Raw genomic sequence first — 60,948 nt, 5'->3', positions numbered from 1 at the left:
TATTGATTCATCATTGTTCTCGTTGCTTTTCAGACACCAACCTTCCCACCAAGGATGGAAGTGAGAAAAAACATAAATGCCCAAAAATGATTTTTTTAATATTAAACTATCTCGACATATGGACCATTATATATAAGATAAATAATATAAATTTTCAGAGATAGAAAAAATGTCAAATTATTTACAGAAATAGCAAAAAAACATTGATAGACATTGATAGACTTCTATCAGTATCTATCAGCGATAGACTTGTATCAATTTCTATCACCATAGTATTAATGATAGACTTCTATCAATGATAGACTTCTATCGGTTTCTATTACTAATAGACACTGATAGGCTTCTATCAGCCTCTATCAATGATAGATTTCTATCAGTTTCTATCACAAATAGACACTGATGGACTTTTATCAGCATTTATCAGTGATATACTTGTATCAGTTTTTATTACTGATAGTATCAATGATAGACTTGTACTAATTTTTATTACTGATAGTATCAATGATAGACTTGTATCAGTTTCTACCACTATAGTATCAATGATAGATTTCTATCAATTTCTATCACCGATAGACACTGATAGACTTCTATCAGCCTCTATGAATTATAGATTTCTATCAGTTTCTACCACTGATAGACACTGACAGACTTCTATCAACGTTTATCAGTGATAAACTTGTACAAGTTTCTATTACTGATAGTATCAATGATAGACTTATATCGGTTTCTATCATTGATAGACATTGATAGACTTCTATCAACGTCTATTAGTGACAACATCGAAAGTCGATCGCTCATAGTCGAAGTCGCTGTCATTCCTTACTTAGCTAAAACTCTATATTCCTCGTCCCACGCCGCCCAAGAAGATGTTGTCGCTACACTTCTCAATCTCTCAATCTTCTCTCGTGAAGTTTTGAAGTCCACTCGAGGCCTCCTTGATGCAATTTCTCATGCACATAGCCATCACAATTCCTCTTCCTCTGCCATCCGACTATGCTGCGACTCTCCATAGTCTTCTCATTGTGGATGAGTACCGGCCAATTATTAGTTCCAAGTGCGATATAATTTATTCTCTTATTGTATTTTAAGTATAGGAAATCACCTCAGAGATCGATCAAGGAAGCTTTGAAAGCATTGTTCGGGATTGCGCTTCACCAGTCGAATTGGTCTACTATGGTCAATCTCGGAGTGATTCCGTCGTTATTCTCTTTGGTTATGTTTGGTAGTCACGCTGTGATTGTTAAAGATGCGTCGGCAGTGGTTATGCAAATGGAGGGATGTGAAGAGAGCAAATTGGCATTTTATAGGGTTTTTGGATTGGGGGTTTAATTTGGTGGATTTGTTGAATTCAAGGACTAGTTCAAGTCAGAGGACGAAGGAGAACGCGGTATCAGCATTGTTGAATTTAGCAAAGTGGGATGGAGATAAGGCGGCAGAGGATGTTAAGGACTTGGGATTTGGACTTGAGTAAGATTGTGGATGTGGGCGTGAACGGTAGCTAGAAGGGGAAAACCAAGGCAGTGGAATTGTTGAAGATCATTTCAAGTGGTAAAATTTTGTTATTTTGTGTAAATAATTTCCTTTATTTTTTCTATTTTTAAAAATCCCCTTACAAATAATAAAGTTTAACTTAATTAAAAATATAAAATATTTATTTATTATTTTAAATAATTTATATAAAATATTTATTTTTATATACACATGGATGTCCATATTTTCTTGACATTTCCATATAACTCAACGACGCAATATTTTCTTGACGTTTCAATAAAATTGAGACCTCAACCTTCACTATAAGAATTTTGGATATTCCCGACGATATTTCTCATGACGACCAAAAAAGCGTCGGCAGTTGTAATTGAAGGAACTCTTATTCAAGAGTACCTATCAGCGGAAGCGGATCTTTCAAATTCATTGTGACAGAATTACCACATATACATTCAAACATACTAATATGCATTCATAATACTAAAGAGATCAAGAGATCATACCAGATGAAGATTTCTTCTTCACAGCGAGTCTAAAACCTAACCGTCTACCTTGAACAATCACCACTCGAACAGAAAGAAATAGAGATGACACCACCACTCAGAGTCCTCAGTATTCTTGAAGTGAGAATCCAAAGTGTGGGCTTTGTTCGAATTTGGTAGAGGGAAGGAGGAAGAGAGACCGTACACAACGATCAAGCAAGTGGGAGATAAGGTCGTCTATCGCATAGACAAGATGCTTGAATTTTTAGGTGAAGTATACGATCATGTAGGAAAAACTAAGCGATCGTCTAAACGATCCTGTAGGAAAGGGTAAGTGATCGTCTAAACGATCGTGTAGGAAAAAGGGTAATCGTCTAAACGATCGTATAGGAAAAGGGTAAGCGATCGTCTAAACGATCGTGTAGGAAAAACTAAGCGATCGTCTAGACGATCGTTTAGTAAATATCGGGAGCTAAACGATCTCTTAGGAAAAGGTAAACAATTGTTTAGTTAATAGGGCGCGAAGGTGTAATTGGTAAGCGATCACTTAGCAATATCGTATATGTAAGCGATCGTACTGGCACTATCGTATAGGCACTGATTTTCTAAGCGATAACACTCTCCTTAACACAATGTCCGTGCATCTCATTCTTAACACACAGTCAGCTATTTATGTATCTCAAAGTGATCTTTCAATACACTCATCCATTATTAGAACAGAAGAGACGCCATCCCATTTCCTTTATAACCGTCCAATGAATGTGATCTCATCATATTCATAACATATAAATTAAAATCATATATTAATTATAATATTTTTCTCTACTAGATATAAATCATATTTATATCCAATTTTCTCCAAATTAATGTATCTCATACATAGAGTTAATTATATCATATTTAATTAACTCGTTCAATTATATCATATATAATCGAACTCTCTCTTGTCAATTTGAACATTTCAAACTAATCCAAAAAACTGATTCTCAACTTGTACTCAAGCTACTAAGGGGACCTTATGGACCTATGGCTCGAAGCTCCAAAGGTACGCGAATAGCTGACTAAACTCTTTAGTCACGATATCCACCATCCGTTAACTGCCAGACATTCCACTAAAGACTGACAGTTGAACTCTTCTTGCCATAGATATATTTCTATGTCCATTGGATATAACCAATCATCAATACGATAACCCTTCACAGATGCTCGTAATTATAGCAGGCCAATTTATCGTTTTGCCCTTGCAATTACATCTTCCTTCTTAAGTACCACTGATCCCTCTAATGAACAATACAATATAGTCATACTATGTGTGAACAACTCTCGGGCCATGAGAAGGTGTGTGACGCCACATCATTCAAGCCCCAGGAATAGCTCTTAAGAGAGCAATCTATCTAATTACCCCTACTTTTGGGGAAGGAGTGAACTTCATCTTGTGAAGCTGAGTTCCCAGCTTCTAAATCAGACGAATCCCCAAAATGGTAAGTTTGAGTCAGCGCTTTGGCCACTCGCATCCATGCAAATCAAAGGATTGCCCTCAATGGCAGAAGTTCCGAACTCATTCAGGATTGAGGTCATGTTACCTATGGTCATCCTAGTGAAGTGAAGTCTCGATCATGAACGGAGTTATATGACAAGACATTTAACACTTCGAGGTCAGGTCTTATACAAACTCTTTGTATAGGACACTCCCGACACATGTCCACTACACGAATGATCAGGATCAGACCATCTGTGACAAGTCAAAACATTTGTAACAATTCCACAAAGCGGGTCGCATTCGTAGTGTTACTAGGATAAGATTTCCCTCCTATATCCATATACTATAGACTATTTTGGTTGTCACTTAAGATATGATCCACTTGTATGTCACTACATACATGCTTAAGTAACATAAAAGGAACCAGGGATATTAAATTTATTGGTTTCTGGTAAAATAAAAAGCATCTAAATGTGCCAAGTCAAAAGGTGAAGTAAATATCATATATATTATACATCACAAGTGTTCGTACAAAGTTGTTTACAAACTACAACACACGAGACTTTAGGGCATAAACCCCAACAATGTCCCACTTGTCCTAAAGCGAATTGGGGAGTACAAGTAAATAGGTACAAAACAATAAACTAGGGCATAAAAACCCAGTACAACAAAATCTCCCACTTGCCCTAGTCCAGCCGCGGGCGGTCCCATATACCCGGGCTCTGAATGTGACCCTAAAACACTGTAGCCGTGAGAGCCTTCGTAAATGGATCAATAATATTTTTCTTCGAGGCGATCTTCATGACAATCACGTCTTCTCAAAGCAGTATCTCATGGATTAGATGATACTTTTCCTCTATGTGTTTGTTGTGCCTATGACTTCTGGGCTCCTTGGAGTTCGCGCACAACAGCACTATTGTCACAATAGAGGGTGATGGGCCTAGACATATTTGAAACAACTTCTAGCTCTGTCAAGAACTTTCTGAGCCAGACGGTCTCTTTAACAGCTTTCCAAGCCACTTCGTACTCGACCTCCATCATAGAGTCGGCGATGCACCCTGCTTAGTGCTCCGCCACACTACAGCTCCTTCATTAAGAATAAATACTGACCCTGAAGTGGACTATGAAGAGTCCTTATCAGTCTGAAAGTCGGAATCCATGTATCCAGTAAGGATCAAATCTCTAGACCCAAACACGAGCATGTAGTCCTTCATTCTCCGAAGATACTTGAGGATGTTTTTAACTGCGGTCCAGTGACCCTGGGCTGGGTTAGACTGATACGTATTGACTATTCCCACAGCATAATAGATGTCTGGCCTAGTGCAGAGCATCATATACATTAAATTGCCAACAGCAGATGCATATGGGACCCATCTCATGTCCTCAACCTCTTGAGGCGTCGGAGGACACATGTCTTTAGACAAAGTGACTCCATGCCTGAATGGTAGTAGGCCATTTTTGGAGTTCTGCATCGAGTACTTAAGCAAGATTTTTTCAATATATGATGCCTAAGACAATGCTAGCACTTTGTTCTTACAATCCCGAAAGATTTGTATACCCAAAACAAATTGAGTCTCTCCCAAATATTTTATTTGAAATTGGGTCACTAGCCAGTTCTTAATACAGTTAGTAGACCTACATCATTTCCAATGAGTAGTATATCATCTACATACAATACTAAGAAAGCTACTGAACTGTTGACTATTTTCTTGTAAACAAAAGGTTCATCAACATTTTGGTCAAAGCCATACGATTTGATCGCATCATCAAACCAAATATTCCAAGATCGAGACGCCTGCTTCAGCCCATAAATGGACCGATTCAGTTTGCAAACATTTTGCTTTTGACCTTGGGCAATGAATCCTTTGGGTTGCACCATGTAAATGGTCTCCTCAAGATTGCCATTCAGAAAAGCCATCTTGACGTCCATTTACCAAATCTCATAATTATAATAAGCTGCAATGGATAGGAGGATGCGGATTGACTTTAACATGGCAACAAGTGAGAAAGACTCCTCATAGTCGACTCCCTTCACTTGGGTAAAACCCTTTGCCACAAGTCGAGCCTTGAAGGTTTGCACCTTCCCATCAACACCCAATTTGCGCTTGTAGATTCATTTATAAGTTATAGGTCTTACCTCCCCAGGCTGATCTACAAGATCCCATACCGAGTTGAAGTACATTGACTCCATCTCGAGATTCATGGCTTTGACCCATTCATGCCAGTCAATACCCTCCATTGCCTTTTTATAGGACAATGGATCCTAAATCGCCATCTGTCACCATGGCTAGAATTTTAGTGAAACCCAGATAGCGATCAGGCAGGTTCGTAACCCTCCCACTGTGTCGAGGTTCCCTCAACTCTTGAGGTGGAACCGACCTACTAGATGAACTATCATCAATAACTCTGGTTGATGAAGCAGGTCTTTCAACAACTCTTGTTGAAGTTTCAGTAGTTTTTTTTGGAAAACTCACTTAACACGACTTTACTATGTGAACTGTGCTTCGTGATATGATCCTCCTCCAAGAAAGTAGCATTCGTGAAAACAAAACCTTGTTTTCGGACGGATCATAAAAGTAACCTTCTTATGTACCTTTAAAGTAGCCTACAAAGAGGCACAACCTTGATCGTGATTCCAACTTCTTGGGATTTGCCTCAAGCACATGTTCTGGGTAACTCCATGTGCAAAAGTGACGTAAACTAACTTTACGCCCGTTCCACAACTCCAGAGGTGTTTTTGCAACACTTTTAGAAGGAACATAGTTGAGAATGTATACCACAATCTCCACTACAAAACCCCAAAACGAGTTCGGTAAGGAAGCGTAACTCATCATCGAATGAACCATGTCCAACAAGGTTCTGTTTCTCCTCTCTATTACACCATTTTGCTGAGGTGTACCTGGTGCCGAGAGTTGGGAAACGATTCCATGTGCTAATAAATAGTCCTAGAACTCATAATCCAAAAGCTCTTCACCTCGATCTGATCGAAGTGTTTTTATTTGTCTATCTAAAGCATTCTCAACTTCGACCTTAAACAATTTGAACTTTTTAAAAGATTCAGACTTTCGTTGCATTAGATAGGCATACCCATATCTCAAGTAATCATCCGTAAAACAAATAAAGTACTCATAGCTTCCTCAGGCTCGCACATTCATAAGACCACAAAGGTCAGAATGTACTAATTCAAGAGGATCTTTGGCTCGATAACCTTTTCCAGTAAAAGGTCTTTTGGTCATCTTACCTTCAAGGCAAGATTCACACACCGGTAAAGAATTTTCCTTTAACTTACTTAGAAGGCCATTCTTCACCAATCTCTCAATCCTATTGAGATTGATGTGCCTTAATCGAAGGTGCCAAAGTTGGGCATTTTCTTTTGGAGAAACTCATTGGCGTTTAGATGGAGTTACGGTAGATTTAAACATCTCTATGTTATGGAGGGAACTTAAGGCTTAAGGTCTTAGCACATACAAGTTATTTTCCAGTTTAGCTGTAGAAATTTCAACACCATCCTTATGAATAAACACTTTATTCAATTTAAAAGAAAGAGTGTAATTGTATTGTAACAGACACTTTACAGAAATAAGGTTCCTTTTTTGTTCAAGAACTACAAAGACATCTTTTAATATAAGAAACCTATTCTGTAAAGTTAACTGGATGTCTCCCACTGCCACAACTGAGATGACGTACCCGGTGCCTACTCGCAACGTCATCTCACCAGCCTCCAGGTGTTGCCAGGATCTAATCCCCTGAGAAGAAGAGCATACATGATTAGTGGCGCCCAAATCTACTATCCAAGAAGAATCATCATTCTCCAATAAACAAGCTTCTAATACAAATAAATCATATTTACCTTTGTCTGCCTTGGCCTTAGCCTTGGCAACCTTCTTTTCCTTCAGATAGCGAGGACAATTGCTATTTCAGTGTCCATTCTGGTTACAATGGAAACATTTTCCTTTTTCAACCGGCAGTGGACACTTCTTCTAGGCGACAGGTGGCGGGTTAGCAGGCACATTCCCTTTCCCTTTACCACCCTTCTTCTTCTTCCCCTTTTTAGAGTTAGAAGTTGAAGGCGCAGACTTTTTTCCTGAGGTCGAACCTCGATAGAAACTTTTAGAGGACGAGACAACATTTACCTCACCTCCCTTTTTCTCCTTACTTTTCAACAAGGATTGGTAAGTCTGCAACTCGTTGAGGAGAGTGGTAAAGGAGTAGTCCACTTTGTTAAGAATCGTATTGCTAACAAAGTGGAGGAAGCTTTCCGACAATGAACGCAGGATAATACTAACCTGACTTCCCTCATCGATCTTAGAGCCATTCATCTCCGCCATGTTAAAGTGGACCATCATATTTAGCACATGTTCACAAACAGAGGTGCCTTCCTCCATTTTGGAGCTGAAGATGTGTTTCAGAGCCTCATGCTTGAGCTGCCCAAACGGCTGTCCGAACATTCCCAACAGGGACTCCATGATCTCACGAACTGAGACTATGGACTCGTGATTCTTGGCCAACACGTCACTAAGTCTGGCCTGAATATAGGCTCGGGCCTTCTCGTTTTCCTGTGTTCAACGCTCATATGCCGTCTGAACATTTCGAGTAGCGTTCTGAGGTGGAATAATAGGACATTCCTCCGTAAAGACAAACTTCAGATCCTCGATGATGAGTATCGTTTGAGCATATATTTTCAACTTGAATAGTTTTGGCCATTCAGTTTTTCGGCGTAAGCAAATTGATAGTGGCTGAAGCCATTAAAAACCATTGCTAAAAAAAATGAATAACCTTTTATAAGACTTTGTAAAAAAAAACCCCACATTTTTTAACCAATTAGTTTTAGCAAAACATATTCCAAGTACTCTAAGTGAAAAGACTTCTATTTTGCAATGATTCCCCAGCGAGGCAAGAAAAACACCATCGGTAGGGTGATCAGATGTCCCTTCACTGGGATGAGATATTCTTAACTATTAGGCAGAACCAACTCTTGGAATTTAACGTAATAGACACCATTTGTTTGGTCAAGAATAATTAACCCTTAACAACCCTACGTAAGTGTATCCCCTCGTTTTCGGCCCCAGAGTCCCACCCTTATACGCCCACCATAGGGAAAAAGCATATTAGGACAAGAGACTAAGTAACCTTTCTCTTACAGGAGATCAAATAAAGAAACGCACAAAACAACCATCCTATAGGGGGACACACCCAGGGTGCCACGAGGCGATGCGTAGAAACTTTATTCATTCCAACGAGGGAGACCGAGGGATATGCTCTCGCACTTCCCGCTCCCACTTACTATGAACACTCTCTCCATCCACCTTGATATTGACCTACCCAAACACCATCCGTTATGGGGACACGCCGAATGTGCCTCAAAACCGAGGGTATATCTCATGGTGTGGACTATGAGGGAGAAACGCGAGAGGTGAAAATGAAGCATCAAATGCCCCAAGTACTGATAATGATCTAAGTCAATTATTAAGTTTGCTCAAAAACAACTTTTGTCTTTGAAATTAAAAAAAAAAAAAAAGAAAACAACAAATCCAAGTAGTTAAATTAAACTCTTTAATGGACTGACCTTAATTTAGATGCATGCATCAAATCTATCTAAATTACCTTTCCAGGTAGGTTCCCAGGTAAGGGTGTTTTGTTGCCGTTATCTTAAATATCCCAGCCTAGACAGAACCCACCTTTGACAAAAGGTCTATTATAGATAGATTTTTTACATATTAATCTTTTACTAATTATTTTAGTTCTAATTTCATTTTATAACCATTTATAAAATAAACAACTAAAACACTCATGCCACATAACAAAGTATTTATTATGCTTATAAATATAACGTTAAATAAATAAAGTATACATAAATATAACTCATATATTATATGATGCATGAGCATGTACTTATGTAAATTAAATCACGCTTCACTAAATCATAACACTTATAATAAAGAGAATATGCATGACCTAAGGTAGGATTTATCTATATGTGCATACCATATGAAAAAAATTATATATATATACACATCACATGTATAAAACCATGGATTAACGGACCGGGATGAACCAAAAGAAAACCGGAATGAGAAAACAATCGATTTACATAATTCAGCTGAGCAAACCGGTTCCCAAGCGAATCGGGTCTTGAACCACCGGGCGAAGCTCCCATCGTTTAGTAAACGCCTCCAGGTAAACGATCATGTAGCGCACACTAGACGATACCGTAAAAGCTAAACGATCGTATAGACAACAATGAGGCCATAAAGCCTGATACTCTAGACGATCGCTTAGCACGCGAAAGGTAAACGATTTAGCATTCAATTAAACCGCGATCGTATAGTTAGTAACTAAGTGATGAGGCTTGCTGAGCTATACGATCATCTAGTGCGTGTGCGCGTTAAACGATAGCCGAGCATCCGATACTCAGCGATCGTCTACCTCATCATTTACACGACTTGACCAACACTTGATCGTCTTTTTCCACGAAGAACAACAACCCTTGCTCCGAACTTCATCATGTACGACTCAAGACCCAAACTAACTTTGAATCTACAGACTCGAAAGCAATTAATTGTGCCAAAAAAATGCAGGAGCCTTAACAAATAACTAGAGAATTCAACAAACCGAGGTTACATCCTAGAAATTTCCAATAATCCGCACATACAAAAACGAATTAACAATTAAAACAGAGAGTAGACATGTTGCACGCACCGTGAATGTAAATGCAAGTTTTTTTTGCAGCAATGAATTGGAATATCAGAAACCTGGTGCTCTGATACTAATTGAAGGAACTCTTATTCAAGAGTATCTATAAGCGGAAGCGGATCTTTCAAATTCATTGTGATAGAATTACCACATATACATTCAAATATACTAATATGCATTCATAATACTAAAGAGATCAAGAGATCATACCAGATGAAGATTTCTTCTTCACAGCGAGTCTAAAACCCAACCGTCTACCACGAACAATCACCACTCGAACAGAAGAAAACAGAGATGACACCACCACTCAGAGCCCTCAATATTCTTGTAGTGAGAATCTAAAGTGTGGGCTTTCTTCGGATTTGGTAGAGGGAAGAAGGAAGAGGGACCGTACGCAACGATCAAGCAAGTGGGAGATAAGGTCGTCTATCGCATAGACAAGATGCTTGATCGTTTAGGTGAAGTATACGATCGTGTAGTAAAAACTAATTGATCGTCTAAACGATTATGTAGGAAAGGGTAAGCGATCGTCTAAACGATCATGTAGGAAAAACTAAGCAATCGTCTATACGATCGTTTAGTAAATAACGGGAGCTAAACGATCGCTTAGGAAAAGGTAAACGATCGTTTAGTTAATAGTGCATGAAGGTGTAATCGGTAAGCGATCACTTAGAAATATCGTATATGTAAGCGATTGTGCAGGCACTATCGTATAGGCACTGATTTTCTAAGCGATGACACTCTCTTTAACACAATGTCCGTGCATTTCATGCTCACCGTCAACTATTTATGCATCTCAAAGTGATCTTTCAATACATTTATCCGTTATTAGAACAGAAGAGATATCGTCCCATTTCCTTTATAACCGTCCAATGAATGTGATCTCATCATATTCATAACATATAAATTAATATCATATATTAATTATAATATTTTTCTCTACTAGATATAAACCATATTTATATCCAATTTCCTCCAAATTAATGTATCTTATACATAAAGTTAATTATATCATATTTAATTAACTCGTTCAATTATATCATATATAATCAAACTCCCTCTTGTCAATTTGAACATTTCAAACTGACCCAAAAAGTGACTCTCAACTTATATCCAAGCTACCAAGGGGACCTTATGGACCTATGGCTCGAAGCTCCAACGGTACTTGAATAGCTGATTAAACTCTTTAATCACGATATCCACCATCCGTTAACTGCCAGACATTCCACTAAAGACCGACAGTTGAACTCTTCTTACCATAGATATATTTCTATATCCATTGGATATAACCAATCATCAGTACGATGACCATTCACAGATGCTCGTAATTATAGCAGGCCAATTTACCGTTTTGCCCCTGTAATAAACAATACAACATAGTCCTATTATGTGTGAACATCCCTCGGGCCATGAGAAGGTGCGTGGCGCCACATCGTTCATGCCCTGGGATCAGCCCTTAAGAGAGCAATTTATCTATTTACCCTTACTTTGGGGAAGGAGTGAACTTCATCTTGTGAAGCTGAGTTCCTAGCTCCCAAATCAGACGAATCCCCAAAATGGTAGGTTTAAGTCAGCACTCTAGCCACTCGCACCCATGCAAATCAAAGGACCGCCCTCAATGGCAGGAATTCCCAACTCACTCAGGATTGAGGTCATGTTATCTATGGTCATCCTGGTGAAGTGAAGTCTCAATCACGAATGGAGTTATATGACAAGACATTAACACTTCGAGGTCAGGTCTTATACAAACTCTTTATATAAGACGCCCCCATTCGCATGTTCACTACACGAATGATGAGGATCGGACCATCTATGACAAGTCACAACATTTGTAACAATTCCACAAATCGAGCCACGTCCCTAGTGTTACCAAGATAAAGTTTCCCGCCTATATCCATATACTACAGACTTATTTGGTTGTCACTTAAAACATGATCCACTTGTATGTCACTACATACATGCTTAAGTTACATAAAGACAACCAGAGATATTAAGTTATTGGTTTGTGGTAAAATAAAAAACATCTAAATGTGCAAAGTCAAGAGGTGAAGTAAATATCATATATGTTATACATCACAAGTGTTCGTACAAAGTTGTTTACAAACTACAGGACACGATACCTTAGGGCACAAACCCCAACAGTAACCTTTCTCGATGGTAAAAATAAGGGGTCGGGACAAATGTTTATTCCGATGGTCTACGAAAAACCGTCGAGATTTTAAATACTCCTGACGATCACCTAAGGAACCGTCGGGCTTATTGCACTTTTGCCCAACGGTTATATTCAACCGTCCGACTTTTTAATTTGTCTCGACGGTGAGAAATAACCATCGGGAGTTATTATTTAAACTCGATGGTGGTCAATTATTCGTCTGACAAGGTGTGCAGTATACAAAACCCATCTACTCAAATTTTTATGTTATCCCAACGATACTCAACAACCATTGGGTGCTTTTAATCAAGCCCGATGGTTTTGTGTAACCGTCGGATATTCTAAGAGTCTTTTGGAATGTGCTAAATGTTGGCCGACGGATGTGTGGTTGATCGTCGACAGTTATAAACTATATCTCACCAGTGTTAAGTCAACTGACGGGCATTCGAAGAGTCTTTTGGAATTTGGTGAAGTTTGGCTGACAGTTGTGTCAGAACAGTGTCGGGATTGCTAATCTTTATGGAATTTGGTGAATTTTGGCTGACAATTGTGTCAGATTATCGTTAGGGGTTCCAAACTATATCCCGACAGTGGTTAGTCAACTGTCATAGACTCGAATAGTTTTTTTGTAATTTGCTGAACTTTGGCCAATGGTTATGTTAGACCACCGTCGGGATTGCGAGTCTTTTTAGAATTTGGTGAACTTCGACCGATGGTTGTGTCAGACTACCATCAGGAGCTCGAAGTTCCGCTGATGGTGAGTAGGTGACTGTCGACACTTATCAACTATATCCCGACAATCTGGCAGACAACCGTCGAAAAAAAGTTCAATATAAATAGCTTTCTCTCCGATTCTTCTTCTTCTTCCCTCTTTCGTATTCGTTCGTCCATTCTTCTCTCTGCCGATTGCATTCATCCGTCCCCCTCGAGTGTCGTCCGTCCCCTCGAGTTTCAGACTCCGTTCTTCTCGATTTCATTCGTCTGTCCCTCTCGAGTGCCATCTGGTCGCCGTCTCCGATTTCCCCCTCGCCGGATTGGTTTTTTTTCCCGATTCTATTAGCTCTATTATACATAAATAGTTTGAATATGTATGTTAGCTCTATTATGAATAAATAGTATAAATAAATGAATATGTATGTTATGTTTGTTCGAATATGTATGAGAATTATAAGAAGGTTGATCGATGAACATGTTTGAAAATTATGTATGTTTGTTTGAACATACTTGAAGAAGGTTGATTGTTATGCTCTATTATGCATGAATATGTATGTGTTTGAAATTATGTGGGACCCAACTTTTTATTTATAATCTCATTGCAATTACACCAATTTAATTATGGTTTGGTTAATGTGGCTTGATAAGTTTTTTATTACGATTTTGACATGTTATTAACACCATAAAAAAATCTCACTTTTTTATTCAATTATAATAAATTTTCATTGTAATTGGATCAGTGCATAAATAAAAGTAATATGAAAGATTCAACACATAACAAAACCCTTATCTTGAGATAAGTTAACTATAATATTAATATCAATACACACTCAATTTGATTAATCAATTGTTAATCTATAGCAAATTAGACACTAAGAATTAGTAGATTCGTATCTTAAATTCTATCATTTTGATCCATAAAAATTAAATAAAAATGAAAATGAAAAGGGATCATAATGGTCACCTTTTTAAAGTAAGAAAACTAAAATGAACATCGACAATGAAAGAACTAAAATAAATCAAAGACGAAAATGTGAATGTGAATGTGTCATGCTTATCTTCTTTAATCATAAGCCATGCTTACCTTTGGAATTCAAATATATGAATGTGCTAAAATAAGCAGCAAAGGCCTAAAATTTAATCGTTATTGGTCTAGATTGATCATCTAGATTAACATACTAAAATTGAATCTAATGCTGAAAGGGTTAGGTCAATTTTGATTTTTATAAAAGTGTTCTAGGAAAATAGCCTGGACATAGGATTTTGAAACTATCTCAAAACATCTCAAGCTTTTCTACCCTTAGTTCTACTTTTATAAGAGCAAATTATATAAGATTAAAAGAGGAATAAGGATATGTTTAGGAGTGATTCTAAAATAGTTAAAATGACTTTTGTCATTTTCAAAATCACACTTAAATGTACTTTTAATCATTCAAAACCACGAACAAGAAGTAAATGAAATAAAATTAAAAGTGAGAAATTGGAACTATATGAGTACTTCATATAGTATGTGGCCAGTGGTGCTCATTCCTCACAATTTGCTACCTTGGAAATACATGAAAGAGACAAATTTCATTGTCTTCCTTCTTATACCCGATCCAAAATCTCCTATAAAAGAAATTGAAGAGTTAAAGGAGTTATGGAATGATGGTGTGCACACTTACTTACGAATACTTTGAACTACGTGATTGCTTATTGTTGACTATTGATGACTTCCCTACGTATAGTGACCTATCTGGATTGAGAACCAAAGGTTACCAAGCATGCCCTATTTGTAAAAAGGATACATCATCAATGAGGCTAAAAGGAAAACAATATTTTATGGGCATCGACGTTATCTTCAAGATAATCACAATTGGTGCAAAAGCAAATAATTTGATGGAAAAGTGGAATGTAGACCTCCTTTAGTTGACATGGATGGAGAAGATATCTTACGAGAGGTGAACTTGTTAAACTTTTATGTGCTTAGCAAACATCTAGAGAAACGTGATAAAAAACGGAAACAAAATTTAAATTGGAATAGAAAAAGTATATTTTTTCAACTTCCATATTGATTAAAACTTTTATTGAGATATAAGTTGGATGTTATGCATATTGAAAAGAATATTTGTGATAATTTGGTAGACACATTGTTAAATATTGAGGAAAAGAATAAGGATACAACTAATGCTCGTTTAGATTTAGAAATAAGGATACAACTAATGCCCGTTTAGATTTAGAAGATTGTGTATGTTGTTACCTTGCAGTTATGGTAACAACATAAACGTATAGTTATGTGAAGTATTGTTAATATTCTGAAGTTGAGTTTGAATTTCATTTTATGCTAAATTAGATGATTGGGTATGTTGTTATCCTGCAGTTATGGTATCAACATAAACATATAGATATGTGTTTCAGTTGGTTTGTATATTATGATTGAGAATAATTTTTTGGGGGGAGGGGGGATGTTTCAGTTGAGTGTGTAAGTTAGTTTGATTGTGTAAGTTAGTTTGTTTCAGTTGATTGTGTAAGTTAGTTTGCTTATTACGATTGAGAATAATTTTGGGGGGTGGGGGGAGGGGGTGTTTCAATTGATTGTGTAAGTTAGTTTGTATAAATTAGTTTATTTTAGTTCATTGTGTAAGTTAGCTTGTTTATTACTAAGTGAGTTTGTTTATTACAATTGAGAATTTTTTTTTTTTTGGTTGGGGGGGGGGGGGGGGGGATGGGGGGTGTGGGGAGGGAGTGTTTTAGTTGATTGTATAAGTTAGTTTGATTGTGTAAGTTAGTTTGTTTGAGTTAGTTTGTTTGTTTTAGTTGATTGCATATCTATATTTAAATACATAAGTTATGATTGAGTTGGTTTGTTGGTTTATTGGGTTTATGATTGAGGTAAGCTGGTTTCTTAGTTTGTTTATGATTTAGGTAAGTTGGTTTGTTTATGATTGAGTTCAATTCATTAATATTCTTAGTTGGTTTCTTAGTTTTTTGGTCTGTTTATGATTGAGGTAAGTTGGTTTGTGTAGTTGAGATTGGTATATAGTATATTGAGCATTAAACTTATTTAAATTTGTATTTTGTAGGTATCTAGAGATTTTTGTTGAAGATACATCCCTCGGCAAGCATATTTAGGTTGTAGATTTTTGTTAATGTTATTTTGGATTTAGGAATTTTGCATCTCCCAATATGTACTTTGTTATCATGTAATGTTTTTTTCATGTTAAGAAATTGTGGATGTTATAGAAACTCTTGGATTAAGGTTGTAGATTCAAACGTGTTTTCTATATATTATTAATCTATTTTGGACATTTACTTCATTTTGGCAATCTTATTTTAGTTTGATTGATATATGTAAGATTCAAACATATATGACATTTGGAAAAAATAAATCTAAAAAAAGAAAATAAATAAACATATTTAAATAGGTATTTAAATCTATTTATTTATTTAAAGAAATCCCGACGGTCTCCCAATGGTAGAGGGGTCGAGCAAAGAATTCCCGATGGTGACTAGACACCGTCGGACTTTAAAGATATCCCAACGGTGGCTAGAGACCGCCGGGGTTAAGGATATAGTCCGATGATTCTCAACCGTCGGGCTAATAGTACAATCCCGATGGTATATCTTGGGGGTTGTGCCTTTTTTCTGACAGCTTTCTTCAGGGTCGGGGGAAGGCTCCATCCTTTTCCATCGAGATAATCCTTTTCCCCTATGGCAAGACTTCCAAACCGTCGAGAAATGTTTTCCTGACAAAGCTTCCCCAGCGGTTAGGATGACGACGTTTGAACCTTCGGGAAAGGTTATCCTGACGGTGTTCTTAGCTTTTGTCAACGACCCCCACTGTCGAGATAAACTTAAATTCTTGTAAAACTTTTCATGGAAAACAATATTTTAAATCTTAGCTCACACAAATATGGATGAAATTTTTCAATGTCTTTAAAAATGAGTAATAATAAGATAAAATTTAAACTTCCAAACAACTCTCCCTAATATGTATGTGTATCTAATATACTATATAATAACAAAATACATTCCTAAAACGCTAATTAAAGACACATTTATAGAGTTATCGATTTTTTTTTTATGTTCACATTTATAGGGCATTTAAATGAGTTGATTTTTGTTGTCTAATCTTGACAATAGTATTCCATGGATTTCATATAACAGCGAAAAAAAAGGTTAAATATCTCAATTTGAATAGTATGTATTATTGAAGTTTGTATATTTATCGAGATACTTCATCTTTTACTCTTTCTTTATTTTGCACATTTATCGAAAAATTCCATCATACAACTATTCACCTCAATCACAAATTTACTAGATCCAACATAATAATTCTAGACTTCATAACTCAAATAAGCACTCCAAACCGCCTAAAAGAAATTATTGTGAAACATTATTTCATGCTCATTGGAAATTGTAAAACATCAAATCAAGGGCCTTGTAAAGGCCAATGTAAAAGAAAAAGAAGGGCAAAACTAAACCATGAATGAAATAATTTGAAAAATATGTAATACAAGCTAGTCATCTTTGTACGTATTAACTAGTTGTCTAAGCTTAGTTTGTCGTGCGACAAACTTTTCTTTTTTGTAAAAGAAAAATATTTTTATTTTTATTTTAAAATTATTAATGATTAAAATGAGATACATAAAAATAGCAAAAGGAGCATAAATGCTAAATGACCCGATGATATAATATAGAGGGTAGAGATATATTGGGCTAAAAGTTGTCGCATTTGCAAGATATATCAATGATAGCAAAAAGACACATTATTGGTAGCTATATGAGAAATTAGATAGTTGAAAATGTTAATAGTTTCAAATAATTCATCATCGTTATCTTATAATGCAAAATAATTTGGAGTATTATGAATTGGAGAAATAAAAACGTCTCACAATTTAAAATTATATTACAAGGTTAGACCTTAGTATTTGACTAAAGTTCTTGTCAAGTGACGCCATATGTAGTTTTAATTATTATCTAGGTGGATGTTTATTTTAACAAATTAAACATGTTGCGTATAATTTTAGAGGATATCAAGAGATGGACTCAAATTCTTTATCTCATAATTGATCTAAAGGATATGTACTTAATCAGTTGAGATATGTTGTTAATGTCAAGATCCGAACAAGAAAAACACACATGACTTTCATGTGACACCAATAGTAAGTTGTTTGAATGAGAAAATATAAACAGACATTACTGTTAGCTCTGAAGCTCCAAATCTCCAACGGCTACTTTACTATTTTATTTTTATCTCTTTAGCTGTATTGTTATAAAATTGTTCAAATTACTTTAAATAATACTTGTAATTGAGAGCTATGAGAGATAAAAAGATGAGGGATCTAGATCATATTTTGTATCTGTATTTCCTCTTTATTTTGCTGAATAAAATTCACAATGCTCCCTACCTTCTCAATAAATGTAGGCTTTTTTAAGCTGAACCACTTAAATCGTGTGTCTTCTTTATCTTCTTCTTCCCTTTTCTCTTACAAATTTACTTACTGAATCAATTGATAAATTCTCCATAGATAACCCTTTGCAAATCGCGCAAGCTTTCTTCCTCTCAATTTTGAAATTGTGTTTCAAATTGGGAATTGATTTTTCGAGCATCTTTTACATGCAAAGAAGAAAGGCAGTGGCATCCTATCATCACTCCACGTGCTGATCTTTCTGAGTGCCACTTGCCAAAATTATGACAGTGGTATTAGAGCTATCCAAATACAAGAAGCGAATTCTTGAAAATCAAGAATGGCCATGGCTAGGTATGAAATTGAAAAGTTTGATGGAAAAATTGACTTTGGATTGTGGAAAACTAAGATCAAGGTGATCTTGGGGCAGCAAAAGGCATCCAAACTCTTCTAGAACCCTCAAAGTTACCAGCCACCTGCCAATCAAAGAAAAAGAGAATATTGAGTTGACAGCATACAGAACAATTATCTTAAACTTTAGTGACAGTGTTTTAAGGCAAGTAATAAAAGAAGAAATATCCTATAAAATCTGAAACAAATTAAATGAGTTGTATGAATAAAAAACTCTACCTAATACGATGTGCCTTGGAGAAAGGTTTTTCATGTTCAAGATGGATCCTGCAAAAAACTTTGAATGAAAATCTTGATGAGTATAAGAGGATTACAACTAAGTTCAAAGGATTGGTGAAGATTATAAAACCTTTGTTTTGTTGAAATATCTTCCAGATTTATATAAAGATATCAAGGCAACCCTAAAATATAGAAGAGACTCCATTATAGTAGATACTATCATCACAACTCTAAAATCCTACATACTCCCAAGAAAGAAACACAAAAATGTTGAAGGGTTGTTTACTAAAGGGAAACAAAAATCTAAAGAAAGCAAGCCACAATCAGAAGAGAAAGAGAGAGGGAAAAAAAAGGCCAAGTGCACTTATTTTCATAAAGAAGGCCATTGGAGGAAAGAGTGTTGCTCTTTAAAGAGAAAGCTAAATGCAAACATGAACAACAAACCAAAATAAATTGGGAACCGTACATCTCTAGAAAATTCTTTCTCCTGCACTGATGCTCTAACCATTTCAGACACACAAGACAGTTAACTATTGACAGAAGATTGGGTGCTAGACTTGGGTTTTGGCTTTTTGGCCTGTAATCTCAAATTAATAAATTTTAATTAATTAAATAATGAATTAATATTTTGATGATAACAAACTTAATTTTATTTATTAACAATTTGAGTATTTTGAAGTATCTATTGCGTAAAGCTTGAAACAGCGGTTCCAAAGCAATTTGAATCACTCAAATCGGAGTTTAAACAAAGAAGATATGACCGAAACAAACATAACAGAAAAATCTTGAGCTGATGACATGACATAAGTTTTCTTATCAAAGTGGAACAATTAAAAGGTGTCACTTGGAGCAATGGAGGATTGACACATGATGGGTTTTTTTTTTTTTGTTCATTTTAAAAAGAAAATGAATTTAATATTAATTTATGTTTGTGTCTACTGGCTAGTTTTGGACACATGGTGAGTTTTTTTTTTGTTGGAGTTTTAAAAAAAGAAAAAAAATTTAATATTATATTTTATTTGTGTCTAATGGCTAGTTTAGTTTAAATCTCCACAATTGATTTTCTTTTTTAAGTTAAATTAAAGGTGCCAAATTAAATGTGATTTTCAATAGTTTTTCCTCTCTATTTAAACGCATCTTCTTCTCCAAATCACAACAACAATTTTACACTTTCTCCATAATTCAAAGCCACCATTGTTATTCTCTCTCTAGGCTTCATTTTTCTTCTTTTCATCTAATTCTTGAGAGAGATATCTTATGTATTATGAGGATTAATTTGTTGTGAGCTAAAATTTTTAAATCCACTATTGTTGAGAGTTTATCAAGTGTGCTCTTTATTTTTAAAAACATTTCATAAGGGTTGCTCTTGATCCCGGAAAAAGAGTCGTAACAATTTGATCCTCAATCGTGGAAATAAACAGGGTTTTTCTTGCACCCAAAAAAAGAACGTTGTAGTGGTTCGATTCTAAGCTAGAAAAAGAGTCAAAGACTTCTAGCGAAGTACACAAAAGGGGTTTGGGAAATGGACATAGGCCGGTTGTACCGAACCACTATAAAATTTCTTTTTTTTTAGAATAGGTGATATTATTATACAACAACAAAGGGGATCCCACAGCCTAAGATCAAGACATCAAAGCAAAAATGCACAAGCAAAGACAGGGCAACAAAACCAACACATAAACGCAAACTCGTAAACCACCAAGGACAAAGACAGAGAAAAGAACCCAAAATCTCACAAACCAGGGGCTACAACAAAACAGAGAACACCGTGAAGTTCAAAAAGAAAAAAAGTCTGTACACATACTAGATATGACCAAGAAGGTCAACCCGCCAGGAAGTAGCACGAGCACGAACCGTAGAGACGATAAGGTGAACCAGAGCAGACACAGACTTCGGTCGACCTCCATGCAGCCGTCGATTACGCTCCTGCCAGATGTAGTATATGGAAGCACACTAGAAAAGACGGAACAACTTTCTACACACCCCCTTTCCTGACCCCACTCGGCACAACCAACTCAACTCTACATCCCAACCAGCCGCCCGATGCGTCGAATCCAACTGATGCAACACACTAGACCACACCTCTCTCCCAAAACTACAATAAAAAAATAAATGATCCCGTGACTCCACACCTCCCCCACACAGAAGACACCCCCCTGACAACACACCCCAACTCCTCAACCAATCCCGCGTACCCAACCTGTTCCTCACTGCTAACCACGCACAGAAAAAGTGACAAGGAATACCACCCCCCGCCCACAAAATACCAACCCAAGACACCCTAGGACGACGAAGACGTATACTCTCCCAAGCACTAGCGATAGAAAACCGACCACTAGCATCTGGCATCCAAACCCAATAATCCTCTCCCCTCACACTAGGCCGCTCCGTCTGGATAAAATGCAGCTCCCAAGACACTGTAGGCCACCTCGCCTCATAATCCATGAACTCCGACAACCGCGCTTCCAAACTACTCCTTGCATCATGAACCATCATAGACCCGTATGAGTTCAAAATCGCGCCCCCTGGCAGGCAAGGATCTCACCAAAAAAAACAAGACCGTCCATCGCCAATCATCAAATGAACCATATGCTTGAATCTATCTCTACTTCGCAAGATAGCCCTCAAGTACCAAGACCTCCCAACCTCACGCCGAACAGCCCACAACGACCACCCTCGCAAAACATATGTCTCCACCCATGCCACCCAAAGTGACCCCGACTTAATTAAGATAAGCTAGAGCAGCTTCATAATAGCAGCCTGGTTTCAAGAGGCCACATGCTTCACACCCAACCCCTCTCTCTCAACGACAAGCACACCTCATCCCACGCCACTCGTGCACCACCCTGACTCACCATACTACCCTTCCATAAATAACTACGTAACAGACGATCAACCTCATGAGTTACACATGTAGGCAACACGAAGATGGTACACCAACAAATCTAAAAGGACTATAAAACAGACCTAACAAGCTGCAACCTCCCAGGAAAGGAGAGGGACCTCGCTGCCCAGCTTCTAATACGAGCTGTAATCCTCTGTATCAAAGGCGCACAATCCACAACCCTCAACCGACCTGCCAATAAAGGTAAACCCAGATATCTAACAGGCAACGAACCAAGAGAGACACCCATATATGCAGTTAGTTCCTCTGCCTCCCCCGACTCCACACCCGCAACAAACATGGAACTCTTCCCAATATTTGCAACTAACCCAGACAACTCTGCAAACTCTGTCAATACCTGCCTCACAAACTCCAATGAATCTCTTTCAGGTGTACAGAAAATCATCAAATCGTCTGCAAAAACCAAATGAGTTAGGCCTAAACACTCACACTGATCATGGAACCTAAACCACACAGGAGATTTATTCAACAACCTAGACAAGACCTCCATCACCATCACAAACAAAAAAGAAGACAGCAGATCCCCCTGCCTCAATCCCTTCCTACCAGGAAAAAATCCTTCGAGGGAACCATTAATCATCACAGAGAACTTAGGTGAAGTAACACAAGCCCTCACCCAACTAACAAATTGAAGGGGCATACTTATAGCCAACAACACACCAAACAGAAAATCCCAATACACCGAATCGTAAGCCTTCAGAAGGTCTACCTTTAGCTCACAACGCGGCTTCCTTCTGCCCTTCCCTTAGTTCCCCATGAGCTCCTGACACAATAAAATGTTATCGAAAATCGACCTACCCGGAACAAACGCAGACTGATTACCACTAATGTAATCGGGCAACCACAACCGTAATCTCTCAGCTAAGATTTTCGAGATACACTTATACATAACATTACAATATGAAATAGGACGAAACTTCTCCATACGTTCAGCTCCCCACCTCTTAGGGATGAGAGTAATAGCATTAGAATTAACTCCACCAGGAAGGTAACATATCTCAAAGAAATTCAGCACAGCGTCACAGAAATCATCTCCAACCACACTCTAGGCAGCTCTATAAAAATCAACTGAAAACCCATTAGGCCCAGGAACCTTCCCAGATTTCATCGAGAATAAAGTCTTATGAATCTCTTCCTGACTCACTGGTAGACCAAGTGCCTCCAACCCTCCTCGGGCTAGCTAAACTGCACAATATCCCCAATACAGGTAGTAAGATCCCTATACCCTACACGTTGAGCCCCTAAGCAACCCCAAAAGTATTCTACCGCCATCTCTACCACCCTGTCATGCATCGTTTGGTGAGTCTACCCAGCATCCACGACCGTAAACAAGCCACTTCGGCTGCGACGAGAATGGACACAGCGATGGAAAAAAGCATTGTTCATATCACCTAACTCCAGCCACCTAACTCTAGCCTTCTGCTGAAGCGACACCTCTTCCAATCTCGCCACTGACCAAAACACCTTAGTGGCTCGAGCCACCTCCGCACACATCGACTCTGAATAAGGATTCCTTTCTACCGCAGCCTCTATAACCTACCTAGCTGCCCACACCTCATCAGCTAACACAGAGATATGCCTACCAAAAGAAGCACGAAAAACCCGCTTCACTACCTTTAAATTTCGCACAAAACTAACCATAGGAGATACATCCTCAGACCTTCTCCACACGGACCTGATAGTATCAAGAAAACCCTCTTCCTCCACCCAATGAGAAAAATAACGAAACGTAGGAGGCGGCCTACTCCTTGTCTCCCCTGTAGAAACCAGAAGAGGGCTATGATCAGAAATCCCCCACTGACCAACTCTAACCTCCGAATACGGAAAAGCTACCTTCCACGCCTTATTAGACAAGCATCAATCCAAACGACGCAAAATACCATTCCTCTGAAGTTTACTAGTCCAGGTAAACCAGTTACCTGTCACACCCAACTCAACCAGATCCGCCTCCAATAACACCCCATCAAACTTCTCCATCTCCCTCAAGCTAGGGCAATAACGAAAATTCTCTGAGCTACTACGAATAGCAATAAAATCCCCCAAAACAACTCTAGGAAGCTGCCATGAGGCACACACATCAATGAACTAAGACCACAAGTTCCTCCTCTCACTTCCGTGATTAGTTTATATACAACACCAATATGTATCCTAGCACTAGATACAATATCTACTAAGGTTCCAGAAATGAATTAATCCCCACTGACATCAATGGAAAAATCTTAGACACTCTTTTGCCACATCACCCAGATCCTCCCAACTCCCTGCACACTATAGCTACACACACAACTCAGAGCATCACCATACCAAAATTCTCACGACGAACCCTCGTCTCAATCAAACAACAGAAAGTAACATATGAGGAAACTAGAAAGTCTGCCACCATTCTACACTTAACAAGGGCATTCAACCCTCTAACATTCCAGGAACACTAAATCATGAATCTTGCAAGAGATCACTCCTACCACTTCCTAATAGGCCTTTGCCTAAACTCCCGCACATCCTATCTATAACAAACAACGGATCAGGATCTGCCTGCACTAGTGTCAGTGCCAACGAGTCTCCTCCTTTATCACACAAAACATCAAATTGATTATGATCATCAACATGCTTTACAAACCCCGTTATTTCAGGGGACCCATAAACTACTCTGCTCTTTAAGGGTGCCGTACCCGATGACCCACTACCTCCCTTATGCCCTACACCTCCTCTATCACACCTATGCCAACTAACCATAGTAAACTCTTCAACCCTCCCCACGCCCTTAATCTCATCCACTAGGCCAGCTCCCCTCGCACCTATACCCAAGTCCTGCCCCTTCCTCACACTTTCAATTCCCCCATTCTTCTCCAAACACCCATCATTGACTGCCACAATACACAACTCCAGACCCTTCTCCATACCCTGTTGCTCACACAATGCTCTAGTATGCCGAAAAGAACACAACAATAACACCTACGGGGTTTTCGCTCATACACAACTGGAATAATAAACTCCTGACCCCGCATTCTAACAGTGACTGAAGGAGGCATTAACGAATCACCATCCATCTGAACACAAACCCTTGCACACGATAACCGTCACCGCTCTCTTGTTGCAACATCAAAAGAGACAGGTTTACCCACGACACTAGTTAACACTGCTAAACCCCTATCCGTCCACAACTCCAGGGGAACACACTCTAGTTTAATCCAGATAGAAACAGAATAAAAAACAAAGGTTTCAGGAACAATACCTGGAGACCATTGTCGTAATAAGATGGGCTTGCCACGGACCATTCTCCAGCACCCAATCCTGTGACTCTACCTTCCGAAATTTAAAGATAATCAAACCGTTATCCAACAAGGTAATAATTGGCATCCTTACACGTCCCCAAATTTTTTGAATAAGACGACAAATAACAGAATACGGGAGTTTGGCATCCACAAACTGACCAACCAGAGATTTCTCCCACATAGAGACACCCTCATCAATAATCTCCTCACAAGGTTCAACAATAACTTTATCGTTTTCAACCAATGAAGGAATGAACTCCAAATTATCCCTCAACTTAGACCCAAAAAGGTCTGCCCACGAATTTCCCCCTTTCACGCCAAATCTAGAACCCCTAGAACCATACCCCTCCTCCAACCGAACCTCTTTTGTACCAAAGCCCCTAGCTAAACCGGTTTTAAGAACTGGTTTCTCTCGTTCACAAAGGCCCTGAGTGTCCATCGATCGTCCCTCCCTTCCACCAAGCCCAGCCCGCGAAACCTCTTCACTGTCTGACTTCTGCCCCTCCTTCCCTTCCAACTCCGGTCCAGCACCACGCGACCCACCCACCAAAGCCCCCACGCCTATCAACCCTTTCCCCAGCTCCCCTTACACCATACCACTCCCTTCACTCAGCCTGTACCCACTCCCATCAGGTATGCTCAAACCATCTCCCTCAAGAACCACCTCAACACCCCTCACAACCAAGTTTTCATCCGGGCTCCCCAACATCCTCAAGGCTCTCAGACACCCCCTTCACTTCCTACTCATCAACTAACCCAATACCCAGCCCACCTGGTTCAACCTCCATAACCCAAAATTTCTTCTTCAACCCACCACTCCCCATACCATACCCTTCACCTTCCTCAGAGCGACCGGACAACCCAAAATCCTTTACCTCCGAAGAACGAGCACCCACTCCCACGACGATCTCCGGTCTAAGCAGATGAAAAGATTGACGAGCAACTCACCCTCCATTCTTCTTCTTCAGCCTTAGAGGCGACCGCTTACGCACCATCATCACCAACTCTCACCGTGTTAAAGCCACACCTCAATAAGTTTCACCGTCTGCCAACCAACAGAACCCAGCCCCACCAGTCGACCACGAACACCTCTCTACAAGTCAACAAGTCGCGAGCTTACCAGTCAGTCGACGATGGCCAGTGAACACCAGGAACCCCGATGACCGGCGAATGTGAAACGAGACCCAGTTTCTGTCAATTGCGAAACGAACCAGAAAACACCAATGACCAGACAAAACACTGAACAGTGATGACTAAAAAACACCAATGACCAGGAAATGACGAACAACCGTATCAGCAGCGATGATGAAACACTAGAAAATGTCGATGACTAAACGACCGGCGAAGATGAACTCCTAACCAGTATCGAACATATCAGCAGCGGCGACCCTAGGAAAAACCTAGACGAAGTAGAAACCAGTAACCTTCTCCAGTAATGAAGCGGCAACAACGAACCCTAAACCACTATAAAATTTCCAGTGTCTATCTCTCTCCTACTTTAATTTTGTTTAATTTGTTGTAATGTTTTATTGCATGAAATTAATTGCAATACTTGTTCCTTAAATTAATTGCTTAATGTTTATTTAGATTGGTTGAATTGATCTTTACATATCTCATACCAATCTTTTTATTTAAAATCAAATTGGTGCAAAAGTATTAGTTTTATTTACTTGTCTATTGTGGGTTGAATTTTTTTGCATGAATTTATTGTTTAAATTATTTGTTAGCAAAAAGTTGGTTAATTTATTTAGTTGGGCCCACATTAGTAGAAAGTTTTAAATTAGTTTGATTAAACTCTATTCACCCCCTTCTAGGGTTGCCATACCGATCCTACATCGGGATGTTCATGTCATATGACCCCTCGAAGGTTGGTTTACAACTTATAGAGAGTGGGATGGTGGAATGGTTTGAAGGAACTCTTATACAAGAGTAACTATGAGCGGAAGCGGATCTTTCCAATTCATTGTGATAGAATTTCCACATGTACATTCAAACTAGAGGTATTCTTGGGTTGGGTTGGGTTGGGTTGGAAGACTTTTTAGACCCAACCCAATTTTTCGGGTTGTAAATTTTTTCAACCCAAATAACCTTTATTAAAAAATGAATCCAACCCAACCCAACCATGAAATATTTGGGTTGAGTTGGTTCGAGTTAATCAGGTCATTTATTTAAAATTTTGTTCTAAAAAGAAGCAAATTATAAATACGTAAAAATCTAATTTAATATTTTCATATATTGAATTAAGATTAACAACTCAATTTCAATTTATATAGTGAAAAATTTCTTTCTCAAGTGCAAAGAAACTACTTTTAAGAGATTGAAGAATAAATTATTCAAAACATATTGGAATTAAATAAAATTAAAATCAATATATGTATAAATAATTGTGTTATAAGTAATAAAAAATATATTTTTTAAAGTTAATAATAAATTCGGGTTGGTTCGAGTTGGTTCATAGTTCGGGTTGGTTTGGGTTATATTGGGTGAACCCATGAACCAACCCAACCCATTAAATTTTCATTTAATTGAACCCAACCCAACCTAAATGAGTTGATAACCCAACCTAAACTGCATGAGTTGGGTTGGGTTGATCGATTTTTTGGGTTATCAGATTTTTTGAACACCCCTAATTCGAGCAAATAGATATGCATTAATAACTCTAAATTACTAACATGCTTTCAAAGATAAAATACAAGAGACCAAGAGAACATACCAGTTGAAGACTATTCTTCTCATGAACACAGGCCTCTCGCTCTCACTCGTCCAAAAACTAAGTGTCCAGGAACACCCCGATCGTCTACATGAACAGCTTCGCACGAACAACAGGCAATGGGGACGACACCACCACTTGGAGCCTTCTGTATTCTTGGAGTGAGAATCCAAAGGGTGGACTTTAATGGAATTGGTAGAGTGGAGGAGGAAAGGCTATCGTGTACTACGATGAAGGAAGTGAGAGAATGGAAAGACTATCGTATAGTCGGGTGTTTGATCGTTTAGTCCAGGGTGCACGATCGTGTAGTAAAATCTAAGCGATCGTCTATACGATCGTTTAGTTCACCTCAAGCACTAAGCGATCGTCTATGAAAAGGTAAGCGATCATTTAGGAAAGCGTGGGCGCGTGTGTGCGATCATTTAGTAAGCAGGCGCTATCGTATAGGCTCTCAACACTAAGCAATACAAGGCTTACACACCGGGAGCGATTATGTGTCTCTCGTTCAAAATGAAAACAATTTTTATTTTATTCTTCAGTTACTAGAACCGAATTGAACTTCCCATTAACACACGAATCCGGAGAAAACGGTGGCCAATTATCTCATAACCATCCAATTAAAAAATTAATAAATATAATCATATTATATTCATAACCTATAGTTTATATCACATATAATCTATATCGTTTCTCCTGTACTTGATATAAATCATATTTATATCAAATTCCCTCCAAAATAATGTATCTTATACATTTAGTCAATCATATCATATATAGTTAACCAGTTCAATTATATCATATATAATTGAACTGCCTCTTGTCCATTTGAACATTTCAAATTGACCTAAAAATTGATTCTCAACTTGTATCCAAGCTACCAAGGGGACCTTATGGACCTATGACTCAAAACTCGAATGGTACGTGAATAATTGACTAAACTCTTTAGTCACGAGATCCACCATTCGTTAACTGTCAGGCATTCCACTAAAGATCGACAGCTGAACTCTTCTTATCACAAATATATTTCTGTGTCCATTAGATATAACCAATCATGAATATGATAAACCTTCATAGATGCTCGTAAGTACAGCTGAGCCAGTTTATCGTTTTGCCTCTGTAGTTACATCTCACTTCTTAAGTACCACTGATCCCTCTAATGAACAATACAACATATTCCAACTATGTGTGAATACCTCTCAGGCCATGTGAAGGTGTGTGGCACCACATCGTGATCCACTTGTATGTCACACATACATGCTTAAGTTACATAAAGACAACCAGGGATTTTAGTTTATTGGTTTGTGGTAAAGTAAATAAAACATTCAAATGAGCAAAATCAAGAAGTGAAGTAAATATCATATATGATACATCACAAGCGTTCGTACAAACTGTTTACAAACTACAGACACGATACTTTAGGGCATCAACCCTAACATGGTTTACATGGGAAATCATGATGCTTGCAAGATTGTGAGAATAGGATCACTATCTCTCAAATTCAAAGATAGATCTGTGAAGCTTATACGAAATGTGAGGCATGTTTCTATTCTAAAAAGGAATCTTCTATCACTTGGAATGCTAGATGTTATAGGTTGTGAATACGCAGGCAGTGATGGAACTTTTAAGGTATTGAAGGACTCCAAGGTCATGTTGATTGGTGTTAAGAGAAATGGATTGTACATCATCAAAGATGGTCAGATGGTGGAATCAACTTTAGTTATCACTGACAAGGTATTAATAGAGGGTATTATTGGTACAAGAGTTATCTCATATAAATGAAAAAGGCCTTGAAATACTGTCAACTCAAGGCATACTTCCAGCTGGTATATCAAAGACTTAAACTTTTGTGAATACTGTGTTGTAGGCAAGCCTAAGAGACACAACAACATAGTGTAAAGGACATCCTAGAATATGTACACTTCGATAGGGCCCAACTCAAAACCCTTCCCTAAGTGGGTGAAGATATTTTCTCTATCTCATTGATGACTTTTTGGAAGAAGCTTGGTGTATATTCTTAAATCCAAAGTTTAAGTGTTTAATAAGTTTAAAGAATGGAAAGTCCTAGTTAAAAAATAGACCAATAAACACGTAAAATGCTTAAGAATTGATAATGGGATAGAATTTTGTAGTGATGAGTTCAATTAATTTTTTAAGGATGGAGGAATTAAAAGGCATAGAACTGATAGGTACATCCCATAATAAAATGGAGTGGTCAAGAGGCTTAATCAAGCCATTATGGAAAGGGTTAGATGTCAATTATCTGATGCCATACTACCAAAAAAATATTGGACTGATGCAGTGTCCTACAAAGTTTATACACTTAATAGATATCCTCATACCAATTGAATTCCTAACTCCTATTGAGAAATAGCCTGGAAAGCCCCCTAAGTTAGAACATCTTAAAATTTTTGGATATGTGGGCTATGTGCACCAAAACTAAGGGAAGTTGAAAGCTAAAACAGTTAGATGTATGTTTCTCGGGATTACTGAGAGAGTGAAAGGTTATGGACTATGGCATCCAATTGAGAAAAGATGCATTAATAGTAGAAATGTTATCTTTAGGGAAAATGAGATGTTTATATCTCTAGGTTTCATCTCTGAAGTAAGATCTCAAACTGAAACCACACAAATTGAGGTGGAGTATAATATAAATCCTACCTCCCTAAACCTAAACAATATCTTAGAAACTATAGACCTTGAGAATCAAGAAACTGACCACAATGAAGACATTGAGACACAATAACTTGATTGAAAGGACTACTCCCTAACAAGCGACAGACAGAGAAGAATCACAATACCCCCTGTTAGGTACTTAGAAGCTGATAATAGATTGATAAATTCCCCATAGATAATCCTCTGCAAATCGTTCAAGCTTTCTTCCTCTCGACTTCGAAATTGTGTTTCATATTGGGAATTGATTTTTTGGGCATCTTTTACATGCAAGGAAGAAAGGTAGTGGCATCCTATCATCACTCCACATGGTGATCTTTTCGAGTGCCACCTGCAGAAATTGTAACGGAAAAGAATGTGGTCTGTAAAAGAAAAAATATCCACATCGGTGTCGTGTTTGCAACACATACTCCCATTCTTAAGTCATAGAGTGAAAGACTGTGAAGCTAAGGAGTTTGAGAGTAGGATTCAAGTTACCCTCATATGGAGCTATAATGATTTGTTTGTATAAGTATGACCTTGGTTGTTCCGATAGGGTTTGGAAGTCGTTTTAGGATAATCACATAACTTACCGAGCTTAGGGGGATGTCATGTTTTACAATTTGGTTTTAAGGTGATGCTTTGGGTGGGGCATGTGTGGAACATATGCCTACATTAGCTATTTCGTTAGGCTCGCTCCCAGCCTTGGTCGAGGCTTAGCACATTAATTTGGGCTTTGAGATGAACTATTTCTCTTTCGGGGACTAAAATGCTACCTTTGGCCCAAACCTTCTTATTTTTTCGAACTTGTCGCTTCTCTTCTTATTTTATGTCGATTATATATTATCCAAAGTCATCCCTAACATATGTGTTCAAGTTTGTGTTAAAATTACTTAAGCTAATCGAAAATTTTAAAAATAAAAATGAAATTGCTCATGTGACGGTGGCACTACAAACTTCATGAGGTTTTTTCATGCATTATTTTCTCATTCTAAACTTTAATAATTTTATTGATTCTATATTTTCTAAAATTAAATATCACTTTAATATTATTTTTTAGGTCAATAACATACATGGTGAAGAATTAGGAACCTCTGATGACGTTCTAATTAAAATTATATTTAATGATTGAAATTTAATTGAGTCTGCGAAAATTAAAATAATATAGGATTTGCTATACAACAATTTGATTTCTGGATATTATAATGTAATATAAATGATAAACAACTTATCCTAATATAATTATTTTAATTACCTCAATTTTGCATTTCTCAGAAAAAAAAAAAAAACCTCAATATTGTATTATTTTTTAATACAGCAGCTTCTTTTTTCCCTTTTTATTTTCAATTTTATTATGTTGGATGTTTTCAAAATATTTTTAGGGACTAAGATAATCAATCGACTGCGAAACGAGCAAAATTGGATTTATATAACATTAATCAAAATAAAATTGTACCCACCCAATTATTATTTCAACAAAAACTACTATATATTAAAAATAGTTAAACTTGTATTTTTTTAAGAAAAGAAAAACAATAATAAATTAACTTTTTTCTTGTAATCGCAAAAGAATAATTATTTAAAAAATGTTGACATTAAAAATATTGCTCACAAAGGTACCAAACATGCATAGTTGAAATATTATATTTGGTCTTTTTTTTTAAAAGGGAAATACTTTAAATAATTATGTACTAGGCTTTAGTTGTCATTTGATGTAGATGTGATTGTGTGAGCTTAGCATTATTCTCTCGTCCAATTGCATTGTGAAAATGGGAAATTTTTTATTCAATTTAATCACGATAATTTGTTTGCTAGGAATCCAAAAAAATTATGGGATGAAAAATCTTCATTATTTCATATGTCTTTACGAGGGATAAACATTAAAACATCTATCTACATGTTAGATATATTTATCGATCTATTCATAAATCGAAGAGTTCGATACCTATATTAAATATCCATGAATATTTCCAGCATCTTTTATTAATACTCGTAAAATATAAAAATATCCTATATTTATTCTAAGAAATACTAATAACAATATCCATAACTTAGTTTTATAGAAAAATAAATTAATTATTAATCTACAAAAATTTTATAAAATTCATGGTTTGCTGAAATATCCATCGATATCGATATTTTGCCAATATATTCGTCGATATATCTGTAAAATTGAAATGTCGACATCGATATCGACATTGATATTTTAATTCGTGATGAAGGGACGTTTCAAGAGTTTTAGATGTCCTTTCTAAAACATAGAACATTTTTTTTCTTTTTTCTAGTATATATATTGATTTCTTTATTTTCATTTTAAAATTAAAATAAATCAATATATTTATTTGGTAAAACAAATACTACTATTTTGATAATATATAATTTGACACATGAGAAATTAGTTTGACACAAATTACCTCAAATCTCAAAAAGTCTAAAGGTATAATTTTATTTTTTTAAGAAAAAAGTCTAAATCTTGCCGAAATTTCGTCCTTAATTATATTGAAGCCAATATAATTGAATTATGTAAGATGGTCCAAGATTTTGAGTACTTAATACAAAAATAAAATGTTCAATAATAGAGAGATTTAATGTTAAATTAAATTATACTCAAAGTCGTAATAAAGACCATTTTCCAATTGAAAAGCAAGTAAAATAGAAACATATATATACCTCTGTATATAATTTGGCTTCATTTTCACGTAAGTAAAGTTGAAATAGTTGAAATAGTTGACCAATAATACCAATTAGAATAACATTAATGCACTAATTAAAAAGATAATTTTAAAAATAGTTTTTAATTAAAAGTGACGTCTTCAATATTACAACAAGGTTCAAGTATACTACTTTATCTTCTTTTATTTTTTATATTGGTTCATTTTAATCATAGTATTTATAAAGGATTCATTTTAATTAATATACTCTCAACTTTGGCTTATTGAATTTTAAAAACAGATAAAAAAAAAAAAAAAGTGTAGAGAATCAAAATGAACATTTTCAAGGAACATGAGCATAATAAACAAAAATCAAAAGTATAATAACCAAAGTAGTATTTAGACCTTAAAAATAAAATGTTTTTAATTGACTACTTTAACTTTAGATTTCGAGAGATAAGCATAGAACTACTATTCTTCCCGACATGGTGAAAATATATTACATTTACGATTAAATTATAAGTTTGATCTATAAACCTTTAAGATTACCTAAATTTTTAATAGATATGCAACTTGTTATTAACTATCAAAGGGTTTAATATAAGTCTTAATTCATTTTGTTTATAATAAGTTACTAATTAACTATTAATGTTTTTAAAATTCAATTATTTATTAAATTTTGTGTCTAATGAAACTATGACTTTAGAAGTTATCTAATATGTTAATGATTCGTTATATACTAAATTAAAAATTTAGAGATTTACTATAAACTTTTATATAGTCTGAAATTTTGATGTATAATTAAAAATTTAGAGGTTTGACCATTAAAATATGACTTATGTGACAAAAATGCTTATTTTCCTTTTATTTATAATTTAATATTTCATTATATGAACTTTTTATTTTGCAATTTTTTTTAAAAAATTTTTAAGGGAGGTTTTCAAAATTCAAGACAAATTTTGAGATTAAACGTTAAAATGGGTACTTGACAAAAAAAATATTAGTAGAAGTTTGAATACTCTAAACTATTTACAAAATTAGTATAGATTTCTTCTCCTTATTGAATGCCTCTTCTCAATGATCCCAATTTTGTATAGTTTGTTTTGGTAAGACAATCAGCCATTTGGTCTGAAGAGGCTGCATACCGCACATCGAGTTGCCCTTTCAATACTTAATCTCATATAAAATGTACATCGATCTCAATATGCTTTGTTCAAGCATGAAAGACAGGGTTTATGACTAGTGCTCCAGCACTCAAGTTATCACACCATAGAACTGGAATAGATATTGATTGTATCCTGATTTTATCAAAGAGCTATTGGATCCATATTATTTCAACTGAGGCATGAGTTAATGCTCTGTACTCAGATTCTATACTTGATCTTGTAACAACAGACTATTTCTTAGAGAACCATGAAACAAGATTTCCTCCAACAACCACACAATAAGATGCGACCGACTTGCAATCATCGGCATTGGCTGCCCAATTAGCATCTGAAAAGGCTAAGATAGAGAGTTCTGATCTAGTTTGGATATAAACACCAAGGTGTTTTGTACCACTGATGTAACGAAGTACCCACTTAACAGCCTACCAGTGTGCATCTATTGGTTGCTTCAAGAACTGACTGAGTTGGTTTACCACATATATAATATCAGGCCATATAGTTGTTAAATATTGTAGGACACCAATTGTACTTCGATATATGAATGGATTTTCAAGAGGTGTGGCATCCGTGATAGCCAAGTTTTTATTCATAACTCTTGTAGAAGGAGTTGGTTTGAGATCATGAAACTCAAGTTTACATAGTAAATCGTCCGCATACTCTTCCTGATTGAGAATCACCCCATTTTCTAGATAGTGAAGTTACACAGCCAAGAAGTAACTTAAGGTGCCTAAGTCTTTAAGAGCAAATCGAGAGTCCAATGCACTGATTAATTTGTTGATCAACAACTTGTCACTGCCCGTGAGAATGACATCATAATATACACCAGTAATAACACCAAGGTTACCTCATTTCAATAGATAAAAAGAGAGATGCCTGACTTTGTGGAAGATTCGGATCTACAAATCCATGTGGTTGGCTCATATACACTTCTTCCTCAAGAATTCCATTCAAGAAAGCATCGTTAAAATCTAGTTGTCTTAGCTCTCAGCCTTTCAAGACTGCTAGACTTATTACAACACGAATAGTGGATGCTTTGACAATCCAAATGAATGTCTTAAGAAAATGCACACCAAAACTTTGATGAAACCCTTTGACCATGAGTCTGGCTTTATAGCGTTGAATAGAGTCATTGGATTCCTCTTGATTCTGACTATCTACTTGTTTCCAACAATATTTCGAGAAGGACAAGGAGGAACCAAGGTTCGTGTGTTGTTCTTCATGAGGGTAAGGAATTCATCATTTGTTCTTTCTTTCCATTGAGCAGTCTGTAGAGCATCACTTACTCCCATAGATTTAGTAATAAGCAAGTCTTTGGATTATTGAGATGCTAGGATTTATGGTTTGTCTTGCCTTTGCACGAGTAATCATTGGATGAGTAGCAAGGGAATTGTGGTTTGTTGATTTGGATTGGGCACGGTTGTTGCAGAAGGTGGACATTGGTCTGGGAAAAAGACAGAGGAAGTCATTATTGGTGAGGTCATTGGTAAGGGTAGTGACTATTGGAATGGAGGTATTATATGTGGTGAGGATAGAGTAGGTGGGCTTGGAGATGTAGTGTGATTTGTGCAGTTTGAAGTTGGTGATTGTGATGTAGTTGGAGGATCTTGGTTGTTATATATAGAGTATGGGAGTGAGGGATGACTGATAGTGGGTGAACTTGGGCTGAGGGTAGAGGTTGGCATGTCAGGGCTTAAGGGAAGCCAAGGGTCTAGTTGGTTGAGAACTCATATATGAATCGTGTGATGTGTTCTCTACAAAGGAAGTCTTAAATGGAAAGTCATCTTCATTAAACACTACATGTCAAGAAATGAACACCCTATCAGTTGAACTCAAGCATTTATACCCCTTATAGTTCATGCTAGGGCCCAGATAAACATAGTTTTTCAGTACGATAGCTAAGCTTATGAGAGTTATATGATGGCAAGCAAGGAAAACATGCATAGCCAAAGATTCTCATATTATCAAAATTTAGCTTCTATTTTAAAAGTAATTCAGTAAGAGACTTACCTCGTAGCAAGGGTGTGGGTAGCCTATTGATAATAAATGTTGAATACACAAAGGCATCTCACCAATGACATAATGGTAGGGCTGCTTGTGCTAGAATGGTAAGGCCAGTTACGACAATATGCCTATGTTTCTGTTCGGCCCTTCCATTATGGGCAGAGGTGTAGGGGTACGAGTATCTTAAGGAAATCCCTTGTGGATGACAGAACTGATGTACACTAATATACTCTTACATATTCTCCTTCATTATCATACTGAAGTGATTTAACTATACTATTAAATTCAGTTTTCATCATAGCAAGAAAGTGTTCAAATGCTACTAGTGAAGGGATCGAATCCCGCAGTGGAAGCGTTCTCGTGTGAGATCGCCTTGCATCCTACAATTCGATTTTATAATAAACAAAATTGTTATACTAAACTGAATGAATAAACACGTAAGTCAGTGGGGAAAGGGTTAGAACGATTCTTACCTTAGTAGATTCCCCAAGTGCCACGAACAATCCTCTCCAAGGTTCCAATGAACGGATCTCCAAACGGTCTTGATCACGAACAACTCCTTAAGTGATCTCAAACATTATTATGAGAGTTATCTTTTTATTTTCTGGGATTCCAATAGAGGGATAGGTAGTATCCAATCTATTAGGAGAGGGAGATGTGAATAAGGTTTTGGTGAGTAGAGAGACTCAGAGAAAATTGTACACAATAACACTAAGAAGTTCTGTATTGTCAGAGTTTCTTTGCAATGAGAATTGTGTATTCAGTGTATTCCTAAAGGGCCATGGGAGGTCCTTATATAAAGAAGAGTCAAACCCTTTTCCAATATATTTTTATTTTCTATAATTAATTAAATAACACTTATTTAATTAATTAAACTAATTAAATAACATTTATTTAATTTTAATTTGTACAATAATTAAATAACATTAAACTCAATTTAATGTATATATTTAATTATCATATACATCTCATGTATATGTGCAAAAACTCTCTATTAATTAATTCTTTGTGAATCTAATTCAATTGAATTAATTTGAATCTTATTCAAATATTACTCTCCAATTTAATTATAGACCATATCCACAATTAATTATATATTAATCACATTAATATGTAGTTTCCTCAAATTAATTTAAACAATTCAAATTATCCATTTTAAGTATCCTCTAGTGAGCTAACGAAGGAACCTGGTGGACCTATAGATCAGAAATTCCAACGATATAAAATTAATTGGTTAAACTCATTAATCTAATTAATCAATATTCGTTAGTTATGGATACAATCCACTAAAGACCCACAACTATACTCTTCTTACTACAAATATATTTCTGTTTTTATGGATATAGACCAACCATAAAGTTAGTCCTTCACGTGTGTTTGTAATTTCAACTGGGTCAAATTATCGTTTTACTCTTGGGTTGCCTCTGGCTACTGAAGTATAAGTGTTCCTCTAATGAACAACCTGTTTATGGTCCAACCAATAAACAGAAACCCCTCTCGAGTTAATGAAAGAGCAGAGCCCTTTGTTCAAGTCCTAGAGACACCACTTAAGGGAACACTCATCTACTTACACTCAAGGAGGGAAATAGTGAATTTCATCTTGTATTATTATGTTCCCAGTTCCCAATTCAGTCTTGTCCCCAAAATGGTAGGCATATTGGGTCGGCGAATTGGCCACTCTCACCCATGCAAATCAAAGGACAATCACTCATGAATAGGAGTTCATAATATAATACGGATTAAAACTAAGTCTCCTAGGTCATTCTATTAAAATAGAAACCTGACTAGTCAACGGTGTTACATCTAGTGGTTACTATTTCGTGGTCCAGTCTTATGCAAACTCATTGCATAGGATACCCCCACTCGCGTGTCACCTACACGAATGTGTTGGATCATTAGTTTGTATCAAATACAAAATGAGTCATATCCATAGTATTATCAGGATAAGGTACCTAACCTTATCCTTATACTATAGACTCTTTTAGGCTGTATCTTGAACATTGATCCCTATATGTCTCCACATACAGTTCAAGATCATAAGGCAACCTTGGATGTTAGTTTTTTGGATTTAAGGTAATTTAGACAAAATAGACAATTATAAAAATAATAACATTTATTGATTTAACATCTATAACTCTTTATTGATGACAGTCAATTAATAACATTGACTATCTACAAGCTTTAGGGCATAAAATCTACCAAACTCCCACTTGAACTAAAACTTTAGTCAGTGGGTTATACACAATCCAAAAGGCGAGATTATGTTAAATACAATAAACTAGGGAATCCATATACCCATTAAATATATTCCACTTGCCCTAGATTATATAATGTACATGTCTCGTAGACCTAGATTCTCTAGATAACCCTCGAAGACTTTAGCCGAGAAAGCCTTTGTAGATGGATCAACAATATTGTGCTCTGCGGCAATCTTTGTGACGATCAATCTCCTCTTTGAACAATCTCCCTTATCAGGTGATACTTCCTCTCAATATGCTTTCCTCATTTATGACTGCGAGGTTCTTTAGAGTTTGGTACTGCCCCATTGTTGTCATAGTATAAAGTGGTGGGCAAGTTCATATTTGGAACCACTTCGAAATAACTCAGGAACTTCTTTAGCCAAACTGCTTTCTTTGCTGCTTTACAAGTAGCTACACACTTAGCTTCCATAGTGGAATCTGCAATGCATCATTGTTTGATACTTCGTCATACTACAACTCCCCCGATTAAGGTAAACACTAATCCTAACGTGGATTTCCTGGAATCCTTGTTAGTTTGGAAATCAGAGTCAATATATCCTATAAGGATCAAGTCCTTAGCTCCATACACCACCTTGAAGTCTCTCGTTTTTCTAAGGTACTTGAAGATGTTCTTAACCGCTGTCCATTGGTCTCTGGATTGGACTGGTACCTACTGACAATTTTTACTACATAAATGTTTGGCCTAGTGTAGAGCATAACATACATTAAGCTGCCCATAGTTGAGGCATAGGGAATACGTCTCATATCCTCAACTTATTGAGGTGTCTTAGGGCACTGTTCCTTAGACAAGGTTCATCTACATTTTGATCAAAACCAAAAGATTTGATCACTGTCTTAAATCTAATGTTCCAAGATTGGATACCTATTTCAACCCATAAATAGATTGATTTAGCTTGCAAAATTTTTACTCCTGACCTTGGGTTATAAACCCTTTAAGTTGAGACATAGAGATATTCTCCTCAAGATTGCCATTCAGAAAAGCAGTCTTGACATCCATTTACCATATCTCATAGTCATAATATGTGGCTATGAACAAGAGAATTCTTATAGACTTAGGCATAGCAACAGAGGAAGAAGTTTCCTCATAGTCAACCCATTTCCTATGGATATAACCCTTTGCTATAAGTCTAGCTTTGAAGGTTTGAACCTTTCCAGCTACATCTCTCTTTCTTTTGTAGATCCATTTATACCCTATAGGTCTGATCCCTCTTGGTAAATCTACAAGCTTTTATACTAAATTGGAGTACATGGACTCCATTTCAAGTTCCACAGCTTTGACCCATTGGTCTTTGTCTACGTCATTCATTGCTACACGATAAGCCTCAACGAGATTTCGAGCATGGAGCGAGAGCAGCCGGTTCGACCGATTCTCTTGAGGTCCGATTCGATTTAGTCTCAAATGGTTTTTGGCTAGTCTGGTTCAGACTTTTTTGGTCCGGTTCAAGCTGTTTGGGTTCAGTTTGGAGCGGTTCGAACAGTTCAGAAGCTGTTTTGAAGCTGTTTTTTAATAATTAGGTTTTTGTTTGCTTGTTTATTCCAAAACTAAAACCATATCAGTTAATGTTTAATTGTTTATGCATGTGATGTATAAAATAATTAAATAATTCATGTATATGCATACTGTATGCCATGTAGATTTAAAACCCCACCGTAGGAAGCGTGTTACATGCATTGAAATTATGTTATAAAATGTTATAATTGTTGGATTGGTGTCCTAATTCTCCCGGAGTCTCGTTGTTTGTAATGATACACATTGTTTGATGAATAAAATAATTGTTATTTCATTCTGGCATTTACTCATATCCAATAAACAAAGCTCCATGGTTATCTTATGTAAACTTAAACATGTATATATGATATACAAGTCGATCATACCTTAAGTGATAATCTAAATAGGTCTGTAGTATAAGAATTAAGATGGGATACCTGATCCAGGTGACACTATGGATACGACCCATTTTGTAGAGGTTTGCAAGTGTGGTAAACTACTACACATGGTAGATTCTGACCATTCATGTGGAAACATGCGAGCAGGGGTATCTTATGCAAAGAGTTTGTATAAGACCGGACCACGAGATGACTAGACTCTGCCGTTGATACTAGAGACTTACATCTCACCTAAACGACCATAGGTGACATGACCTCAATCCTGAGTGTTTTGGGAACTCCTGCCTTTGAAGGCGGTCCTTTGATTAGTATGAGTGAGAGTGGCCACATTGCCAACTCAACATACCTACCTTTTTAGAGACTTGTCTGATTTGGGAGTTGGGAACTCAATACACAAGATGGAATTCACTCCTTTCCCGAAGTAGGGATAAGTAGAGAGATTGCTTCCTTAAGGGCTGATTCCGGGGCTTGAACATAGTGACCACAACTTCTCTTTGGAAGAGAGAACTATGACTATGACTATGTTCATTAGAGGGAATGGTGGTACTTAAGGAGTTAGATGTAACTATAGGCACATAACGGTTATTGGCCGAGCTGTACTTACGAGCGATCTATGAAGGGTTGTAACACTGCTGATTGGTTAAGATGGATACATAATATATCTGTGGTAAGGAGAGTTCAGCTGTCGGTCTGTAGTGGTGTGCCTGGCAATTAACGGATGGTGGATCCCGTGACTAAAGAGTTTACTCAGTTATTCACGTACCGTTGGAGCTTCGAGCTGCAGGTCCATAAGGTCCCCTTGGTAGCTCAATGGATTCAGCTGAGGATCAGTTTTTGGTGTTGATTTGAAATGTTCAAATTGACAAGAGGTAATTCGGTTATATATGATATGATCGGTATGATGTATGAGATACATCTAGTTGAGGATTAATGTAAATGAGATTTACATTAAGTACTATGGAATAGAAAAAGAGCTATGATTTGTATGTTTCATGAGATGAAATATTAAAACTATAGGTTATAAATATAGCAGGGTAAGTTAGTTATCATTTATATTTATAATAATATTAATTATTGGATAATTAACTCTTTTTCTTTAATAACCAATTGAGTGGGAGGTTATTGGTAGTTTCATGGTAACTGTGAGATAAAAAGAAAAATGGTTTTCCTAATTTTAGTAATGTTGAAAGTTGGTGAATTTGAGATTTCCTCTCTTGGAAATAACCTCACGGGAGTTTCAAGTAAATATTTTTTACTAAGCGACAACTTGGATAAGGTAAACGATCGTGTAGTGTTTGTAGGCGATAGGCACTTAGCTAAACGATCGCATAGCTTTTCCTAGACGATCGCTTAGCTTTTGCTAAACGATTAGGCATCAACCTATACGATAGGTTCTACCATCTCCCACTTCTTGTTTCCTCCGTGTTCTGCCTCAAACCACGTTCACACAAAGCCCACCCTCTGGATTCTCACACTAAGAATACCAAGGTAGTCATCTTGGTGGTGTCATACTAAACTCGAAACCGTCGAGGCTCTGTGCAGGCCGTTCGTGTTGTTTAGGTTGTTCGTGACCAAGGGGATTGTGGAGTTCGAGTGCGCGGTGTTTGTGCAGTGTAGCGGTCGCGTTGGACGAGCGTTCAAGGTTGCTATGTTGCTATGTTCGAGTGTTCGTGATCAAGGAGCTTGGCGATGAGTCTATAAATATGTGTAGCGTTTCTCCTTGATCATTTGTACTATCATGCTGTAATTTTTGTAATGAATGCATAACCGTATGTTTCTGTTTATGATTGTAATTCTAAAGTTCATATATGATTGTAATTTGGAATGATCTTTCTACTGCTCATGGAAATCCTTGTGCACGATTTCCTTAAGTTGGTATCACATACAAGTTTTTCTGATATTCCAAATTACAAGTCTGTTTTTAACTTCTTTTATAGTCTCGGTGGGTTTTTGCATTTGTATTTAATTGTTAAGTATATTTTTGGATGGAGTTGATGAATGTTTTTTGGTTTAATTGCCTTTGTTTAAAGCTTTCTTCAATTACAAAGTGTTAATTTGTAAGGGCCCCTGTATTTTTGGGCGTAATTAACTTGCAATCGAGTATGTAATTCAAAGAGTTTGAGTTAGTCGAGTCGTTTGTGATGAAGTTTCAAAGCATGGAGATGCGGTATTCAACGAGGAAGAAGACCAAGTATTGGTCGTATCGTGTAGCCTAAGGTAAACGATCGTTAGGATTTAATCGTGTAGATTTTTCTATACGATCGTGTAGTATTTACTAAACGATCGTTTAGCTAATGCTAAGCGATGGGGTAAATCATTTACTCTATCACATAGCGTTTGTTGCCCGATCACATAGGCGCTAGAGGTAGAAAATCGTAGTGGGAGCATTTGATGCTCATCGTTTAGTAAAAGGCGCACGTTAGATTATCGTGTAGTTACCAAGCCTTATCACTTAGTTACTACCTACACGATCGCGCGTATACGATAGGGAGGCGCTATCTAAGCGATTTTTTAGGTGATGGTGCGTTGCTGCATCATAATCGTTTAGACGATCACAGAAGGCGTGTGTTGTGCGGAGCGCACTAAGCGATTGCATACCTCAGGCTGCATCGCTTAATAAAAGGTACACGATCATATAGTATTTGCTAAACAAATGTTTAGCTCTGGTAGCGTTGGTAAGCGATAGAAAAAAAATGTTTATTTTATCGTGTAGACAATCGCGGGGAGTTTGGTACACAATGGTTGGAGACGCGTTGCTTCGCCCAGATGGTTCAAGACCCGGTTCGCCTGTTTGAACTAGAGACTTCTTGTTTTTGTAATAATTAGCTTTAATTTTCTGATTTTAAGGCAATTTTACCTGGTTCATCAACATTTGTTTTTTATACATGTGATGTATGGTGCTTATATAGAAAAGTGTTTGACATATAGTTTAAAACCCACCTTAGGTTGTGAAATTAATTCATGCATCTTGTATTGTAAATGTTATAATCTAGCATGAAAAAATTACTTGAAAGCATACGCATGCATCATGAAATATAAGAGTTATATTTTGCATGCAGTAAGCATTATCATGCATCATCCTTTTATTATAAATGTTATAGTCTAAGGGTAAATGGAAGCATGTTGTGCTTGTTTTATTGCTGTTTTGTATAAGTGTTATATGAATGAAGTAGCAATGAATGGACAATGCATTGAGAATGACACTTAGGCTGTTTATAATCGTTATGAATGTCTTGCATGTGTTAGCTTAGCATTGTGGTTTTGGTTGTTTCCGTTTATAAGTGTTATAAAGGAAATTAAACCTAAAATCAATAACAAAGAGTTACATGTGGACTTAGGGTGAACTCAAGTTTTTTTTAAAAGGGTTTTAAAATTGGATTGGGATAGACCTAAGTTCAAATGGTTCTAAAGGGTTTTGTAACCTAGTTTAAACTTTTAAAATCGGTTTAGTAGGATTAAATTGGTTGGCATAAAAGATTAAATTTGTTTTAAATCTATCTATAAGGGACCTTTTATCTAAGGAGGGTTCTGGCTAGGCTGGGGTACTTAAGTTGATGGAAACATAACACCTCTACCTAGGAACCTACTTGGAAAGGTGAATTAGATAGATTTCAACAAGCGTGCAACAATTTGGTGAAAGACTCAGTTAAAGAATTTAATGGATGATGATCAAAAGTTGTTTAACTATCTAAGGTAAAAGTTACTCTTAGGCAAACCTAAAAGTCACTTAGTTAAAATCCTTAGCCGTGTTTTTCTAAGTAAACTAAATCTTAGGTTATAAAATACTCAATGAGAGGAAGAGATGTATCTGATATGTCTTAGGTTATATAGGTCTTACCCCATCAGGCTGATCTACAAGATCCCATACTAAGTTGAAATACATCGACTCCATCTCGAGATCCATGGCCTTGACTCATTCATCCCGGTCAACATCCTTCATTGCCTTCTGATAAGATAACGGATCCTCAACGTCACCATCTGCTACCATAGCAAGAATTTTCGGGAAACCCATATAGTGAACGTGTGGGTTCGCAACCTTCCCATTGCGCAGAGGTTCCCTCAACTCTTGAGGTGGAACCGACCTACTAGATGAACGACCATCAACAACTCTTGCTGATGAAGAAGACTCTTCAACAACTCTTGTTGAAGTTTGAGTAGTTTCATTGGAAAGCTCATGCAACACGACTTTACTACGGGGATTTGCTCCCTAATATGATCCTCCTCAAGGAAAGTAGCGTTCATGGAAACAAACACCCTATTTTCCGACGGATCGTAAAAATAACCCCCTCGTGTACCTTTGGGATAGCCTACAAAGAGAAATAACCTCAACCGTGGTTCCAACTACTTGGGATTTGTTTCAAGCACATATGCATGGCAACCCGGAATGCGGAAGTGACGTAAACTAGCTTTACGCCCGTTCCACAATCCAGATGTGTTCTCGCAACACTCTTAAAGGGAACATAGTTGAGTATGTATACCGCAGTCTCCACTACGAAACCCCAAAACGAGTTCGGTAAGAAAGCGTAACTCATCATCGAATGAACCATGTCCAACAAAGTTCTATTTCTCCTCTCCGCTACACCATTTTGCTGAGGTGTACCCGACCTGAGAGTTGGGAAACGATTCTATATTTTATCAAATAGTCCAGGAATGCCGAGTCCAAAAACTCTCCACCTCGATCTGATCGAAGTGTTTTCATCCGTCTAAATGCATTTTCAACATCAGTCTTGAACTCTTTGAACTTTTCAAAGGATTTAGACTTCTGTTGCATAAGATAAACATACCCATACCTAAAGTAATCATCAGTAAAACTAATAAAATACTCATAGCCATCTCGGGCTCGCACATTCATAGGACCACAAAGGTCAGAATATGCTAACTCAAGAGGCTCTTTGGCTCGATAACCTTTTCCAGAAAAAGATCTTTTAGTCATCTTACCCTCAAGGCAAGATTCGCACACCGGTAAAGAATTTTCTTCTATTTCACTTAGAAGTCCATTCTTCACCAATCTCTTAATCCTATTGAGATTGATGTACCCTAATTGAAGGTGCTAAAGTTGGACATTTTCTTTTGGAGAAATTTGTTGATGTTTATATTGAGTTACGATAGTTTTAAACAACTCCATGCTTTGGAGGAAACTTATGGCTAACGGTCTTGGCACATACAAGTTACTTTCCAGATACGCTATACAAATATTAACACCATCTTTATGAATAAATGCTTTATCCACATTAAATGAAATAGGTATTTACATTGTAGCAAGAAATGAGGTTCCTCTTAAGTTCAGGAACAATATATACATTATTTAAAATAAGAAACCTATTCTATAAAGATAACTGGATCACTCCCACTGCCACAGCTGAGATGATGTGCCCGGTGCCTACTTGCATCATCATCTCACCAGCCTCTAGCTGTCGCCAGGATTTAATCCCCTGAAAAGAAGAACAAACGTGATTAGTGGTGCCCGAATCAATTATCCAGGTAAAATCATCAATCTCCATTAAACATGTTTCAAGTATAAGTAAATCATAATTACCTTTATCTGCCTTGGCCTTAGCCTTGGTGGCCTTCCTTTCCTTTAACCAGCGACGACGGTTCCTCTTATAGTGTTCGTCCTGATTGTAGTGGAAACATTTTCCCTTTTCAATCAGCGGCGGACACTTTCTTGGGGTGATAAGTGGCGGTTTAGTAAGAGTCTTCCCTTTCCCCTTACCACCCTTATTCTTCTTCCCATTTGCAAAGTTAGAAGTAGAAAGTGCAGACTTCGTTCCTGAGGCGAATCTCTATGGAACGTCCTGGAAGATGAAGTAATATTTGCCTCAACCTTCTTCCTCTCCTTACTTTTCAGTAAAGATTGGTAGGTCTGCAACTCATTGAGGAGAGTTGTAAGGGTGTATTTCACTTTGTTAAGAATCACATTACTAACAAAGTGCAGGAAGCTCTCCGGCAATGAATGCAGGATTATGTTAACCTGGTTGCCATCATCGATGGTAGACCCATTCTACTCCGTCAAATTGAAGTGGACCATCATGTTAAGTACATGTTCACGAAAATAGGTGCCTTCTTCCATTTTGAAGTTGAGTATATACTCAAAAGCCTCGTGTTTGAGCTGTTCAGACGGTTGTCCAAACATCCCCCGCAGGGACCCTATGATTTCATGCGCTGAGACCATGGGTTCATGCTTCTTGGCCAAGACATCATTAAGACTTGCCAAGATATAGGCTTGGGCCTTCTCATTTTCTTGTGTCCATCGCTCGTATGCCTCCCGAATATTTCGAGCAGCATTCAAAGAAGGAATAGGACGACAAGCCTCTATAAGGGCAAACATGAAATCCTCGATGATTAGTATTACGTGATCATATATTTCCATGTCAAAAAGTTAATGCCAGTTAATTTCTCGGTGTTAAGCAAAGCAATTGTGGCTGTGGCCATTTAAAAAAATTGTTGTTGAAAAGCGAACAAAACATTTATTAGATTTTGCTAAACCACACTTTAACAATTAATTTTGCTAAACTGTTTCCAAGTACCCTAAGTGAAAGTCTTTTATTTTGCAATGATGCCCCAGCGAGGCATGAAAAACATTACTGGTGGGGCAGATGCCTCTTCACTGGGATGAGACATTCTTAACCATTAGGCAGAACCAACTATTGGAATTAAACCTAATAGCCACCATTTAGGGAGAATCAATAGGCAGGACAAACATAACAATTCTACGTAAGTGTGACCCCTCACTTTCGGTGCCAAAGTCCTGCCCTAATGAGCCCACCGTAGGGAAGAAACAGATTAGAACAAGAGACTAAGTAACCTTCCAGGGTGCCTTGAGGCGATGCGCAGTAACTTTATTCAATCCAATAAGGGAGAACGTGGATATGTTGTCGCACTTCCTGCTCCCACTTATTATGAACACTCTCCCCATCCACCTTAATATTGATCTACCCAAACACCATCCTTTAGAGGGACACTCCCAGGGTGCCACGAGGCCGAGGGTAGATCTCACGGTGTGGACTATATAGAAGAAACGTGAAAGGTTTAAATGAAGCATCATATACCCCAAGTATCTCCTACTAAATGTTCTACCTAGGGGTTCAATAATCTAGACAATTCGACTACTAATTTTAGCCTAAGTCATCTTTTTAAATCCCCTCATAAACAACTTTTGTCTATGATATATAAACAAGTTCAAGTAGTCACATTTAAACACTTTAATGGATTGTCCTTAACTTACATGCATGCATCAAATCTATCTAATTCACCTTTCCAGGTAGGTTTCCAGGTAGAGGTGTTACATTTCCGCCAACTTAAATACCCCAGCCTAGACAGAACCCGCCTGAGACAAAAGGTCCCTTATAGATAGAATTGCTACACTTTAACCTTTTATTAATCAATTTAATTCGATTAAACTGATTAAAAGATTAAAGTCTAAGGTTGCTAATTATATTAGAACCATAATTTTAGGTTTATTTCATCCAAGTTTTAAATATTTTAAAACCATGAATTAAACCTAAGTGAGCATGCATGTCTTTCTTATTGTTTTTAGTTCTAATTTCTCTTTAACCTTTAGAAAGAAACAACTAAAAACACATTGCACATAACTAAGTGTTTATAACACTTATAAAGAAACCTATGTTTCATGCGTCATGCAATGGTCCGGTCATTACTATACATAACTGTTATATAGTATGCATGTTAGGGTTTCTTTTATTTAATAGAATAGTTATATTAGATATTGAATTCCTTTGTTGTATGTTGTGGATGTTTAGCATGTCTAAAATTTTCTAAGTTGTTATAAAATTGGGTTAGACATTTAAAATCCATAACGAAGAAGAGTTGCATGCTCACTTAGGTTAAACAACTAGTTTTAATCATTAAAATAGATTGTTACCTTATAAAATTTGGTTACAAACTCAAATCGGTTCATAAACCTGTCTAAGGCTGGGGGTACTTAATTTGACGGTTTAGGGAACACCTTCTATCTGGGGATTATGACCGAAAGATTGAGCATTGTTAACTAATTTTATGAGCTTTCGTGAACAGTGTGAAGTCTAAAATAGTTTAAACACTTAGAAATCGTAGGAATATCTAAATATAATTGTTATACTTGGATAAAATGATATAGACTTAGGGTAGTTTGTTTAGCCAAAATATACTTAAGTAAATACCCAAACATATAGAACACTTCAGTGGGAGATTAATAATATATTTGATATATAGTTATTAACTCTCACATCCTCAAGAGTTTAATCGTGAGATCCATGCTCGACTTCGTGTCGCTTTTACCGCGACTGCTTCATTCGGAAAGTGTTTACATGGGTCAATAAAAAGGTGAATAAGGGAAGTAGTTCATAGTAAGTGGGTGAAAGAAATGTGTCAACATTGTCCTACGGTCTCCTCCATTAGTTTGAACCGTGAGATTTCTATGTTGCGCCTATTGTCGGTTTTAGGCGGCACTAGCTAGTCATTAACCATGGCGATCCCCTCGGAGGGTTGTAACATAGGATTCGGAACAACCCAGGCTTCAGTAAAATGAATAGGGTCTTAAAGTTCCGTCTTGGGTATTGTCTTCTATCTCGGGGGCATATTCATATTGTTCTATAAGATCTGAAAAATGGCGTGTCACACTTACAAGAATTACTAATTGTTAATAAAGACTTGACCGAAAACGATAACCAAAACAACTATAGGAGTAAAAAGTTATTCTGATATAGTATTTGGTCAAGAATTGTCTTGCTTTAGTGAAAGAATTCTTGACTGCCCCTTGGTAGCAATTGTTCTAAATCACTAAAGTATCGTTGCAAATAAATAATGATTATGGGTACATTATCATTACTTTGCTAAAACTTGATTGGTTTTAAAAGCAATTCACTTATAGAGTTTGTTTATAATTTCAGAATGACGAGTTCGATAATACAATTGTTGGCATCAGATAAACTGATTGAGGATAATTAAGTGACCTAGAAATCAAATTTGAATACTATACTGGTGATAGACGATTTACGGTTTGTCTTGACAGAGGATTGTTCTCCCGTTCTAAGCTCCAAAACAAATCGAACTGTTCGAGATGCGTATGATAGATGGATTAGGGAAAATGATAAAGCCCGTGCTTATATCTTTTCCAGCATATCTGATGTTTTGGCGAAGAAACTAGAGGATATGGGTACTACCAAAGAGATTATGGAATCTCTACGAGGGATGTTTGGACAACCGTCCTTCACCCTAAGACATGATACTATCAAGTACGTTTACAACAGGCACATGAAAGAGAGGGCCTCTGTTCGTGAACATGTCCTAGACATGATGGTCCACTTTAATCTGTCGGAAGTAAATGGCGTTGTTGTTGACGAGAGAAGTCAAGTCGGTTTTATTCTAGAACATCATCCAAAGAGTTTCTGCATTTCTACACGAATGCACTCATGAATAAAATTGAATATAGCTTGACTACTCTACTGAATGAGCTACAGGCTTACCAGACTATGTTGAGAACTAAAGGTCTGGAATCAGAAGTAAATGTTACTACTGCTGAAAGGAGAGGAACGTCCTCCAAACCTAATGTTGCCTCCTCTTCATAGAGTAAGAGTATTCCTGCGAAGAAGAACAAAGGGAAAGGGAAGAAGAAACCCGCTAGAAAGAAAAACAGGAAAAACACTGCAAACAATGGGAAGTGTTACCACTGCAATGAAGAAGGGCATTGGAAGAGAAATTACCATCAGTACCTTGCTGAGAAGAGAGCAGAGAAAGCTAAACAAGCAAACTAGTTCATGAGGACCGCTTGCTCAACTTAACCAGTGGGAGATATTGCTACTTGATGATAATGTTACCTGCTTTTGTTGTCTTGTAAAGAAAAAAATGTATATATTTTTACTGTAAATGAAATATTCATTTTCGAAAATTATGTTTGTTCTATCTCATAGAAACTTCTCTTAAGAATCAAACTGTTAAAAGCCATTTGCAAATATTCAGATATTTAAAACGGCTATAAATCAATTAGAGCAAAATATAGAAAGTTTAAAGATTTCTAGATCTGATTGTTAACAAAAAGTTGTTAAAATAGGTCAGATGCATCTTACTCAAAGAGTTGAGAGTACTTCATTGTAGTGGGTGGAAAGTATGACTTCCTGGTCATTATTGAACGTAAGATGTATTCCTCATATAGTTTAATAAGAAGCCTATTGTACACTAACATGTTTACAATGATTCTCTCGACTAAAATGTTTGAGAATCACCTAGTAAGACTATGAATATCGGGTTAATAACCTAGGGCAGGTGGGAGAACTATCAGGTATGGGATACCGAATAGTAAACCATGGATATGGGATGCCCTAGTTTATTGTATTTCTCTATAGAACTAAAAAATTCAGTCTTATATATTGGATATATAAGTTATCACTGGAGTTTTAGTCCAAGTGGGAGTTTGTTGGGTTTTATGTCCTAAAATTCGTGGTTTGTAAACAATAAAACTTATTCTGAAAATTCAATAAGTTGTTATTGTATACATGTATTGCTTATGAGAAATCCAATAAACCTAAAAGTTCCTTAACTATTACAAGAGTACTTGAACTTTATGTGGAGACATAAAAGTAGATCAGGTTCGAGTAAATAGTCAAAATGATCTATAGTATATAAATAAGATTGGGTGCCTTATTTTGGTAACATTGTTGGATGCAGCTTACTCTGTAGTTGTTACCAAGAGTTGTAAAGTGCTACAAACGAAGTAATCCTAATTCGTACATGTTATGACATGAGAAGTGGGGGCGTCCTATACAAATGAGTTTTGTATAAGATCAAACCATGAATTCAGTCACTTTTACTTTATAACGCTGTTTACTATTTAAGATTGGATATTTCAAAGCGATGACCTAGGTAACTTAACCTTAATCCTGAGCTAACTATGAACTTCTGTTTATTCACGATTATCCTTTGATCTGCGTGGGTGAGAGTAGTCCAACAACACTACTCAATAAACATCCCATTTTGAGGATAAGACCGGATGAATAGCTGGGGACATAGCCTTGCAAGATGGAATTCACTTCTACCCGATTAGGGTTAGCAGAGAGGTTGTTCCCTTAAGTGTTGATTCTGTATCTTGAAAAGGGGCCCCACCCTCTCATTGGCCCAAGAGGGGCCCGGTTTGTTGATTGGATCACAAATCAATTGTTCATTAGAGGATCAATGGGACTTAAGGAACAAGAGGTAATCTCGGGGGTAAAATAGAGATTTGACCCAGCCGTTATTACGAACAAACTGTGAAGGGTTAACTTACTAATCATGGTTATATCGAGTGGACATAATATATCTACAGTGAGAGGAGTTCAACTATGAGCTTTAGTGGAGTGACCAATTAGTTAATGAATGGAGGTTAGTTCGATGTAATGAGTTTAGCCAATTAATCTCGGATCATTTGAGCCCATGATCTATAAGTCCGCGAGGTCCCCTTACTAGCTCGTAAATGGATTAGCTTTAGAGTAGCGTGATAAGTTAATTTGAAACGTTCAAATTAAAATTAAAGGAAGTAATAATTATATGAGATATAATTACACGTTTAATTTTATGAATTAAACGGAATTAGAGAATTAATATTTAAATATAATTTAAATATATGAAGGTGGATTTGTGTAATTAATTTAATATTTGATATTAAATTAATTAGAATTATTTAAATTGTTTAAATAATTATTTATTAATTTTATTAAGAAAAATTAATTTATGAAATTAATTTTGTAAAAGTAATAATATTTTCAATTTTATAAAACAAATTGATTTTTTAAATCAATTTGAAAAGTTGAAAAAGATAAGAACACAAAAATGGAAAGTTGGGTTTTTCCATTACATCTTCAAGTTGCTCACATAAAACCCATAAACTTAGACGTCAATTACTCCAAGCATGAGCTGCATCTCATGCAACCATCTTGCATGATTGTCTGCAATATATTGAGAAGATTTGAGTGAATTTGAGGCATGCAATCTGTAGAATTTTTTCTGAAAAATTTGTGGTGAAGAAGGTGTTCTTCAATTGGGTTGCTGCCGTGAAGTTTTCTCCAAATTCCCTTCATTCAAGCTTATTTTGAGTCCCACAACTCAATCTAGAGCTCTAAGAGAAGAGTGAGGAAGATCTTATGGTGGTCTACAACAAGATTTGGAGTAATCTGCGGCTGAAAATTGAGATTTCAAGAGTTCTTAAAAGGTATGATTTGAAACTCATTTGTTTTTGCAAGAGCATGCTTTAGTTTTTTCCAAAATTAATGAATTAGAGTGCTTAATGATCCTTGTTGCTTCTGCTGCTTGTTGATACAATCCAACAACACATATGTAGGATAACCCTAGATTCTAAAGTAATATCAACTCGGTTTACGCCCCTTCTATAACTCGAAAGGTGTTTCAGAAACACTCTTCGAGGGAACATTGTTCAAGATGTGAACTACAATCTCTACTGTATGCCCCTAAACGAATAAGGAAATTGAGTATAGCTCATCATTGAACGAACCATATCTAATAAGGTTCTATTTCTCCTTTCTGATACACCGTTTTGTTGAGATGTATTAGGTGTTGAGAGTTGGGATTGAATTCCATGTTCTATCAAATAGTCATAGAATTCTAAATCCATGTATTCTCCACCCGATCAGATCAAATTGTTTTAATTTTTTTTACCTAATAGGTTTTCAACTTCAAACTTATACTCTTTAAACTTTTCAAAGTCTTCTGACTTTTATTGCATTAGGTATAAGTAACTATACCTCGAATAATCATTTATCAAAGTGATGAAGTATTTGTACCCTCCTCTATTAAACTAGCATGCTATTGAGGAAAGTGTTAGAACAATTCTTACCTTTGTAGATTCCCCAAGTGATCTCAAAACGGTCTTGATCACGAACAACTCCTTGAGCGATCTCGAACACTACCACGAGAGTTACCTTGTTATTCTCTAGAATTCCAATAGAGGGATAGGTGATATCCAATCTATTGGGAGAGGGAGATGGGAATATGGGTTGTGTATTGTCATAGTTTCTCTGAAATGAGAATTGTGTATCCAGTGCATTCTCAAAGGACCATGAAGAGGTCTTTATATAGAGAAGAGTCAAGCCTTTTCCCAATATACTTTTCTTTTCTATAATTAATTAAATAACATTTATTTAATTAATCAAGTTATTTAATTAACTATCACCTATTTAATTAATTAGTCTAATTAAAAAACACTTATTTAATTTTAATTTGCACAATAATTAAATAATATTAAATCCAATTTAATGTATATGTTTAATTATCATATACATTCCATGTATATGTGCAAAAACTCTCTATTAATGAATTCTTTATGAATCTAATTCACTTGAATTAATTTGAATCTTATTTAAATATTACTCTCCAATTTAATTATATATCATATCCATAATTAATTATATATTAATCACATTAGTATATAGTTTCCTCAAATTAATTTAAACAATTCAAATTATCCCTCTTAAATATCCTCTAGTGAACTAATGAGGTGACCTGGTGAACCTGTTGATCAAAAGTTCCAACGATATAAGATTAGTTGGTTAAACTCATTAACCAAGTTAATCAATATTCGTTAACTGTGGGTACACTTCACTAAAGACTCACAACTGCACTCTTCTCACTACAGATATATTTCTGTGTCTAGGGATATGGATCAATACCAACAAGTTAGTCATTCACGAGTGTTTGTGATTCCAACTAGGTCAAATTACTGTTTTGCCCTTGTGTTACCTCTGGCTTCTTAAGTACTAATGCTTCTCTAATGAACAACCTATTTATGGTTCAATCAATAAACAGAAACCCTCTCGAGCCAATGAGAGAGCAAGACCCTTTGTTCGGGTCCTGGAGACACCACTTAAGGGAACACTCATTCACTTACACTCAATGAGGGAAATAGTGAATTTCATCTTGTATAATTATGTTCCCAACTCCCAATTTGGTCTTGTCCCAAAAATAGTAGGCATATTAGGTTGGCGAATTGGCCACCCTCACCCATTCAAATCAAAGGACAATTTCTCGTGAACAGGAGTTCATAATATACTACGGATTAAAACTAAGTCGCCTAAGTCATTCTATTGAAATAGAAACCTGACTAGTCAACGGTGTTACATCTAGTGGTTACTATTTCGCGGTCCAGTCTTATGCAAACTTGTTGCATAGGATACCCTCACTCACGTGTCACCTACACGAATGCGCTGGATTATTACGTTTTTATCAAATACAAAGTGAGTCATATCCATAATGTTATCGGGGTAAAGTATTCAACCTTATCCTTATACTATAGACCCTTCCAGGCTATATCTTGAACATTGATCCCTGTATGTCTCCACATACAGTTCATGACTCATAAGGCAGCCTTAGATGTTAGTTTATTGGAATGTTAATTTATTGGATTTAGGGTTATTTAGACAAAATAGACAACAATAAAAAAGAATAATATTTATCGATTTAACATCTATAACTCTTTATTGATGATATTCAATCAATAACATTTACCATGTACGAGTTTTAGGACATAAAACCCAATAGCTAGTGCATCAATTTTCAGATGCAAGGGATAAATCTAGGTGTGCCTATTATGGTCATCCACAAATATTACATAGTACCTATATCCATCAGTAGATAACAAAGGGGTTGGTCCCTACAAGTCATTGTGTACAAGGTCAAATAGTGCAGAAGCTCGTGAGTTAGAATTAGGAAATGCTAGAGAGTGTGCCTAGTCGTATCTATATGAGTCACAAAACTTAATATCTTCATTAACTTTGATTGGGAGATTATAGCTCTTAATAACAAAGTCTAATGTTCTTAACAATGGATGACCAAGACATCTATGCCAAATTCTCTTGGACACCTGACTCCTGATAAACATATTAGATATAGTGAGGGTAGATAGGTTTTTATTTTTATGCACTGACTGCAATGGATTTCTACTCCTCATAGCCTTCTTACTTGAACCAACTTCTGCATCTTCCAACTGATATAATCCATCTCTAAGCATTCATTTCAATATGATTTGACCTGTACGCTTGTCCTTAACAAGGCAACAATCACTATAAAACTCAATGAAAACATTATTGTCTTTGGTAAGATTAGAAATATTGACTAAGTTTTTGGCAATGGCAGGTACACATAACATATCATCAAGCTTCAAAAGACATTCACCATTAGACAACCAAGCATTTCCAACAAGATAAATTTTCAGATTTGCACCATTAGCTACAGTGAAAGAATCACTACCTCCATATTTACTGGGATTGGCAAGACTGTTGAAATCAGAAGTGAAATGGTTGGGTGCTCCATTGTCAGCATACTAGTTGAAGTCAACAATTGTTTCAGGGCTTGCAAAGAATTGATTGGCAACGTGAGTAGTGGCTAAGGCCGCAGGATTTTGTGGCATTACTCTGTTTTGACCACTTTTGAAGTTACCTCTCCTATTTTGAGGAAGATTTGGAACAAACTCTTTATTGTATCAATTGTAACAAAAATAGGCAATATGTCCTATTTTTCCACATACCTTATAGATTAGCTTATTGTGTCTGTCATGACTTCCACCTCTTTGTCCTCGATTTGATCTTTGTTTGTTGTTGGAGGTAGATTTTGTGTTGTCACTGCTGCTTACATTTCTGTTAGCCATGTTAACGTACGTATTTCTGCTTTGATTAAAAGCCATAATTGTTTTTTGGTTTGTTTGATGTTCCATGCGTTTTGCATAGAGGAGGAGTTCGATTACATATCTAACCAAGAACTTTCCATCCGTCCTTGAATCATGGCTACAATTGCATTGTACTCTTCATTAAGCACTAACAAGACCTATGTAACTAGAGCCCCAGGAGGAACTAGACTTCCAACTTGTTTGAGATTATCAACATTGATTTTCATAATTCGTAAATATTTCTCCATTTTTAGATTACCTTTCCTCCTGGTTTGAAACACTTGCCGAAGATAGTCCTCTTCAGCCCTAGACTGTACTCCAAAAAACTATTGAATGTTGGTCCACCAATTTTTCGTACATTCACGCCCATTACTTGGATCGCGATTTCGGGCATTATCAAGTTGTATAACCATCCAAGGAGTAGTTGATCTACTACCATCCACATTTCATATTGAGGATTCATCTCAGACACAATCGATGAGCTTGAGGTTCCACGACCGGAACTCTCATTTCAGCTAGATGCTTCAACTCTAGTTATTGCTATTGAATTAGCTATTCCAGTTTCGCAAGTTACTGACTGCAAAAATATTGGTGGACAGATCTTCTGTCCAGTTTATTGTTCCTTGAGTCTGTAGTTACGAAGAATTGGAAATGCAAGATTCTTCTAGAGTAGGAAATTGTTGCAATCGAGCTTTGTAGAGGTTATTTGGTTAAGAAGTTGATTTAGGGGTGGATTGTTAAAGTTAGCAGCACCGAGATTCATGGCTAAGTTGCTGACGGAACTAACATTGGTCATATTCGGCTCTAATATCAAGTTAAGCAATTAAAAGAGAGAGAATGAGAATTGCTCACTGAATTCTAGGATGATTTTATTATGAATAATCAATCGTTATTTTTACAGGGATATCTCTAATTTAAGAATGAGCAAAAGAATAAAGAATTCTGTTTGTAATTATAGATGGCACAATGTGATTAAGCTAATTTTAACCATCAAGAGTTCTTTCCTTCAAGTTTGTTATACGAGCCTTTTGGAAGGTTGAGGACTTGGTTGTACTGTCTTATTCGTCTTTGTGTCTTGGCAGTCTATGTGTTCTTCCTTAATAAATTAGGATTAACGAAAAAAGAATAAAGGAAAGAATAGAAAATTGAGACCAATCTATGGTGAAAAGAGAAAGACGACAACATGTATGATTCACAATGTCGATGCCTCATGTATCTTTAACTTTTTCTATGTATGTACTTAGATGTATTAACATAAGCATATTAAACTTTAAAGGTTATTTTGAAACGAAATATTTCAAGTTTCTAGAGTTAAAATGAAATTTTTAAAACTTCATATTATAATTGGAGTGTTATTTTTATATACTTTAACAAAGTATTTTAAACAATATTTTAATATACATAAAGTTGAAATAATATTAAATATAAGAAAGGCAAAAAAAAAAAAAAAAAAAAAAAAAAAGAGGAAGAAAGAATAAAGATGGAAGATTGGTGGGGGGATGTAGCGAAGGACAAGGCCGAAGCATTTGTAGAGAATACTTTTGCCATTAGTACTTTAATCACGTTCTTAACTTCTTTTAATTACTTCCCTTAATCCCACTAATTTGGAATCTTTCATTTATTTATTATATTTATTTTTAGGTTTTATTTTTTTTTTTTATTTTAATTTTAATGACAAATCCCATGGAGCTTCCGCGGCGATGTAGGCGGTAACAAAACAAGCCAGCCCAATTTCTCTCATTATTTTTCTTCTTATTATTATTTTAATTGAACATATTTTGTTTATATTTTTTACTCCGTACAATTAATTCATTTTTGAAAAATATTATCTATTTATTTATTTTTGAAAAAAAAAATATTTTAGTTTTAGATAATTTAGAAAATTCTATGTATTTTACTGATTTTATATCCACGTCCCAAATGCATTCATTCTATTTCTACACACATCCGTCCCTCTTTCATTCTTTAGCCTAATTAAGAATTATTTTAAGGGTACAATCATTTATTGAGGATATTAATAGATATAATCCTGATATAAATTTTTCTTAAAATTATTCACTAATATAAGCCAAAATTTTATCTTAGAAGTGTAAACTAAGCTCGCTTGCGATAACATTTCGTTTTTATTTTTTTTTTTTTAGTTTTGAATTTATGAAAATTATTCACTAATATAAGCCAAAATTTTTAGTTTTGAATTTATGAAAATTATTCACTAATATAAGCCAAAAGTTTTTTTAAAGTTGTTTTTTAATTTCTGCTATGCATTGTATTAAGGATAGATTAAAAAAAATCATTGAAAAAATGTAAGAAAATAAACATAATTTTAAAAAACTAAAAACTAAGTCTCGTTTGGTAACAATTTTGTTTTTTGTTTTTTATTTTTAAAAATTAAGCCTATAAATATCTTTTCCACCAGTAGATCTCTTGTTTTGGTATCTACTTTTTACCCATGTTTTAAAAGACTAACAAAATTTGAAAACTAAAAAAATAGTTTTTAAAAATTTGTTTTTGTTTTTTGGAATTTGACTAAAAATTTAACTTTTATACTTAAAATTGATACAAACCATGGTAAGAAAATGAAAAGAAATAGACATAATTTTCAAAAACTAAAAACGAAAAATGAAATGGTTATCCAATAAAACTTAGTTTTTAATAAATAACATCGTAGAATTGATCTAATTAAAATTTTAATTGAATCATGTGAGCTAATTATTTAATATTAAAAACATTAATCCCATGTAAAAGGCCAAGAGATTAATTGAAATAAAATTAAGACTTCTGTTATAATGGAAAATTTTTGTTAGCACGGTGCTATAGAGTCCAAATTATATAGGTTTTTTTTCTATAAGAAAGAATAAAAAGATAAGTTAGCCTAAGAAAACAAAATACTTGTCGTGATTTTCCCAAAATTGAGAAGAGAAATACAAATTCACATCTTTTTAAATGAAATAATTTGTTCCATGCTAATTTATAGAGTTATTAGGGCCATGTTTTTAAATTGATGTGCATTTAGCATATATTTACTAAGTTTATCAACAATTATCTATTTAGCAAATATGTTTTTAAAATTTGTTTGAGGTGATTTTAGATCATAAGGACGTTATCAACATCAAACAAAAATAGAAGAGACAAAACTAATAAAGTAACAACATTTGGATTAAAAAATATATATACCCTAATACAAAATAGCTCTAAGGAACCAGGTTGACTTGGGACTTGACCTAAACTAACATGTTGAGCATCAGTTGAGGTCGAGATTGAGCCTAAGAAAATACCTAATTGAGCATGGGCCTAGGAGAATTTGCTTGACCTTGATCAAGGTCGAGCTCAAACCTAACAAATTAAAATACCAAATGCGGGACAATCATCAGATGTCTCAAGCCCTTCATAGAGGGGTACGTCTATTCTCACTTTCAAATCCTAAAACTTCCATATTATTTTTCTCTCATCTCTCACTTAAATATTAAAAATATATACGATAAATACCTTATCGATGTGTAAGTTGATGTTTATTTTGGATGTCACATTCTTTCCCTACCTAAACAAATTTTTCGTTGTCATGGAAAGGTATACTCTTTTCTCAGTCAAAATTTTGTGGTCAACAAAAATTAATTTTGGACTGCGTAAACCATAGAGAAAATTATGAAAACATAATAATGTTTCCCATATATATAAATATTTTTGTTAAAATGTACTATTAGATTAAAGAAAAATATAAAAAATAATCGGATAAGTTTACCTTTTAGGTATTTTATATATTTTTATGGGATAAATTAATATAAGATATCTATATATATATTAAATTATATAATATTATAAAATACTAATTATGTTTTTTTTTTTTTTTAAATGAACCTAGCTTATTGGTCCATACTACCTTATTAGAGGTCTGAATTTGTTGTAAGATTCAACCAAATACCTAGCAGGTAACTACAAATATCGATTATAAATATATCGTAAGACACATATATTGAAGGACTTTTTTAATTGAGATCTAACTTTTAGATTTATTACCAAACATATGTTTGAAATTTCTAAAAATGAGAAAACAACTCTATTGTTCAATTAATCTTTGCTGACAAAATACATCCTAAATTACTTGTAACAACTTAACTCAATGCAAAGATTAAGGGTATGACTGACTTTTTTTCAAAAGTAGAAGTATAGATTTTTCTTTTTTAAAAGGAGAAGTATAGATTTGCATTGAAAATAAATTTAAAAGACTTGATAGAAACTCAATTAAAGGGGCCAAACCAACATGTATATAATTTCATTAAGTTAACGTTTGAATAAATAGTATGTGACCATACGTGTAGAGTTGCATGAATATGTCCTTTAAAAAATAATTAATTTAAAGAAGAGATACGACTATTCGAATGATCACAAATAGTCTATAAATACGTCTCGTCTTAAAATTGCATTTAAGAATTTTTTTCATGATTAGATTTTTCTATAAATTTTTCTCCCGTTTTATCAAGTTTTTGAAATGCGATTTATTTTCATCAAATATAGTTTGTTGAATCTTGTAAACGATGTATTAATATATATAAATATATGGATGAACAAAATTTTCTTTTGGTTGTAATCAAAACAACCTCAATTAAAAGGTATAATTTAGAATTATAGAATTGGGGGACAATACATAGTGGAAGAGTGTTTTTAAATGGCAAAGGTTGAATGATGATTCTAAGAATCCACTAGAATATGAAAAAGAAAAGGAAATTTCAGTTTTTTGAATTGTGACTTTCACAAATTTTAAATTTATGATTTGGTT

At 35.9% G+C, this 60,948-nt stretch overlaps 1 pseudogene; it reads left to right on the top strand.

Moving 5' to 3' along the window:
- The first annotated feature begins 399 nt into the window (after positions 1-399).
- LOC120093009 (U-box domain-containing protein 16-like) lies at positions 400-13,355 on the top strand (annotated as a pseudogene).
- Positions 13,356-60,948: the final 47,593 nt, after the last annotated feature.

The sequence above is a fragment of the Benincasa hispida genome, chromosome 12 (assembly GCF_027475165.1).
Source record: "Benincasa hispida cultivar pf3 chromosome 12, pf3_genome.v1.1, whole genome shotgun sequence".
Classification (NCBI taxonomy): domain Eukaryota; kingdom Viridiplantae; phylum Streptophyta; class Magnoliopsida; order Cucurbitales; family Cucurbitaceae; genus Benincasa; species Benincasa hispida.
The sequence above is the reverse complement of the archived record's forward strand: the minus strand, read 5'-3'. Positions and strand labels throughout refer to the sequence as shown.